We start from the raw sequence: 72089 nt of genomic DNA on the forward strand, positions 1-72089 counted from the left end.
AGAATGAATAATCTTAACCAAGTTGTAGTATATGTTACAAAGTTTCCGTACATATAAAGAACGTCGAAATCCGAGTTATAACGAAGAAGTTATGACCCGTCAAAGTTTCGCGACGGAACCGGCACGATACCGGGAAGCATAAATAGTGAATTTACGATGGAGCAAGATTTAGACTTAGCAATCTAAAAAGAAAGTCGTAGAATATGTTAAACTGAGAGCGTCCATAAAAAGAACACCCAAATCCGACTTCGTATGAGGAAGTTATGATTTTTCTAAGATTTAGCATAGTAGTGCACAACCCGAAAATTCGAATTTTAGATCGGTCGATTTTCAGCCAAAATAATCTAAACGAGAAATGAATATATCGTTAATAGGAGTTAAACGACAAAAAGTCAGTAAATAACGGAGCTCGTATACGAAAGTTATGGACGAAGCTTAGTCGCTACTCTTCGAGCGCGATAAATTCGATACAGTTTTATAAATCCGAGGTAGATTGAGAATTAGCCAACAGGGTCTAAATGAAAGTTGTAGTACTCGTAAATACCAACGCGTGGATATAAATAAAGTTGGAAATGGAGCTCGTATGCGAAAGATATGGACGAAGCTTAGTCGCTACTCTTCTAGCGCGATAAATACGATGCAGTTTTTGTAAATCTGAGATAGAAGGAGAATTAGCCGACAAGGTCTAAATGAAAGTTGTAGTCCTCATAAATACCAAAGCGTGGATATAAAGAACTTAGAAAACGAAGCTCGTACGCGGAAGATACGGACGAAACTTAGCGGCTACTTTACTATAAAATCCCTATTAATAAAGGGTGAACCCTTCATTATTTCTTCACACCATAAGCATTTCTTTCTCTTTCTAACTTCTCTCTAACCTTCCTAAACCCCTCCCAAGTCTAGGGAACCTCCCTAGCACGAGAACAAACCCCCGGAGCGCCCGACGGCTCCGAGAAGAAAAGCTTTCGGCTCGGAAACGATGCTCCAGTGAAGCCCGGTTTTTAATAAAAACTCGCTGTAAGTGAGTTACGCCTATACTATATTTAATATAGCTTTTATTTAATTATAGTCACATTGTTAGGACTTTAAAATAATTATTTGGGCTATTATTATGAGTTATATTGAGTGTTATTTAACACTTATATTATAGTAATAATAGCTAGACTATTAATTAGTCTCGGCGAATAATAGACTAAACTCGACTTGTAATAATACTAGGTTTCGTTGAAGGAAATTATTTTTTTTAAGAAGCGAAGTGTTGTCTGAGTTCGGAATCACCACCTTATCAAGTGAGTGCATGGTCCCTTTCATCTTACACATAGATATGAAGTATTCTATATAAATTATGTGTTATGTGTGCGTATTATCTGAGTACTTGCTGTCTATGCTAGTTGAACGATTTTATACACGTTTTAAAGGATTCAAACTGTATATGTATTTTATATCTACAAAAATGTTAGGGTAAAACATGGGAAGATGTAATAGATGGAATATAAGTTGGACGATGAGTTGAGAGGTGTTATATACCACAAGGTGAGGGTGAGAGGTGAACGATGTGAGAAGTCTTTTCCCAAACGATGGCCCCGTCATTCAGCAGAGTATGGATGACAACCACGGACTATTCTAGACAATCCAGTGGAACACTAGCAGGCTCGCAACCTGTAAGTGTTGTGAACGATGTGTTCACTCGGTGTACTCTAAACCATGGTGATCATGCAGACTTGATGCCTAAACCCTGGTGATCATGCATACTTGGTGCCAAAACCCTGGCGACTATGCAAACTTAGTGCCTGTTGTATAAATTCTGGCGACTATGCAGACTTAGTGCCTAAACCCCGGCGACGATTGACTTCGTGCCGATTCCTTAGGAAGGTATGAACGAGGAATGGTTGATTCTTAGGGTAAATCCTTAAGAGTAAAGAAGATAATGGAGATGGGTAATTGGGTTGATTGTTTGAACATAATAAATACATTATTGTGGGTTGAAAACCCTATGTACTCACCAGGTTTCCCAACCTGACCCACTCAGTTTATTTATATCACAGGTGTCGATATGAAGTGATATTACACTGAGAGATTAAAGAGATGTAGATCACTAGTGTAAATAAATGTAAGTTCCGTTTATGCTTATGTTCCTGTATTGACGATGACATCCCAAATGTTTTAAAATGAATAAAATACGTTTCTCCGAAAATGTTTTGATAACGTATTTATCGTATTTTTCTGGGAACAAATTCCGCAACATTTTTATGAAAATAATTACTCTGATTTTTATAAAGCATAAACAAAATCGGTCTTTTCTGGCCGTGAAAATGGGGATGTCACAAGGGGCAAATGTTTTATCATAGTCTAGTCCTTCCAGCTGAAAAAAACCTTGAGCCACAAGTCTAGTTTTGTTTCTTATAACAATCTCATATTCATCGATTTTGTTCCTAAGAACCCAAAAAGTGCTAATAATGTTCTTTCCTTGAGACTTGGGAATAAGAGTCCACACACAATGACATTCAAATTCATTCATCTCATCTTGCATAGCTTTGATCCAATCAGCTTCATTGAATGCATTAGTGGAATTCTTTGGTTCAATCATTGAGACGAAGTTTACAAACATGCAAAAGTTGTTGTTGAATCTACTACGAGTGAGAATGCTAGAGTTTACATCTCCAATGATTCGGGATTTGGGATGATCTCAAAGAACTCTTGGATTAGAACTTTCATATGTATTAACTTCAGCAGAGTCTTCCTGATTGGATGGTTCAGATTCTTCATGGATGACAGGCTGATCTTCAGAGATAGGTTGTGAGCTGATGAATTCATCAACATGTGGAACAACATGTCCAATTTCATTTTGCTGAAATTCAGGAATAGGGTCTGAAGGACTATAAGTAAGCTCTTTTAGAATTAATGAAGGGTGATTAACTCGATCATGAATGAATGAGACTTCATCGAAAGTTACATGAGTTGTTTCCTCAATACTTTGCCTTGAATGATTGAATACCCTGAAAGGCATGGATATGTTGGAAGAAACACTCCTTCATCAGCTTTAGCTTCAAACTTCGAGCATTGATCTCTTTGGTTCAAGATGTAACAAACATATCCAAACTCATGAAAATAGGAGATGTCTGATTTCCTTCCCTTGAGTAGTTCATAGGAAGTTTTCCCCTCCGAGTAATATTGAAATTTATATGTTCTTAAGCTTTTAACGAGTACTCCCCTGAGAACATGACTTACCATTTATGATTGTCCATAAGTGGAGGCAGTATGTACGAGTCGTAGCAGATAGTGGATGGGTGGTGAGCTGAGAATGTTGGTGTCCGCTTTACTCTCCCTGTCTCCCCCTTTGATTGATAACATCTAGGAGTTTCTTTAGCTTTAGCTAGGTTCTCCCCCTTTTGACATCACCAAAAATAAAGAAGATGAGGAGAAGACTAGAGTATTAGAGTTATAGCTTGCAGTCTAGGAAGATTGTGATGTCTCCTGATAGTGTGGGCTTAAACTACCACTCATTGACATAGTATGGCAAGATCTCATCAGCATGTGGTTTCATATGTTGACACATTAACTACTTTTAATCAGATTAATATTCTCTAAGATCGATAGATTCAAACAGATATCAATAAGACAATACCAAGTAATAGAAAATGATAAACACCACGATGAATCAAATGAGTGTCAAATGATTAATCTGCTCCACCTCAGAAGAATTCAATGAGAATTGCTACTGTAGAGGTGCGCTAGGGTTAGAATACAAGATGTGTAAAATAATAATCAAGAAGCGTAATCAATATAATTCATGATAAATTCTAAAACTACGGGCATTAAAGTGTACGTAACTTTTAAATTGACAGAAAGGCATAATAGGAATTGCAAAATTACCTATTTCCTACAATTTATCACCCTCTCTCCTCTTTCCTTTCATAATCTCGTATCTTTATCTCCACCGATCTCTCTCTAGGGTTTCAAAATAAGCGCCTCTCTCAATGAATTCAGGTCCTTTTTCTTTCCTCTCTTCCCGTCGATCGCTCCACTGCCGTCTTACCCCAACTTCAGGTTTGAATCCACGTATCAAATCAGTGACATTGGATTCCAGTTCCACGACAATCATCGACGATCCGACATCGGCTTTCGCTTCAGAAGAAGAAAGTCCAGCGAAGATCGGCGCTAGGGTTAGGTATGAATTTCTAGATCTTTGATCATTTATTTCGTTTGACTAATCATTAATGACGAAGAAATTCGATTTTAGTAGTTGGGGAGGGTGAACCATAGTTTTAGAAAGAACCAAGGACAAAACCGTCATGATATTACAATGGAGCATGACGTGGTGATTAGTGAATATGAGCATAATCGCTGTATATATACAGCGATAAGCCTCATGCCTTCATCGATAGGCCACTCGATTGTGCGATTCTTTGCTTCGATTGTGTGCATCACTGATGATCAAAATTTTGTTTTTCCAATTGAAATAGTTCGCCAAAGTTTGGATTGACGAGACTCGTTTGATCTGTATATATTTTGATTTTCCGCCAGGTATCCGAAACCCTACCTTTTGTATTACATATGTATGTTTGTTGATGTTGTAGTTGAGATTCGAATGGTTATGGTATTAAATCGATTAAGTTGGTAGATCTGAAACGAAATAACATGGAAGCTATTTGCTTCGAGAAACTGATGTTTGTCTGGTTCGAAGTGTTAGAATGAAAAATGAACGAGTTTGGGACTGGTAATGGTTCTGTTTGAAGAAAGATCGGTGCTTCGGTTTTTATCTGTTTCAATTCCGTGTGCCTGAGAATTCATTGAGTGCCTTCGTTAAGATTTTGTTTTACTATATATCTATAAATTTCGACGAGTTCATGACATAGACGTTATACCGAAGCTTTGCTCGATCTTCAATTACGTTCTCAGGGAGCCAAGTTGTGAAATTATATCTACTTGCTCAACTGGGATGTTCATATACTCGTCTATCTTTACTAATGATGTAGCATGATCTAGGTTCAGTAATTGTGGTATTTAATATCCTTAGATATTAGTTCAAAGGATTAAACCAAGTGGAAACAGTTACAGATTTACAGGGCAAAACAGTGTGCAGTGTTCTCCCTCTTGAGTATTTTATTCTTAGGGTTTTTGAATTCTTCGCAAGTGTAACTACTCTATTTTGCCCTGTATTGAATGCACTTTTTGACACTGTAATCCTTTTCCATGAATTGGGTTTAGAATAATTGGTTATGTATAGAAGTTCCATGTTTTTCATGTTAAAGGATATGACTGCCTAATCAGCTTTTGTATACTCGATATATCTTCCCATTGGAGCAATAAGATCCCACATGCCTTCATCGATATGACATCGGATTTCGGTTCACCCTCCGGAACTACTAAAATTGGGGAAAAAAACCCTTTCCATTAAGCTCAAAGGTAACCTTACACTCCCTTCAACCATTTCATCTAATTTTCGTTCTATTGATTTACATCATCAAAAGTGTATTCATTTATGAATATAATTACAATTATAGAAATTCATATGTATTTTGTATTTTGTTCAGTCTCTTCATTTACTAAATTTGCTTCATTTAATTGATTGTTAATTGTATTTAATTCTGATTTTGGGGTTTTCTATCAAGAACACGAAATGATGAAGTATGAAATTGTTTCAGGAGTGAAGAAAGAACAATATGGAACACCTCTACCGATTTGGTGGCTCATCGCAGTAGTGGAGTGGCAGGGGCTATTCTGGCAACCTCTTCACCACTTCGCTTTCTTGTTCCAGTTACTGTCGATGAGAGGGGGAGGAAGCAGAAAGAAAACGACAACAACGGGTGTTTGGGTTGCTTGGTGTGTCATAAAACAGTGGGAGAAAATGGAAGGGGTTGTTGCCCTTGGCTAGCCGGAAACCACTAGCAAACACCTCTAGTGGGGGTGTTCTTGTTGCACCTCGAAGACAGGACAAAAATAAAGGAGTGTGAGAGGAAATAGAAGAATGAAAAATTGTATTTATCTGTGAATAGCAGTGCATTCATGTGTAAATAATAGTGAATGAATAGTAGTGCATTCATGTGCGAATAGCAGTATATTCATTTGTGAATAACATTGAATGAATGTGTTTATTTATGATTAGAGGTATTCATTTATTCAATTCTGAATAACAAGGTACTTATTTGTTAATAGCAGTGTATTCATTTGTGAATAAAGTGTAAGCATGTGTTAATGAGTATATTTATTTATGATTAGAGATATTCTTTTTGTGGAGAAATGATAATTTTTACAATCTTTTTTATTTTCAACTAATTTAAAAAAGAAATTGGATTACTTGTAATTGATGTGTATTTATTTGTGATTGGAGTAGTATCAGGTTTTTTGAAAAAAATAATCATTTATGAATACAAATGTACTAATTTGGTGTTCGATTTCTATTCATTGTTTTGAACACACAAAAAAAAAGAAACAAAAAGAAAGAAAAAAAAACGTGAAATAGGAGAAAATAATTGATTTTTTAAAGAATTTTTTTCAATTTTAAAATAAATTTTGATAAAATTGTTTTTTATATTCCATTAATAAGAAAAATAAAAAATCGAATATTTATTTCTTTTTTGGTAACTGATCCTAAATTAAAGGGAATTGGATTGAATTTTATTTTATTTTAATTTAATTAAAATATACAATTACTAGTATACCCTTATATATTGATTGGTCCAAAATTGTTCTCGCGTTCTCAACCTTTTAAGTGTTCTCATTTGATCCTCTCCCTATATATATATATATATATATATATATATATATATATATATATATATATATATATATACATACATATATATATATATATAGCTCGACGGTCAACTGGTGTTAAAGGATTAATCGGTCTTAGTGGGGATTAATCTATAATTAATCTGTAACGCCTGTAGATCAGGGCTAGTCAATTTAGAGACGATAAACGTCAAAAATGACTTTTTGATAGAAGAGTGTTTAGAATGAATAATCACAACCAATTTGTAGTATATGTCACGAGGTTTACGTGCATATAAAGAACGTCAAAATCCGAGTTATAACGAAGAAGTTATGACCTGTCGAAATTTTTGCGACAAAACCGGCACGTCACAGTGAGACATAAATAGTGAATTTACGTTAAAGCGATATTTGGCCTTAGCAATCTAAATGAAACTCCTAGAATACGTTAAACTGAGAGAGTGCATAAAAAGAACGTCTAAATCTGACTTCGTACGAGGAAGTTATGATTTTTCTAAGTTTCAGCTTAGCGGTATGCAGCCCGAAATTCGATTTTGAGATCGAGTGATTTCTAGCCGAAACAGTCTAAACGAGAATTGAAGATCTCGTTATTAGTAGTGCAATGAAAAAAAGACAGACGAAAACGGACGTCGGATGAAGAAGTTATGAATTTATAACGGAGTTTTCCTGTCCCGGCCTACTAAAAATAAGTAATAAAAATAAAGTCAAAATCAGCCAACAGAGTTTAAATGAAAATTGTAGAGTATAGTCTCACCTATGCGTAGATATAAAGAATGTCGAAAACGGAGCTTGTATGCGAAAGTTACGCAATTTTGAAGTTTGGTATGTCGGTGTACGCTAAGCGGAATGGAGTACGCCCAGCGTACCCATATACATGAACTGAAATGGGCCACGTCGACCTGACCCAATACTCAAGTGCATGGGTTCGTAAGCGATAATGACTCCGGCTTGATCCGAAGCGTACGCCCAACGTAACCGAAGTACGCCCAGCGTACTTCGAAATTACGCCCAACGTAAATCGAGTTTCAGCACCCTATAAATAGAATGCGAGGGAAACCGATTCCTTTGCTCATTTTCTCTTCTCTCTCTCCCATTTGCATCGATTTTCGTGCAAGAGATACCCCGAAGCCCCGGTATCATTCCCGAGCCCCGAAGCATGTCCCGAAGCCCCGAAGATCCCGAGAAATATATATTTCGAGCTGAACCTCTGCCCGCGTGAAGCCCGGTTTTTGAGGAAACATCCCGATTTCACCGCAGAGGATTATTTTAATTTACGAGACGCTGTCCGATCATCTTCTGATCAAGTGAGTGTGTAGTCCCTTTCATAAACACGATAATAATACAAGTATTGTTTGAATGTGTTAAGTATATTGTTGGTTATATGTGTGAGTGTATAGTCACTTTCTTCTAACACATAAATATGAAGTATTTGCTATGAAATATGTGCTATGTGTTTATATATTGTTTGTCTATTTGAGATGGGCATAGAATTGATGTTTTATATAGGTGTTAAATGATTTAAACTGTGTAAGTATTTGTATCTACGAAGATGTTGGGTAGAAATGGGTAGATGGGATAGTTGGTGACTATGGAGTTAGCGCCTATTGTATAAACCTTGGTGACGATGTGACTTTGTGCCTATTTGATAAATCTTGGCTACTATGGAGTTAGCGCTTGTTGAGTAAACCTTGGCGACTATGGAGTTAGCGCTTGTTAAGTGAACCTTGGTGACTATGGAGTTAGCGTCTGATAGCTATGGATTTAGTACCGGATAGATAAACTTTGGCAGCAATGGACTTCATGCCAATTCGTTAGGTAAATCCTTAGGAATGAATGAATGAAGGATAGTTGGTTCTTAGGGTAAAACCTTAAGAAATAAAGAAGATAATGGGGATGGGTAATTGGGTTGACTATTTGATGATTAAATATAATAATTATATTATTGTGGGTTAAAAATCCTATATGTTCACCAGGCTCCCAAGCCTGACCCACTCAATTTTCTTTGCATTACAGGTAATGGCACAAGGGTATAAGTTGGTGGACTTGACGAGAGATTTTGGATTATAGATCAGTAGTTATAAATAATTGTTGTAAGGTCTATTTTATATTGTTTATGCTTTTGGTCTGTATCGGAACATGACATCCTGACATTTTGTTATTTAATGAAAATACATTTCTTTAAGAAATGCTTTGATAAATTTTATTTCATCATATTTTATTTTGGGAACAAACTCCGAAACTCTCTTAATCAAATGATTACTCTGATTTTATAAAACAAAGCATAAACAAATCGGTCTTTTTTGGCCATGAAATTTGGGAATGTCATAGTTGGTATCAGATCATTAGTTTAAGCGAACTAGGAATTTGTAGGAAATTTCTAGACTTAAACTTAGGATGCTAAGCGATGAATGTGAGTTGAGTGTGTCTTTTATATTTTAGGCAGTACATCTAAATTGACACGAGCACTAGTATGTTTTAGGAGAGATGCCTAAAATCCTTTTTTGTGCTAAATGATATATTATTGCCATATATGATATTGTTTGTTCGGATCTATGGTCTGTTGCCGACCGGATCTGGAAACCTTATGTGTTTAGGATTCTAAGCGTACGACTACGATATTAGAACAAGCATGTAAAGGTTTCGGAGTAATAAGGAGATTTATACGTCTATCGCAAATAAATATTTCTTATCTTAAATTCTCGCCCGGTACACCGAACTCTGCTTGGATGTACAAAACATCATGCTGAAGACTCGTAGAGAATTGAGTAAATAGAGGAAAGCAAAAGGCTTATGATATTGAATGACACCTATCGGAAGATATCGTAAGTGGTATCTTGCCTTTAGAATATGTCTAATAAAATAACTGAACATTTAGAGGAGTACGGTACGTCTGAAGTACACCTTCGATTGGCAGGATGATGTAACGATTGGTGTAATTCTTGAAGTTGTTCCATCGTCTGGAATTCCCATCACCAACCGAGTTGAAGTAGAATTGATGATTGAATATACGCATGGAAGAAGTCCTATTAGAGTCTAGGAAATTTTTTACGATTATTTGGACACATTCGTATGTGTTAAGTTGCTTTGTGATTTTAGGATTTGGGGACTACGAAACAATACTTGGGACGAGTATAAGTAGGTGTGAATAGTAGTAGAGATCTATACTACTGGAAGCACAAGACTCACGCTCGGATCAGGGAAAGTCACAAGGTTACCAAGAAGCTTGTAATTGAGTTTGTTTTTATTCAAGTATGTCGTTACCATTGTTTCGGTAATGACTAAGAAGATGATTGATATTCTGACCCTAGTGGTCATATCAAATTGAGTCTGACTACGATGAGTTGTTACGTGGTTCTGAGAACCAAGTCGATGTAACATCTGGCTTAATTCAGAATATTGGAATCATTTTATAAGCCCTATTTCGTTGATGATTTCGGGACGTCACCATCCTAAGGGGGTGATAATTGTAATGCCCGTAAATCAGGGCTATGCAATTTAGAGACGATAATCGTCAAAAATGACTTTTTGATAGAAGAGTGTTTAGAATGAATAATCACAACCAAGTTGTAGTATATGTCACAAGGTTTTTGTGCATATAAACAACGTCGAAATCCGAGTTATAACGAAGAAGTTATGACATGTCGAAGTTTTCGCGACAAAACCGGAACGACACAGCGCGACGTAAATAGTGAATTTACGTTAAAGCAATATTTGGCCATAGCGATCTAAAAGAAATTCATAGAATACGTTAAAACGTGAGCGTACATAAAAAGAACGTCTAAATCTGACTTCGTACGAGGAAGTTATGATTTTTCTGAGTTTCAGCTTAGTGGTATGCAGCCTGAGGTTCGATTTTGAGATCGAGTGATTTCTAGCCGAAACAATCTAAATGATAATTGAAGATCTCGTTATTAGTAGTGCAATGATAAAAAGACAAACGGAAACGGACGTCGGATGAAGAAGTTATGAATTTATAATAGAGTTTTCCTGTCCCGGCCTACTAAAAATAAGTAATAAAAATAAAGTCAAAATCAGCCAACAGAGTCTAAATGAAAGTTTTAGAATATAGTCTCACCTACGTGTGGATGTAAAGAACGTCGAAAACAGAGCTCGTATGCGAAAGTTATGCAATTTTGAAGTTTGGTATGGCGGTGTACGCTAAGCGTAATAGAGTACCCCCAGCGTACCCATATGCATGAACTGAAATGGGCCACGTTGACCTGACGCAATACTCGAGTGCATGGGATCGTAAGCGATGACGACTCAGGCCTGATCCGAAGCGTACGCCCAGCGTAACCGAAGTACGCCCAACGTACTCTGAAATTACGCCCAGCGTAAATCGAGTTTCAACACCCTATAAATAAAATGTGAGGGCAGTCGATTCCTTTGCTCATTTTCTCTTCTCTCTCTCCCATTTTGCATCGATTTTCATGCAAGAGATACCCCGAAGCCCCGATATCATTCCCGAGCCCTGAAGCAAGTCTCGAATCCCCGATGATCCCGAGAAATATAATATTCGTGTCAAAACTTTGCCCGCGCTAAGCCCGGTTTTAGAGGAAACATCCCAGTTTCACCACAGAGGATTATGTTAATTGACGAGGCGTTGTCCGATCATCTTCTGATCAAGTGAGTGTATAGTCCATTTCATAAACACGATAATAATACAAGTATTGTTTGAATGTATTAAGTATATTGTTGTTTATATGTGTGAGTGTATGGTCACTTTCTTCTAACACAGAAATATGAAGTATTTGCTATGAAATACGTGCTATGTGTTTATATATTGTTTGTCTATTTGAGATGGGCATAGAATTGATGTTTGATACAGGTGTTAAATGATTTAAAATGTGTAAGTATTTGTATCCACGAAGATGTTGGGTAGAACATGGGTAGAACATGGGTATAAACCTTGGCGACGATGTGACTTCGTGCCTATTTGATGAACCTTGGCGACTATGGAGTTAGTGTTGGATTAGTGTCTAAGTCCATAACTATTTTGGTATGTACTTGACCCGATGGTGCATGGTCCTTTTGGGTTGCCTTCACGAAAGCAACTTGATTGGAGAAATAAATAAAGAGATAGGTTATTATGATTTATTAATATGTTATAAGAATAATATATTAAAGGAGAAATCATATTTGTTTAATTAATATTGGTCAATAATTAATTAAGAATTAATTTTGTGATCAAATGTAATTAATTAAACTAGAGGGGTTGAATTGTAATTATGTGATAGTTGCAAAATAGGGCAATGGTTATCCTTGTTAAAGGATGGACGAATTCAAGGATACGGATATCCTTAAAATCGTCCAAAGGTTCAAGAGATAGGGATTTCCAAAGCTTATCTTATGGTTGCTTGATGGGCAAGTAACCAGATAAGGATAAGGACTGAAACCCTAATCCCAACCCTATATAAAGACCCCTAAGGCCTTAGGATTTCGTACACTTGATACCTAGAAGTCCTAAGGACGAAATATTATACCTCTCCTCTCTCCTCATATCTTCTCCATTTGCTCTTCGTGTTTGTAAGCCATTAGAGGAGTGACACTTGTGACTCTAAGCCTTCCAAAGTCAATTCAAGGAGGAATTGGGATTGTTATTGCTACATAACAATCAAGGTAATATCATAAACCTAATAATATGTTATTATTGATTTCCATATGCTAGAATTAGGGTTTATAGTCTTGGATTCAAAGCATGTATAATAGAGAAACCTAGATCCAAGCATTAGGGTTTGTATGAGCACATAGGATGTCTTATGACCAAAACCCATCAGTGGTATCAGAGCCTTGATTGGTTTCTATTGTATTGATGCTTGATATATCTGAAAAATTCGTTTTTTGGTGTTTTCGAGGCTGGACTCGCCGAGTCCATAGCTGAACTCGCCGAGTCCAAGGTGACTCGACGAGTCCAGGCTTGACTCGACGAGTCAACTCGTCAGATAGAGCTTATCTCGGGATTTCTTGTTGTTTTTGCATTGGGATAGTTACCTTATCATGTTAGATCAATATTAATCCGATTATATGATATATTTGACTATATTTTTGATCTAATTGAAGATATTTATCAATTAATAAGATAATTGTTTCCTTATAAGATAATTGATTAATTATTTTGAGTAAATTGATAAATTGTTTTGCAAGAAATCATTAAACAAATCAAATATGGATAATTATGTAATTAAATGTTAGTTTAGATTATTTGTTATTTGATCCTTGTTGTTATGAAAATTTTCATATTTTTCCCTTTAGGTTTTATAGTTTAAAATTGAACCCAATAGTTTTGTAGTTTTGAAATTTAAATAGTTGAAACCCTAATGTGTTGAAATGTTTCAAAACTTGCCCTCAAGTTTTGGAATTTAAAAGTTGATTAAAAGTTTAATTAGGAATGTTAAATTCTAAAACTCTAGTATTGTTTTGAAAAATTTCAAATCACACCCTTATGGTTTTGTTAATTAATTAAGGTGTATAATTAAAGAGGTTTAATAAATCCATAAAAGTTTAGGTTTACAATTAAAAGTATAATTGTTAAATTGAACCACCTAATATTTTAAAAGTGTAAAATACACCCTATACTATATATATAACATTAAAAGTCTAACATTATATATATTTATGAGTAAAAGTCAGTCTTACCGTTAGTAGGCCTCATTCACAAAGCTGGTCTATAAGGGGTGTTTAAGGAAATTGCCTATAAAATGGCGATTGAATGGGTATCCACTCTTACCCACCGCACTCTTGACTAGTGGAGGGTCGTTAGCCGAACGGGTAGGATAGGACGAAACCTTCCATTATAAGTATAATGAATTATTAAAGAAACCAAATGTTTTCATAAAATTCCCAATCTTAGTTACTTAGGCAAAAGTGAATTGATGCAATTCCATGAAATTACACTTTGTGCCCTTGCGAAGACGTTAGTGGAGCGTGTGTGGTTAACCGGCACACTAAATGGTTCTAAGCAAAGGTAGCAAAGGGTGACTCAATGTTTGTCATAGTTCGGTGGAGTGTGTGTGGTTTACCGGCACATCGAATAGGTGACTGTAACATGTGAGGGCACCATGTAGTTTGCATGGTTATTCACACCCGCTTTGTGATCCTCGGCATCCCAGTCACAAACAAGAGGGGCATATCGAGATATAAACATGCCATTGAAAGTTCAATGTATCTCAAAGGATCTAGGAGTTTTCATAGATTTAAAACTTAAATTTCTTTTTCGTTTTTCATGGTGGAAATTAGTGAATCGTCATTCACTTACCTTCAAATGTTCTGCAATTAGGGTTACGGCATCCCTCTCCCGAGTTATGGAACATTGTGTTGGGTCCTAGCCTTAGTATCTCATTTGGGTGATTTACTAAGGACTCAATCTATCAACTAACTTGAATTCGTTTTTCTCCCGTATTGTAGATGTCAAAGTTTGACAACTATGGTCTTCTCAAATCCCGTGGAACAAGCATTCCACATGAAGATGATATTCCACGATTCGATTGAGGAACAAGAGATCATACTTCACTTCCTCCACCTCCTCCAATTATTCTCCCTAACCCACAATTTCAAAGTCTTGAAAAGTTCAAGATCACTCAAGCCCTTTTGGCAAGTAAACATAAAGAAGGAAAGTCGGTGTGTGCACACGTCCTAGGGCTGTAATCACACATTGATAAGTTAAGAATGTTAGGATGCGTTGTCTGTGAGGAAATGGCTGTTGATTGGGTTCTTCAGTCACTTCCTAACTCATATAGTGAGTTCGTAAGAGAGTACTATATGATGAACCACGACGTGACCCTTATAGATCTCACCTATATGCTTATTACTGCCGAATCAGCAATGGTTTGGCGCAATAGAAAAAGCAAAGTTGATTGGTGAATCTGCCTTCAAGACCTCTATGGATATAGACAATGGCAACAAAAGACATGCTATGATCGAAAAGTTTGATCATAAGAGAAAGGCACTGTCTGAAGTAGTTCCATGTCACGTTCCAAAAGAGTCAATTTGCTTTTATTGCCAAGAGAAAGGGCATTGGAGACGAAGCTGCCCCATTTACCTAAGAGATCTAAGAGATGGGAGAGTCGAAACGTATGGCTCTAATTTAGGTAAAATCCATTGACTAACTCTTTTAAGCTTCATTCTAGATTCTGAATACATAGTGTGATAAGATTACAATTGATGTTTTGTAGGATCGAAGAAAATAAAGGAAGCTTAAGGGAAGAAGTGAGCAGAATCTAACCGTGAAGGAATGGATTTCGATCGTGTTTCTCGAAGATTAGATTCTTGAGCTACTACTTAGAGTTAGAATTAGATTGCTAAGAAAGATGTATTAGCATAAGTTTTTCAATGAGTTGCATTGTAAGGACAAATTTTTCCGCAATAAAATAAATTTTGATTTTAAATTTTATTTATTTATCCTTACAATGGCGTGTATGAAAAATTGATGTTAAAATGTTTCTATTATTAGCAATAATGGATTTGGTTCATATTATGTTATGGAAAGTCGAGAATTTACCAAATAGGGAGTGTTTCTCATCGCCCAAGTTTCAATTGGACAGAAACTTGGAATCATGCAACGTGGATGCACGATGAATGAGAAATTTCGTATTTGGAAATTAGACTAATTCATTGACAAAGTGTCAAGTGAAGGACTAGGAGATCGAGTACACAAAGTTGTGTGTTGATCAAAGTCCACCATAAGAGTAACGAGATATTCATCATGATTCACTAAAGGTTTAGCAAATATGATTATACTTATGAGACCAAGTGTAATTCTGAATTGATTGAAAAAAAGTTTAAATCAATAGCAGAACGGACAAGAAGAATCGAGTAGGCAGAAAGATAAAAGTTTCTCCATTCTAAGAAGAAGGGAGAGTAGCTTTTATGCTTTATGATAGGTCTTAATGATTAAGAAACATATCTCAATTGATCCTCTAAGTGAGTCTTAGTACAATTGTATGTCTAAGAAGAGGAATCAAGAATTGAAGAAATGGTTAAATCATAAAGTCAATCATACTTCGTTCCAAAACAAGTCTTAGAGTTAATACTGTGACAATGAGTGAAAAGTATTAAGAATGTTTAAAACATTCATTAAATGTGGTAAGTTGTGATGTCTTACATAAGACAAAGACCAACTAGGACCAATTTATGAATTGTTTTGATAAAAGCTACACTAACTCTTGAATATTTGTTTGTCGAGAAATGTTTTGACAAGAGAATCGTATATGTCAAGGAGTCAGTGGGAGTCTTAATGGTCTTGAAAGGTTTCAAGAACAAATCAAATAAACCTTGTCGATCATCACTAGCACACAAGTTGAGGTTTACAACCTATCGTGATGACATTATTTTGTTTCTATGCCAATCCAATCGAGTTAATTATGCATGTGAGTCCTATGAGTTCTCATTTGAATGCATAAAAGGCAAGGACCTTGTTCAGTGGAAAGTACATTGATAGGAAAATGTGAGCTGCTTAACTACTTGGAAGACGTGGTGGGCAGCTGTGCTACCATAAGGCAAGAAATCAAGATTAAGAAAGTTTGATCCATATGAGTTTGAATTCGTCGTAAACTTTCATTTTGACAAATTCACATGGATAGGAACAAATACACCGTTTAAATCTAAGTGTCATTAGATTTCCTCCTTCATGAAAATGATTGTGAGGAAATGCTTTCACTAAGAAAGATTTTAAGAAGATAGTGATTATAAAATTGCATTCTCGAATTCGATTATGGTTACGGTATCCCTTTCCATAATTTGAATTGTGAGGTTTGGCAATTAGTCTTAAGTATTTAGACACACATATGAACTATCGAAGGCAAAGGTGTATAAGTTCAAGAAGCCTTGATAAAAGATTATCAAAGCACTAAGTATTAGAAACATGAACTTAAGAAATTCAATAAGCATTGTTTTTCTGAAAGTTAAGATGTTTATGAATACATGTCGAAGCTAGTGGGAGTATAAGTGTTATGTTTTATAATAATCATCATGATAGTGGGAGCATAAATGTTATGATTGTATGATTATTAAGGAAAGTATTGCAAGGTTAGCAATATTAATTATAGAAAACAAGAGTCATACTTTGCAAAGTTGTAAGAGTTGAAAGGTTGTTTTGCTATAATTAAGGGAGAGAATATTATGCTTCATTTCAAATCTAAAGGATTAGGTTGAGAAATGTTAATAAATTTAGTCAAGGGTATATAGTGTGTTCTTAAAATTTCGATTATGATTACGGCATTCCTCTTCACAATTCGAATTTTGAGAACATAGCAAATAAAACATTATGTGTCGTGTCCCATACACTTCGGGTATAGGATCGATTGCAAATGCTTTAATGTTTGACCATTCTAAAATTTTCCAAATGTCAAGTGCATTTAGAGGGAAAAGGGACTAGAATTGGTTTTGACTAAAATAATTAAACAACTATCAAAGGACAATCCAAAGTTCGACGAGGATTGGTCACTTGTGAGTAGTTGGAAGTATAGTATTGGAAAATCATGGAAATGTTTCCATATTGGATGGACTATATCGACATCATTACGAATAGATAAGATTCTATTAAGAATGGGTTGTCATATGGAAAATATGGAAGCGTGTCCATATTGGGAATTGAATATTGAAAATCTATGTCCAGATTAGAAACTTTTATGCAAAAGGATGTTCAAAGGAATGTACTTTGAGTGAGAGACATCATAGGAATTGTATTGTAACAATATCCGATAGAAATTTTGTAATATCATTGGCAATAGTCTTTGTGACTTTGGTGCAGTGACATTACGAAAGGATAGTTGCATAAAATGTTAGAATCAAGCATATTCTATAAGTGGCAAGAATTTGAAATTCTTAAACTTATGAAAAATGGATTTGGAGTTGTGAAATGAGAATGATTGGAAATGTGTTCAATATGATCTATTTCACGAAGTAAGAACCATAGGTAAACATTGTGTGCATTCTAGGAGCATGGGACAAGTGTAATAATTCAAGTACGAAGTTGATTACCCGAAACGACAAATAATGAGTAATCAATATGGTGATAAATAAAAGGTGTTTTATTTATACTCAAAGGTTTGAGGCCATATGGGATTAGTATTATTCTTGTGTTTCACATTTGCATGTTTTGACTTCCAGAATAATTGTGTTTATTAAGAATAATCGAAATATTCAAACGAGCCACAGCCGTTCATATGTTGGAAGTAGATATGAATGAAGATTGTCATGAATTGGTGTGTGGATTGTCTAAAGAGCATTAGACATAAGCAAATGTTTGCTGCAACGTTCATGAGTGCTTATGAATATGAATTTGAGCATTGGATTAAACCCACGCTCACTTGGATCACTCCATGAATTGTATCACGAGTGATTAGTGAGACGATAACATCTTATATTCTTGAAACCGAGATGTGTGAGTTGTATCTTGCAAATCGGTTGCACATTGATAATATGCAAACGCACTAGTAACTTGGTGTTATAAAACATATTGTTGTGTGTGATTTGGTTAGTAAGTGCAAGCAAGCATTGTATCAAAGTTTATTTGTTCCTTTTATCCAAAGTAGGATAAGAGCGATATCTTTGGGCCCCTCGATGATTTAGTGATGACAAACGTAAATGCTCGGCCGGGCTAGGGCTAATTTGATTTGTTCAATTAGTCATTCGTCATAAATCGGAATCGAGATATAGTACAAAGAGAATGATTTGAAATCATATCTCATATGATATCTAGAATGGAGGAATATATGATCCCTTATCTAAGGACACGCTTATCTGATAGGATCAGAGTTGACAGCGGCTTTGGAAAGCTACGATTGCAGATCGGGATCTGAAGTCATACGCAGAATAGTTGTTAGACTTATCCAAGTGGGAGACTGTTGGATTAGTGTCTAAGTCCATAACTATTTTGGTATGTACTTGACCCGATGGTTCATGGTCCTTTGGGTTGCCTTCACCAAAGCAACTTGATTGGAGAAATAAATAAAGAGAGAGGTTATTATGATTTATTAATATGTTATAAGAATAATATATTAAAGGAGAAATCATATTTGTTTAATTAATATTGGTCAATAATTAATTAAGAATTAATTTTGTGATCAAATGTAATTAATTAAACTAGAGGGGCTGAATTGTAATTATGTGATAGTTGCAAAATAGGGCAATGGTTGTCCTTGTTAAAGGATGGAAGAATTCAAGGATAAGGATATCCTTAAAATCGTCCAAACATTCAAGAGATAGGGATTTCCAAGGCTTATCTTATGGTTGTTTGATGGGCAAGTAACCAGATAAGGATAAGGACTGAAACCCTAATCCCAACCCTATATAAAGACCCCTAAGGCCTTAGGATTTCGTACACTTGATCCCTAGAAGTCCTAAGGACGAAATCTTATACCTCTTCTCTCTCCTCATATCTTCTCCATTTGCTCTTGGTGTTTGTGAGCCATTAGAGGAGTGACACTTGTGACTCTAAGCCTTCCAAAGTCAATTCAAGGAGGAATTGGGATTGTTATTGCTACATAACAATCAAGGTAATATCATAAACCTAATTATATGTTATTATTGATTTCCATATGCTAGAATTAGGGTTTATAGTCTTGGATTCAAAGCATGTATAATAGAGAAACCTAGATCCAAACATTAGGGTTTGTATGAGCACATAGGATGTCTTATGACCAAAACCCATCAGTTAGCGCACGTTGAGTAAACCTTGGCGACTATGGAGTTAGCGCTTGTTGAGTACAGCTTGGCGACTATGGAGTTAGCGCTTGTTAAGTGAACCTTGGTGACAATGGAGTTAGCGCCTGATATCTATGGATTTAGTATCGGATAGATAAACTTTGGCAGCAATGGACTTCGTGTCAATTCGTTAGGTAAATCCTTAGGAATGAATGAATGAATGATAGTTGGTTCTTAGGGTAATACCTTAAGGAATAAAGAAGATAATGGGGATGGGTAATTGGGTTGATTATTTGATGATTAAATATAATAATTATATTATTGTAGGTTGAAAACCCTATATGCTCACCAGGCTCCCAAGCCTGACCCAGTCAGTTTTCTTTGCATTATAGGTAATGGCACAAGGGTATAAGTTGGTAGACTTGACGAGAGTTTTTGGATTATAGATCAGTAGTTATAAATAATTCTTGTAAGATCTATTTTATAATGTTTATGCTTTTGGTCTGTATCGGAACATGACATCCCAAGATTTTGTTATTTAATGAAAATATATTTCTTTAAGAAATGCTTTGATAAATTTTATTTTATCATATTTTATTTTGAGAACAAATTCTGCAACTCTTTTAATCAAATGATTACTCTTATTTTATAAAACAAAGCATAAACAAATCGGGCTTTTCTGGCCGTGAAATTTGGAGATGTCACATAATCGGGGACCATATATTATTAATAGAATATTAAAATTAATTAAATATTAATATATTTTACGAAAAACAAGTACTTCAAAATTAGAAAATAAGAAAATTTGTAATTTGGAAATTTGGAAATACGAAAATGTGAACATTTTGGTATAACATTTTAAATTTTGATAATTTGAAAATTTTGGAGTAAAAAAAGAAAGTTGGTTTTTTGATTTTTTTTTTTTAAATTTTTGACTTTTTTTATTACTTTTTTTGACTTTTTTCTACTTTTTTTTGACTTTTTCAACTTTTTTGACATTTGTTGACTTCTGTTGACCGATTAATCCCGCCAACGCCGACTAATCCTAAATTTCCGATTAATTTCCTAATCCTGACGGTTGGAGAATGTCAAACGATAAATCCACGATTAATCTCGATTTCCGCAACCATGGTATATATATATATATATATATATATATATATATATATATATATAATTTTTTTGATTTTTTTTCAATGTAGGCTTTTAATATATATTCAATTTGTTGATAAATACCATTTTTATCTTTTATTATGCTTCACAATAACTTGATAATTTGTTTTTTTAGGCAAACAACTTGATGATATATTGTCGGAGTATGTGATGAATTAAGAAACCACTGTACAAAATGGTTTAAGACATGTATTATAAGGTAAAAGAAAAAAGACTTCTAAAACGAAAGTCACAAATATAAGGAAAACTACAGTAGTCCCTATGTATTGCCCGTATAATCGATTTAGCCCTCATAGTTTTTTTTCTTTTTTCTTTTTTTGTTTTTTGCAATTTAGTTCTAAATACTGGTAAACGTAATCAAAACGAGATATTTAATGGGTTAGCCGGTATCCCACCAGTACTATGCGCATGTGGCACCTTACGTGTACATGAGAGTTTGACCCTTCCATTTCGACTGCAATCGTCGTATGGTAAACCAATTGAGAGAAATAGTTAGGGTTTTTACATAGTGAAACACAAAGGAATTTTGGTTTTACTGAGAGAAACGAAGGTAAAACCCAATGGCTGTCGATTCAGAGGAAGTTCACCATGAATCATCTAAAGAATACGACTCTGAAGAATACGAAGATGATGAGGATGTGCTCGATACTGAGCACATAGATGTGGAAATGGAAGAAGATGATTTCAAGATACATGGTAAAGTGAGATGCAAGGATGCTTTCTTTAACTTCAGTTCTGATTATGAAGATAATGAGGCTGATGAAAGAATGACATTGCTGATGAAGATGAAGAAGGGTTTGGGTTAGAAGAGGAAATCGATGACATAGCAGGGGATAATGATCTTCATTTGGGAGATGTGATTGGTGCAGGCTTCCTCATTCTTCATCCATCAGTTAAGTGGAATAAGATGAAGCCCCTTCTTGGTGAAAGATATGAATCACCACATCAGTTGCAACAATGTCTCACTAATTATGCTATTAAGTCAGGCTATAACATTAAATTTGCGAAGTGTGACACTGTGAGATTAGTTGCCAAATGTGGTTCTAAGATGAAGTCTCAACCCTTTCCATTTAGAGTTTATGCTTCCTGGATGACTCAAGAAAGGTCTTTTCAGATTAAAACCTTAATCGATGAGCACAAATGTGTAAGAAACTTCAATATTTCAAATTTATTGAGTCCTAGATGGCTAGAAAGACACTTTTTAACGGAGTTGATAATGAAACCTAACTTGAAGTGTAAGGAGATGCAATCAATAATTAGGACCAAAGTTCACTGTGGGGTGTCTTGGTCTAAGACTTACAGAACAAGGTGTAGAGCAATGAGCATTATAGATGGTAAACTCACAGACCATTATGCTAGGGTGTGGGATTATTGTCATGAATTACTTGATGGGTTTTGAGCATTCTAACACTTCTTAAGTGTACATGCAACCCTAATAAACCTTGGATCTATGTTTGTCTAAATACATGCAAAATTTGGTTTCCAAGGTTCATAATCCTATCTAGCATACATGGGGAACTTTATCCTAGAAGGATGGCTATAATTACATACCTTGTAGTTGATTTTGATTCCTTGAAACCTTGTGAGCCTAGCACCCCAAGTGTGATTCCTCAAATGCTTCACACAACACCAAATGCTTTTGGAATGACTTTTGAGAGAATACACACACTTTAAAAATCGGCCTAGCCCTCACTTGTTCTTGTGTAGCCGATTTTGGTGGAGAAGGAGTTCCTTATATAGTGTTGACACATCTAGGGTTACACCATGTAATGTGTCATGGCTCTTCATTTCCATGACCCATGGGTTTGTAACTCCCATGAAGCATCCATGGAGCATACTATGGGTTTAACCCAACTTGATAATCCATGGAGCCTTCTGGCCCACTATACAAGTTATGGATGATTTACATTATCAATCCATATATTTAATTAGTTATCTTTTGATCACTTAATTAATTCCAAATTAATTCTTGAGCAATACTAATTAAATAATACTATTAATATATTAGAACTTATAATATATTAATAAACCACAAGTGTTATTTCTCTCATTTAGTCTATCCAAATGCATGATGCCATGCAACCTAAATGGACCATGCCGGGTCGGGTCAAGTACATACTAGAAATAGTTATGGACTTAGACACCTTATCCAACATTACTAAGGTCAAATCCTAGTAGCACTGTCCAAGTGGGTTTCACTGTCAATCTAGATCAAACAACATACTTTCATAGGATGTATGTGTGTTTTAAAGCAATCAAGGAAGGTTGGAAAATAGGGTGTCGTAGGGTAATTGGTCTAGATTCATGTTTCTTGAAAGGGACCTGTAAAGAAGAATTACTCACAACAATAGGGAGGGATGCAAACAACCAAGTTTATCCAATTACTTGGGCAGTTGTTGACATTGAAAACAAAGCTAATTGGAAATGGTTTCTGGAACTGCTCACAGAGGATCTTAATCTTCAAGATGGAGGAGGGTTTACTATACTTTCTGATCAACATAAGGTTTATAATTTCATAGCATATTTATGATTTTTCCTTATCATCATCTTATATGTTTATGTATTTATTACATTGCAGGGATTGCTTGAAGCAACCAAGGAAGTACTACCAAATGTGGAGCATAGAATGTGTGCAAGACATATATATATATATATATATATATATATATATATATATATATATATATATATATATATATATATATGCTAACTTTAGGAAGACCTATACTGGAGTGGAGTTCAAGAATATGTTCTGGGCAGCCTCTTTTTCAACTGTAGAGAGTGAATTTCTAAGGAAAATAGATGATATCAAAGAGGTCAATCCTAATGCTTATGAACATTTGTTTGCAAGACATCCTCACACGTGGTGCAGGGTATATTTTAGGATTGACGTAGCATGTGAGGCAGTTGAAAATGGCATTGTAGAGTGCTTCAACGCCATCATATTGGATGCTAGAAATAAACCCCTTTTAGCATTGTTTGATGAAATTAGGTTGTACATGATGGATCCGTTCTACCATATGTTACAAAAGACAGAAAAATGGGAATCAGTGGTTTGTCTAGATGCTATCAAGAAAATGAACAAGTTTGGAGTGGATTTGAGGTTTTTCTTAGCATTTTTATTGTTCCTTATCATCATTCTTCTAATTTCATTGTTCTAATTTCATTTAGTAATGTCATTATAGGAATTGGAAAGTGAATCCAAGTTGGCCATCTATTTTTGAAGCCAGAAATGGATTTGAAGGGTACATGGTTGACTTACAAAGGAAAGTGTGAAGTTGTAGGCTTTGGGATATCTCAGGAATTCCATGTGTACATGCACAGTGTGAAATATTATTCACTGGACAAGATTCTGTTCAATTCATAAATGAGTGGTTCAATGTGGACAGGTTCACGAATTCCATGTCTTAGCATTTTTATTGTTCCTTATCATCATTCTTCTAATTTCATTGTTCTGATTTCATTTAGTAATGTCATTATAGGAATTGGAATGTGAATCCAAGTGCACCATCTATTTTTAAAGCCAGGAGTGGATTTGAAGGGTACGTGGTTGACTTACAAAGGAAAGTGTGCAGTTGTAGGCTTTGGGATATCTCAGGAATTCCATGTGTACATGCACAATGTGAAATATTATTCACTAGACAAGATCCTGTTCAATTCATAAGTGAGTGGTTCAATGTGGACATGTTCAAGGCTATATATGCAAGCAATATACTACCTATAAATGGTAGAAATTTATGGCCTAGAACTACATACACAAAGCCTCTACCCCCTTTAGCTAGAAGAATGCCAGGGTGACCAAATCTAAAAAGAAAGAGGCATGTCACTGAATCTCAAGACAAATACTCCCAAAATAAGATGAAGGTTATTGGAATAGGAAGGACAATCCAATGCAAAAATTGTCTTCAAAGGGGTCATAACAAGGTATCCTGTAAGAATCCCAAGGTCACACCATAACCCAAACCCAAGAAAAAAATGGGTAGACCAAGATTGGATCCGAATATCAGTCATTGGAGTAGAGGTGGTGTTAGAGGTAGTAGAGGTGGTGCAAGGGGTAGTAGAGGTGGTACATAGGGTAAGACAGGTGGTGCAGTGGGTAATACAGGTGGTGCAAAGGGTAACAGAGGTGTTGCAGTGGGTAAGAGAGGTGGTAAAGGTAGTAAAAGAGGTGTTAGGGGCAGTAAGGCATCTGTTGGAGTTGATGATGGTGGAGTGGCTCAAGTTGAAGGTGGTGGAGTGGCTCAAGTTAAAAATGAGGATCACATTATTCCTGAAAAATATTTAGTCCATCTATGGAAGGCAATGCATGATTTGAAACTATCCAGGTATTCAATTGAAGAAATTAAAAATACCCTTAGTCTGACAGATTCACACATGAAACAGCTCAATGATTACAATGACACTATTGAACAAGTTCTTCCTATGTCTATGGTAAACCCTCAATATTACCTTAATGTTAACATTCATATATGTTACTAATTGCTTGATGTTTTACAGGAAGAGGAGTATCCACCTCAGACTGATACACAAGATGTGAAATTATCCCTGAGACCCAACCAGAACAAAAAGAAAGTGAAGAAGAAGAAGAAGAAGAAGAAGAAGAAGGCATTGATGACACCCATGAATTACCAGTACACCTTAGGATTGTGAAAAGAAGAAGGCCCTCTGAAAGGATTGTTAAAACCAAGCTGAAGAAGATGGGATGTGTTGGGAGTTCTGCAAATTCAGCATTGGAGTTAGATTAGGGTGTTAGGGTGTTAAGGGTAGTAAGGGTATTAAGGATATTTTGGTACATCTTTTGTGAATGCTACTTTTGTACATCTTTTGTGAATTCTACTTTTGTACATCTTTTGTGAATGCCCTTAAATTACTGATAGCCATATTTTGTACATCTTTTGTAAAACATTGAAACATTGTGAATGCCCTTAACATGGTTGGTAATGATATATTGGACTTTATTGTTTAATCATTATAGTTGACAAGTATGCATACTTCATGGTTATATTTGTCAAGTGTACACCATTTATGCAAACCATAATAACATATTGTCATTTCATTAACCAAAATATTACATGATCCATAAGAACATTTATCCATTACTTCATGATAACAAACCAAAAGATTACATCATCCCTACCATACCATAATACCCTACAACTTACACTAAACTAACCATACATCATCCCTACATCGAAACAAACGAAACAAACCATCATCCACTTGCAGAATCCAAATTTATTAGCAAGAACATGTGTATTCTCATGCATTGCAATTTGATTATCAAGTTCAAGGGCATTCATAGGGGCAATGGGGCCATCAACATGTACTTCAACTTCATTAACATGGTTATTGAAAGGAATAGCTACACCCCCATTAGCAACAGCTCCTAACTCATATATTCTTTCTTTATACCACTTATTCAATACTGGTGGGCCAATCCAATGAAAATACCCCACAGTCCTTATCTTCATCCTACATAACATAGAAAGATGCATGTTTTTAACATATAAGAATGGGAATTTTAGAGGATTAGAAGAATCTGAGTGAGATTTGAAGATTCTATACCATGTAATTTGGGCAACCAAAAAACCTCCAACCTAGATTCTTTCAAGTCCATGATGTCCACATTCCAACCCTATCTCCACAATAGCACATTCTGATGTTGGTGCTTGACGAACTCGACATCAATTTCCTGTTTCCAATTAGCCCTAATCGCCCGCTCCTTTGACTGTCAAATGAAGAAGAAGAGCCTGATTCATTGATTTAGCCCTCTTAAATGGCACGTAGGATGTTATTTAACATGATGACTTCCACGTAAGCTGCCACATCAGTCAGATAATGGCTAACCCATTAAATATCCCATTTTGATTACGTTTACCAATATTTAGGACTAAATTGCAAAATAATAATAATAATAATAATAATAATAATAATAATAATAATAATAATAATAATAATAATAATAATAATAATAATAATAATAATAATAATAATAATAAAAACTGTAGGGGCTAAATCAATTATACGAACAATACATAAGGACTTTATTGTAGTTTTCCCACAAATATATAAACTCATGTTAAAAGTTAAGTAATTTCATTTCATCAAACAGGTAATCGACATTGTGGTACATGACCTAAAACCAAGATCATGTTTGATATGAAGAAATTGAAGGATAAAGTAATAATTCATAGTGTAAGAAGTTGTTTACCTTGTCGTCGGATCGAATGAATCGATCATTCCATCGAACTTATTTTAAAGTTTTTTTTTTAATTCATAATGGATTGATGTGAAAAATATAATGTAATCTATTTTTATTTATATAATTTATAATATCAATTTATAAAAATTAAAAGATACTATTAGTTAAAATAAAATAAAAATAAAAATAAAAAATAAAATAAAATAAACTAGAAAATATTGAAAATATTTGTTGTTATTATAAATTCATTTTGTATGGTTTTTTGAACAATAGACCATCTCAAAGATAAATCTTTCTGATTCGGATTCAAATAAATATAATTTCGAAATGTTAAATAACAACTATTACTATTACAATATCATTGTGATTTGTTAGTCCACAAAATTAAATCAATATCAATTGTAATAATTATTAAATAGCATACAACACAAAAGTTATATGTTGTATATGCCTGTAACTGTATGAGTGATTACAGAATCACGTTTTTCATCTTGAATCATTTGTTGTTCTTCACATAATAGGATGGATCTAGCATCCCAGAACGATGGAGGTGGGTCACGGTGTTGGAGGTTAATTGCGATATGCCGGAACTTGGAAGACAGGCCATTAACAATGTATGTGACAAGGTTAGTTTCAGAAACTTTAGAATCCATGTGTTCTAATTGATCGGCAATCGTTTTGATTTTGTTACAGTAGTCTGTGATGGAAGAGTTACCAAGAGAGATGTTTCTGAGTTCTCGATCCAACTGAATGATTTTGGATGCTTTGTTATCACGAAAAACCCTTTCAAGGTTTTCCCAAACTTCATAGGTTGTTGCCTGCTTCTTGAAAATCATGTTGAGAAGTGGTACAGAGAGTGTACCATATAACCATGATCTTACGATAGAGTCAACACGAAGCCAAGAAGTTTTCGTAGCAGAAGATGCTTCAGCAGTTTTCTCTTTATCTTTGTCGCTTGATGCAGTGATAGGAGGTTGAAGATGGTCATCTACAACATACCCAATACAGTGAAGTTCAAATAATTCTCACCAAATGTCATAGTTCATCTGATCCAAGTCCAGAACAAAGGGAACTGCATGCTTGATATTGATTGTTGATGAAGGCTTGTCATTCATGGGTAGAGACATGATGAGGAGAAGAAGAAAAGAAGACCGATAGAGAAAGAATGAAGATGAGAGATCAACCAATCAACAAGGAAGGAGATGTCGACTTAGGGTTGAAAGGTAATCAGGGAATGCTCTGATACCATGTTATTGATAGAATTTCTCGTAACCCTCTCTCATTCCATGAAACAATATATATATATATATATATATATATATATATATATATATATATATATATATATATATATATATATATACACACAAAGTGCACATAGGTATAGAAAATGGGCCACAATATGGGCTGGCCATAATAATGAAACATAAATAAACTATTAAGGCTACGTTAACAGTAACACTTTAATCTATTTCGCTCGTATACGTCGACAAAATAGACTCATAGAGTGTAATGTCCTCTTTTATTATTTTATTTATTTTATTAATTTAGTAATTTCGTTTGAAATACCCTTTACTCTACCGACATACTTTCATACGTTTAACACTCTTTAACCTTTATTTGAAAAAAAAAAAAAAAAAAAAAAAACCTTATAAATCTTTCTTCCATCATATTTATCCTTGGTAGTAGTAAGAGGGGGGGGGGGGGGGGGGGGGGGGGGGTTTAACGAAATTTGATAAACATTAATAACAAAAACTTAAAAAAAAAAAAAAAAAAAAAAAAAATTAGAATAAAAGTTACATATTTTAAAGTACATATAAGATTTTAAAATTATAACTATTTGGTATTTATCAATATTTAAATATGTTGGTTTGTTCGAGTGTCAGGACCCTCGTTGGACAATTACCATACCAAGTACTAAATCTCTGTAATGGTTGTGCTGGCCCTTGGGCCTGGTTACTGTCTAGTACTCTTTAATATAATTCCATTCAATATTTAATAAATTACAAGGCGATACTACGTAAGTTTAAGGAGTACTCCTGTAATCTACTAACCTTATGGTTTAAGTTCAATTTTACGTGCCAATATTAAACTATTAAATACGAAATATCATAGCTATGTTTCAATGTATATGAGAACTTCATTAGTTTACTACGTTTGGGATTTAGGTATGGTGGTTATTCTACCTAAAATTTGAGTTGAATAAAGTATTTGCAACCTTTTGCTCCATGAAAAATATCGTCCAGGTTTTCACCTTAGTTTGACTGAATTCATAATCACATCAGTTTCTCCCTATAAATACGATTCATATCTTCAATTAATTTCAGTAAACTTATCGCAATGGGATACCCACATTACATTTCTCTTGTTTATGTTGTTTTCGTATCATTCCTACATTTCTCTCATTCACATAATGCACCACAAGACTATGTGAAGGCCCACAATGATGTTCGAAAGGTGGTTGGTATGGGGCCAATGAAGTGGGATGCAAATGTGGCTAAATTTGCAGAAAGTTATGCCAATAAAAGGAAGGATTGCGCGCTAATACACTCACACAATCCAAAATATGGTGAGAATATTGCATGGGGCACGGGAGAGTTCACGGGTTTGGATGCAGTTAAGTTGTGGGCGGATGAGAAGCGTGATTACGATTATAATTCAAACACATGTAAGCCGTTCAAGATGTGTGGGCATTATACTCAAATGGTTTGGAAAAACTCGATTCGCATTGGGTGTGCTAGGGCTAAGTGCATGAATGGTGCATGGTTTGTGACTTGCAATTATGATCCTCCTGGTAACTACATTGGCGAAAAACCTTATTAATTAATGATCGACCAATATAGATGTATGTTAGGAATGTGTTTGTGTATAGTGTTTAATTTGAGAAAGAAAACCAGAAAAATATGAATGTACCAAAACTGTGTTATTAACCAGCATTAATCCACTACAAAAATAAGGAGCTATGACGACGACACATATCCCGACAATCGAAGTCGTCACTATAAGTCGAGCTATGCCGACGACTTGTCGTCGTCATATCGTTTGTCAACTTTGACCAAAAGAGTTATGTCGACAACATGTCATCACCAGCGATCTGGCGGGACCGACGAAATTATTCGTGGTATTCTGAAAATTTATGCTAACGACATGTCGTCGGTATAGGTGACGACAAATCTAATTTCTATTTATTTTTATTCCATGGTGAAGAATATCAGAACGACATATTTTTTGTATTATTTTGAACAATGTTAAGTGCTTATTATAATATTAAACTTGAATTCGATATTTTGGATTTGAACAATAGTAACTAGTTATTATATCTCAATTGATATATGTTGCGAAATGCTTGGATTTGTTAAAAATGCAGGAATGGTAATGTACAGAATCTGTATTAAAAAAACAAAAAAACAAACAAACAAACCAAAAACACCTAGTGGCTTTCCTAACGACAAGTTGTCGCTATAGATATTTAATCGACAACTGTGAAGAACTTGTGGCGATGGCAAATTGTCATAATAGCTGGTACCTATACCAACATGTCGTCGCTAAGCTATCCCAACGACATGTCGCCGCCACAGGTAATAAATAAAACTTTATTTTTTTTTCCAAAATATCCTCGACGAAACTTTTACCAAAGAAAAATCATCGGAATAGGCGAAACCTATGCCAACGACACCTTTGCCGACGTCTATTTTGACCTATGTCGATAGCCTATGCCAACGACTCAGTATCAACGACATAACGTCGGTATACCCTATAACGACGACATGTCGTCGGTTAAGGGTCAGGAATTATCGCCGTCATAGGGGGTTAATGCTATAGTCATCGTAACATTGATAAAATTTGAATAAATTATGAGGGTTTGTCATACTTAGATTATTATTTTTTCGGATAACAATTATTCATTGATTGTTTTTTTGTGACTTAGATCATCTCCAACCCACATCCATTCCTCCCACCACTCCATAACCATCCCAAAAATATAAAATAAAATAAAGTAACAAATGAGGTAAATAAGGTTTGTGTTGGATTAAGGTGTTAAGGCTCATAATTAAATTGGTAGATACGTGTAATGAGACGCAAAATCATTTTTTGGTTGCCCTCGTAACTAAAACTTTGTTAGAATAACATTTGTTAAGAGAGAATGATTTATTTGATTTGGTATGTGATTAATAAATTGCAATAAATGATATTTTAGTATATTATCTGATTAATATATTAATTTAAAATAGTAATAATTAATTAAAAATTAATTAGAATTAATTTCAAGATTAATTAGAATTAACTGAGAGTGAAAGGACTAAGTTGTATTTGTTTAATAGTTGAACAAATGAGAGCTTCCATAACCTTCCTATTGGGGATGGTTTTTGAGGCCCTAATTAGGGTTTCTGGAAGCCTCTGTGATGATAAGAAAACTAGATAACCACCTGGATTTGAAATAATAATATCATATGTTCAAATTAGTATTTATAGGTTTCCTGAGCTTGTATAAAAAGGGCCTTAGGGTCTCATATTTTTGGCCACTTGTTATCTCAGAAGAATACCTTATTTCTGTCTCTCCTTCATTTCTCCTAAAGTGTCTTCTATTTCTAGAGTTTGGGTACAAACCATTAGAGGCATCATAGTTTTGGTGCTATCTTCTCAAGCACTACAAAGGAATGATTGAATTGATTTGTTTGCTATAACAAATCTAAGGTATGTAGCCCTAATTCCTTGTTTTTGAAATTTGCTAGAGTTCATGTTAGTTTTGTTGTTCATGCATGTTGCCTTCAAAATGTTAAGACATAGATCATTATAGTTTGCATGTGTTGTTTTTAATTGTTAAGTGATTTTCCGCATTGTACGTGTAATTATAACCTATAAATTACATCAGTGGTATCAGAGCTATCTGGTTGTCTAACATTGAAAGTGCATGAAATGAATTGAACAAAAAAGTTTCAAAATCTATTTCTCACGACGTAACAGAGCCTCTGTCAAGATGTGACTTTAACTTAAAACAAAAATTTCAAGATTTTCTACCTAATCTTATTTGTATGGTTATTTTTTATGATTATTTGATTTGAATTATGCTAAAATCCGATCTTTTCATGCCTTATATAATTAAAATAAAAAAAAAACTAAATATTAGGAGATAAACTTGAATAAGATAACATTCATTATAAGCTTAATGTAAATTATCCTTATAAATCTAATAATAAATTTAATTATAAGATTACTCAACAGGTAATTATAAATCCTTGATATATATATATATATATATATATATATATATATATATATATATATATATATATATATATATATATATATATAAACGTTTAATACTATATGTATAAGAAAAGTTAGTCGAATCAGTAGTAGGTGATGTGTGCAAGTAGCTACACCTAGTTTTAATATTTATAACCTAACTACCTTAGCTAACTAATTGCACCTAGGCAATGTACCTAGTCAAAATTATAAAATAGTCGGGTAAGTCGGATGTCGATCTCAGGGAACGGTATTGATCAGTTAACCTATCTACTATTAAATTAACCTAAATTATCAACAAAGTTGGGGTTTTTATCTGATTTTACAAGACTAGATGAACTTAATTCTACTAACACGAAATTCAACCAATTACTAAAAACACTCCTGTTTAGTTTGAATCCACTTCTTCTATCTGGTTAGCTAACAATTATGGATTGTCAAAGTTGGTTTTCTAATTTATATTATATTAATAATTTAAGTCTAAATTTACCAATAATTGACTTATTCATGTAAAACAATGCGTGTTCACACACAATCAAACACAGAATTAGTTATAGTGATGCATAGGCTATGGTAGATTTATTATGTAAACAAAATTATAGTCACAATTATGTTCTCCAACACAGCTAAATTTAATTACCTTAATTTCTATCTAAGATTGGGTTGATCCTAGCTCTAGCAATTCAATGTTCACTAAATCACTAGGTTTCAAGTTCATGTAATTCAATAATCACTAAGCTACATAGAACATGAATTCAAGCAACTAAAGAATCAAATGCAAGCATGCTAGGTAATAATAATCAAACACAAGCAATTTACCAACTAATCAAATGCATTAATAATTAAACTAAACCATATGTCAGAAGCTTCATTTAGCTAAACAAGAGTAGCTAGATTTAGCTACTCATAGCAACAATCAAATAAGCACAAATCAATGTAATTAACATGTTCATAAGTACCAAACAAATAAACTTATTAGTAACCTTCACTCCTTTGGTGTTGAAGCCCTTTTTCCAGAACTTCTCTCCTGCTAAAAATCATCTTCTGAAAACCTTCCAACCATCCAAAAGTCTCCCAAATCGTAATGGACTAAGATATTTATAATTTCTGATTTTGCCGAGTTCACGTCGTGAGCCTATAAGCCTTACGTCGTGAGTATGAGATAAACGTGTTCGACAATGACTCTTTCATCTGGATGCATATCTTCTAGATTACTCCACTCAAATCGTGAGTCTTCAATTGCTCACGTCATGAGTACGTTTTTTGCTGAGTTGTTATTCTTCTTTCCTTCAAGCCTCCAAAGTTCCATGTTTTGTCAACTTTTGTCCCTCTCTTCGAAAATGCTTCTATTTGGCTGCAAAATATAATTTAAGCTTATAAGTACCCATATTCTATGAAAATAACCAAATTATTAGTAAAAATGTAAATAAATATTGCCTAAAAATATGTATAAATACGGCAATATCAAAATACCCCACACCCATGTTTTGCTTGTTCTTTAGTGCTCGTTTGTCGATCACTAAATGAGTTAAAAACTTACTTATTGTCCCCGAATTTTACAATTTACATCATTTTTTGAGCTTAAAAAGATAAATTTATGTTAATGAATATAATAGACCTAATGTTTCCCGATTGGCCTCAACTCGTCGAGTACCTTCAGCTACTCGTCGAGTTCCTAGCATAACTCGCCAACTCGCCGAGTCACTTGAATGACTCATCGAGTTCCTAGTGTTAGTGACCGCAATTCCTTGGCCAACTCATTGAGTTTTCCCCTTACAACTCGTCACGTTTATACGTGTCCAAAGGTTGGGAAAACCCTAGCCGACTCACGGATTCACTCATCTGACTCATCGAGCCCGTGGCTATCTTCATCGAACTCACCGAGTCGACCTTGTGACTCGCCGATTCCCTTTAGTCCTTCATCCATACAGAGGCTTTTTAAGCCATGCTAAGGCTCCAAATTATAGATCCAACTTCCTAAGGCATGTTTATCACGTAAAGTTACAAACTTTACGTGTAAGCAATGCTCTAAAGTCTTAAAATGACAACACCAAGCTTGTAAAGAAGTCTCACACTTGACAAAGCTGATAACTTTATGGATCTAGTGGCCAAACGGAGTCCAGATCTGAAGTTGCAACTTTAGATGTTGGCTCAAACACACGAAACCTTTTCTAAAACCCACCCAAAAGAGATTAAATATGAAATGAGCCAAGGAAACAGCCTAATACCTTCAAGAGAGTGCCAACTAAAGTAGATCTTTGCTTCCCACGAGTTCCTTTCTTCAATTTACTTGTTTTTCCCCAAGTGTTCCCTCACCAAGATCCCTCTTCTAAGCTTTACACACACCAAAGAACACACACACGTGCGTGATTTAGGGTTTAAGAGTGTCAAGGAGCTGTAAAGGGGAGGCTAGGGGAGGCCAATGATCCTTTAAATAGGATGCAATACCCCAGAATTTAGGGTTTTATCTGCCAGCTCCTACTCATCGAGTCCCTTCTTGGACTCGGCGAGTAGGTCGCTAAAACACGTGGACTAACCCGCTGCTACTCGACGAGTAGGGCAACCAACTCATCGAGTAGACCTTGGAAATCAAGAAAATTCTTATATAAAATCAATATATGAGAATCGGGGTGTTACAAGCCTTGAATATTTAACTCAGTTAAAACATTAAGGGTTTACATCTACTAACTAAAACTATCTCTCTTATTATAGATGTCTGGAAACAGTGATGCTCTTGCTGCTCAAACCTCTAGTCAAAATTCCAACTTCACTCTCTTGTCGATTCTATCAAAGGAGAAGTCTCGGTCTAAGCTACATGGACAGGATGTGAATTCTAAAAATGACTCTTCTCTACGAGAACAAAAAGTATGTTATCAGTAAGCCTCTTCTTGAAATCGATGAGACGACTGATACTCCTAATGAAATAGCTTTCTATAATAAATATCATGACAAAGTGACTAAGGTCACTTGGATAATGGTTGCAACCATGGCACCTGAGCTACATAGGTTCTACAAATCCTGTTCAAAAGTTTCACAAGAAAGTGAGACAAGAACGCTATGAAGTGGTCAAGTCTCTTATGGCATCCAAGTTACAGGAACACAAATTTTTTTTGCCTCCTAAACTCCTTACCTCTTAGTTATGACCCGTTCATATTAACTTATCATTTAAACAATACAGATATGACGTTGACCCAACTCCCCAACTTGTTGCAGACTGTTGAGTCGGGAATGAAGAAAAATCATGTCTCTTCTACGACAATGTACTCATGTCCTGGCTATTGGTAAAAATAGAGGAAAGAAGAGGAAGTCCACCTTCCAATCGAACAAGAAGGGAAAGGCCCATGTTGGAGCGTCTGACAGTAGGTCAAAGGCAAAGCCCGAATTCGAAGTCCTTGCTTTTAGTGATCTAAAGGAGGCCACTAGATTTCATTTTGGCGAAAAGGGCGTTGGAATAGAAGCTGCCTAAAGTACCATCAAGAGTTGAAATAAGTGAAGATTAAGCCATCTAGCTCCTTATCAGGTACATACACTATTCAAATCAATAACACACAACTTTCTCATTCATGGGTCCTTGATACAGGATGTGGTTTTCATATTTGTTCTGATATGTAGGGTCTAACAGAAAGTAAGGAAGTTGAGAATGGAAGATTGAATCTGGTCATGAGGAATAATCGTTCTTCACATGATACCAAGATTGGGACTTATGAACTTGTTCTTGATAGTGGTGTTAGGGTTGATTTGATTAATTGATGTTATTCATAAAAAACGACAAGAAACATTATTTCATTTCATGAATTGTTCACACAAGGTTTTCGGTATTCGTTTTATAATGACAATGGTTCAATTTTGGTTTATAAAAATGGTGTTTTTATATTCAATGTATTTCCTTGTAATGCTGTGTATGAAAGTATGATGTGTGTTGATAACTTAGGCAATATTGTATTCTATATTGATGATGGATTAAGGTGTCTACGTCAATAACTAAATTGGTATATTATTTAATTAGAAGCAAAGTCTTTTTTTGGTTGCCCTAAAACAAGTAATTGATTAGAATGACAGTTGGAGATAGAGGATGATTTGTTAGTTTATTATACGAATAATAAATTAATTGAAAATTGAAATATATTATTTATTAATATATTATATGATTAATATATTAAGTGGAAATAGTAATGATTAATTGATTAATTAGAATTAATTTGGATTTCATTCCAGGATTAATTATAATTAATCATTCAAGGACTCTTTGGTTTCCATGGGAGTTTCCTTAAGGAAGTACAAATAGGACACCATGGGTGCCTATTTTCACGAACCTTTTCTTGCTTTCACAGAGCTAAAATTTTGCTCAAGCCTCCTCTTTACTCAAGTCTTCTTGCTACTAGGAGTTTCGGTCCAAGCCATTAGAGGCATCCATTCCTTTGTTGCTAGCTTTCCAAGATCTTGAAGAAGGATTCTACTTTGATTATTTGCAATAATTATCAAAAGGTATGCAACCCTAATTTTTTATGAATTTCGATTTCATAGCCTCTCTCCTAGGGTTGCTAGATATTCAGAGTTAGTTGCTATCAATAAAGAAAACATAAATCATTTCTAGGTTGCATGTGAACTTAAGGGTTTAAGTGTTTTTCCGTCACAAGTAATTTTTTGTTTATAACCTAGAAAAACCCATCAGTGGTATTAGTACCTAGGTTTTATATTTGATTGTGCACTAATATGAATTGGTCAAAAGAAGGATAAGGGATTATGATTAAATTTGAATTATTAAAATTAACTTTTTAATTGATAAATAATTGTTTATTCCATGAAATTAAATTATTTAATTAATTGTTTAATTGGTGAATAACATGACTTAAATTTATTTAATTAATTGTTTAATTAAGATAAATGATTAAATCAATATTTAGTTTAAAATTAATTATTATTAGTTTAATTTGAAAGATTAATTTTAAACCCTAGTATTTTGAAAAGTTTGAAATACACCTTATACGATGTGTGTGTGTGTGTGTATATATATATATATATATATATATATATATATATATATATATATTGGGTTAGGTTATTTTGTTTTCACTATCTATTGTGTGCATGTATGACTGATTCTGGACTAATCATTTTAGTTATTTTAAGAAAGTAATTAATACATATTACATGTTGAAGATATAATAGGTATTAATTACATCTTCATCATTTAATAAGCATTAATTACTTTCTTAAAATAACTAAAATGATTGGTCCAGAATCAATCATACAGGCACACAATAGATAGTGAAAACATTTGAACCTAACTCTCTCTCTCTCTCTCTCTCTCTATATATATATATATATATATATATATATATATATATATATATAGAGAGAGAGAGAGAGAGAGTTAGGTTCGTATATGAACCTTAGTTATTGTGTGACTGTATAACCAATTCTGAACCAATCACCATCTAGGGGCAAATTAGGAAAATTGTATAATATTAATTTACTAACAAAATATTGCGTTCCTATATTTATGGAAATTTACGAGATCACGTAGCAGTTTAATATTCCTCTCTTTATTGCCTTTTACCTCTACTCTTTAGTAATTTTACCCAACTACTATTCATCGTCTTCTACATCTACCTCTGACTCTCTGTGAGATTACTTCTTCTTTTTTCTTTATTCTGACATGCAACTTACACTTATGAAAATCGCCCTCTCTTTACTCCTTCTACTCCGATCTTCAAATTTAACCCGACACTACGCATCATCTTGTACATCTGGCTCTCCTTATTCTTGTCTTTTTATTCAGACCTACAACTTAAGAAATAGAAAAGGAGGGGTCGTTCTTGCTTTCTTTTTCCCGATTTTCTTTATTCTTAAAGAATGTTATTTGTGTTTATTCCATTTTGGCATGTATCATGTGCAATATATGTGAGAAACAAACAATATTATTCTGTAACTATATACCAAAAATCCACAGTGTGTAAAAGTATGTTGATAAAAACCTTAACATAAACAAACTTATGATTTGATAAAAAAAAAAGATATAACAAATGTATAGATTCTATAAGAATAAGTAGATTAAACAAACAATTCCTTTATTTTACTAATAAGGGATGTTCACTTTGTTTGTATATGTGGATTCTGTAAAGAAAGTCAAAAACACCAAATCTTCCCAACTTGAACAGTTTATTCACTATAAACCAGTTCGATTATACATCAACTTACACCAGAAACCTCTCTACATTAACACTCACTCTCAAATGTACAAATAAGAACAAGATCTAAAAAATATCAGTAGAACAATGAAAACCCTAACTGAGAAACCCTAAACGAGAGAAAATATTTGAGAAGTAATATCTGCAATCTATCTACAATGAGAGAAGCACTAACATTAAATACATCGGGTCTTCAACAGAAAACGGAGTAACCATGACCCATAAAGATCCGCGTACAAACCTGAACAACTCTTTCCTGCATAAAACTTTGACAAACACCCCTTCGAATAATAACAACTAAACACAATATACCTTTAAACAATTAATGTTTATGTTTGAGTATAGAATATATATTTCAACACCCCCCCCCCCCACAAACTAAACATTAACTATTATTTTTATTATTAAAAACATTAATAAGACCAAGACGATTAGAAATATATTCATGCTGACCAACACCTAATGCTTTAGTCAAAATATCTGCATTTTGATTTGAAGAATCAATCTTATTTATTTTAAAAACACCTTTTTCAATTTTTTCTCTAATAAAATGGAGATCAACTTCAAAATGTTTAGTTTTTTCATGAAATACAGGATTTAAAGATAATTTATGTGACATCCCCAAAATCTTGGCCAGAAAAGACCGGTTTCATTTATGCTTTTTAAAATAATTTCAGAGTAAATCCTTTTGATTTAAAAGAGTTGCGGAATTTGTTCCCAAAACAAAATATGATAAAATAATATTTATCGAAGCATTTCAACAAGAGATGCATTTTCATTATATAATCAAAACTCGGGATGTCATGTTCCGATACAGACCATAAAGCATAAACGATAACATTACAAGTCATTCAACAAATATATACATATACAGACTTGTAAACAAAACAACTCGATGATTCATCCATCTTATACCCTTGCGCCACTTCCTGTAATACAAATAAAACTGAGTGGGTCAGGCTTGGAAGCCTGATGAGCATATAGGGTTTTCAACCCACAATAAATAATTATATTTAATTTCACCAACCAACAACAACCCGATTAACCATTCCCGTTATCCTCACTTTACGTCCCTAAAACAACATCTATCTCAAGGGACCTAATCTAGGATTTTCATCGGGACGAACATTACTGCTAAGGGGTTTCCTCAACAATAGATGTCCTAAAGGTAACCATGAGGGGGATAGAGTGCACCGGTGAACACATCGTTCATAACACCTACAGGTTATGAACCTGCTAGCATTCCACTGGACTGTCTAGAAAGAGTATGTGGTCGTTATCCATACTCCGCTGAATAACTAGATCAACAACAACAACATCGAGGCCTCTCATCTGTTTATTACACACCAACTATCAACCCATGTTCTACCCAACATATTAGTAGATAAAAATATATATTTTTATACATAGTTTAAAACCTGTATAACATTTTCATTCAATACATATTCCACATAACAGATGACGCACACCCACATAACACGTATTTCATAGAAAGCAAATCAGATCTATGAGATAGAAGAGAGTGAATATACATTCACACACATAACAACAAAATTATACACATAACATGTATTTCGTATAAAATACTTCATAATTATGCGTTAGAAGAAAGTAACTACACACTCACTTGATCAGAAGATGATCGGGCAGCACTACGGCTTGCAGAAGTAGTGTTTCTCTGTAGATCTGGAAGATCTCCACAAAAATCAAACTTCTCGCGGGCAGAGCTTCGACTCGGGAATAACGCTCTTCGGGAGTCTCGGGGCTTTGGATCTTGCTTCGGGGCTCGGGAATATTACCGAGGCTTCGGGGTATAAACGGCACGCTAAACGAGGAAAAACTAGAGAGAAAAGGATGGAAATTGTAAAAAAAAACTAAGGCTGCCATCGCAAGCCTTTTATAGGGTTGATCCTCGGAAGTACGCTGGGCGTAACTTCAGGGTATGCGGGCGTAATGCCTCGGTTGCCGTCATCGCTTGCGTCATCGGCCCTCTACGTCATCGCATACGAACTCCGAACACTTGAGTGGAACGCTGGGCGTACACCAGTACGCTGAGCGTACTTCGGATGAGTCCGCTGACTCCTCTTCGGATAATATCGGAAGTTTGAATTAAAATTAAATATTAAATATTTAATAAACTTTCAAAATTCATATCTCCCTCATATGAACACCGTTTTCGATGTTCTTTATATCCACGCGTAGGTGAGACTACGCTCCGCAACTTTTGTTTAGACTCCGTCGGCTAATTTTGACTTTATTTTTATTATTTATTTTTAGTACGCCGGGACAGAAAAACTTCGTTATAAATTCATAACTTCTTCGTCCAACGTCCGTTCTTGCCTAACTTTTCATCGTTTCGCTACTAACAACGAGATCTTCGATTCTCGTTGAGATTGTTTCGGCTAAAAACCGTTCGATCGCAAATCGAGTATTCGGGTTGCATACCGCTAAATCGAAACTTCAGAAAATCATAACTTCCTCATACGAAGTCAGATTTGGGCGTTCTATATATATTCGGAAACCTCGTTTCAACTACTACAACATTATCCAAAGATATCAAGTTTATTTTACACTTAAATTTTGACGCTCATTTTATTCTTAATTAATCAAACCACATAATTAAGCAATTAAGCACAAAACACATAATACTCAAATAATACACTTCTATTATTTCAAAACGGGTTACAAAGGTTAACCTAGACTATTATATCAACATTAATGACAAGCCCAGAAACACAGACGTTACAATTCTCTCTACCTTAGAATGATTCCGTCCCCGGAATCACACATCAACAAACAAATGCGGATAGCGACCCATCATGTCACTCTCCGTCTCCCAGGTGAGATTCGGCCCATTCGTGTGTTTCCATCGGACAAGCACTAACTCGACCATCTTGCATCGCAACTTCTTAGTCTTTTGGTCAACGATTGCCTCTGGTTCTTCAATCAACCTTTTGTTCTCATCGATTCTCAACTCCGAAAGTGGAATCATGTCGGGAACTTCTCCCGTGAACTTCCTCAAATAACACACATGAAAAGTGTTATGAATTCCATTCAGTTCTTCTGGTAGTTCGAGCTTGTAAGCTTGGTTCCTAATCCTCTGAAGAACTTTAAACGGTCCAATAAACCTTGGACTTAATTTTCCCCTTTTACCAAATCTTATAAGTCCCTTCCACAGCGAGACTTTAAGCAAAACCGAATCTCCAACTTCAAAAGTCATCGGTCTTCGCTTGTTGTCAGCATAGCTCTTTTGACGATCCTGAGTTGCTAACATTCTTTCCCTAATTATTTTCAAATTTTCAGCAGTTTGATGGACTATCTCCGGTCCCATAAACTGCTTTTCCCCAACCTCAAGCCAACAAGATGGCGTACGACACTTCTGTCCATACAAAGCTTGATAAGGTGCCATCTTTATGCTCGAGTAGAAACTATTATTGTAGGAAAATTCTGCCAAAGGTAAATGTTCATCCCAATTACCTTGGAATTCCAGGGTACATGCTCTCAGCATATCTTCAAGTGTTTGTATCGTCCGTTCGCTCTGATCATCAGTCTGTGGATGGTAAGTTGTACTTAAACACAACTTGGTACCCAATTCCTCTTGTAGACTTTTCCAAAATGGCGAGGTGAAACGGCTGTCACGATCTGACACAATCGTTAACGGAACACCGTGAAGCCTCACAATTTCCTTCACGTAAGAATTTCCAAGCTTATCCATAGACCATTTCTCCTTGGCCGCTGTGAAATGTGCACTCTTAGTGAATCGATCAACGACCACCCAAATCATGTCGTGACCACTTTTTGTTCTGGGCAGTTTAGTGACAAAATCCATAGCAATGTCTTCCCACTTACCCATAAGCACAGGCAATGGTTCTAAACTCCCGTACGGTTTCTGATGTTGTGTCTTGACTCTCACATAAGTCACACACTCGGCCACATACTTTGCAACGTCAAGCTTCATCGTCGGCCACCAGTAGTAGGGTTTCAGGTCCCTATACATTTTAGTGCTACCGGGATGAATCGAGTACATGGTCTTGTGAGCTTCTTCCATCAGAAGATCTCTAATTCCTCCTATCTTAGGTATCCAAATCCGATCTTGGAACACCTTCAATCCATGACTGTTTATACCGAACACCAACGTTTTGCCCAAACGTTCCTCCTTTCGGTCATTCTTCTCAGAAGCTTCCTCTTGAGCTTTCTTTATACTTTCCATAATTGTCGAGACAACTTCAATTCTCAACGCTCTTGGCCTTTTCCTTTCAAGATTGACTTTCTGACTGAGAGCATCAGCAACTACATTAGCTTTACCAGGGTGGTAAAGTATCTCACAGTCGTAGTCCTTAAGTAACTCTAGCCAGCGTCGTTTCCTCATATTCAATTCTTTCTGATTAAAGAGACATTGGAGACTCTTATGATCAGTAAAAAGTTTGCACTTCGTGCCATAGAGGTAATGCCTCCATATTTTCAGAGCGAAAACTACCGCTGCCAACTCCAAATCATGAGTCGGGTAGTTTTTTTCATGCTCTTTCAATTGTCGAGACGCATATGCGATCACCTTTTCTCGTTGGGTAAAAACAAAACCCAATCCAACCCCAAACGCATCGCTATAAACAACAAAGTCTTCAACTCCATTGGGTAGAGAAAGTATCGGTGCCTCACATAGTTTCTTCTTTAGCTTCTCGAATGCTTCTTTATGCTTATCACTCCAAGCATAAGTAGCTCCTTTGTGGGTCAAAGCTGTTAATGGACTAGCGATCGAAGAAAAGATTTGGATAAACCTTCGGTAATATCTGACTAATCCTAAAAAGCTTCGGATTTCCGTGGGACTTTTTGGTTGTTCCCACTTCATTACAGCTTCAATCTTGGCTGGATCAACTATTATCCCTTCTTGGTTGACCACGTGACCCAAGAATTGGACTTCTCGAATCCAAAAATCACATTTGGAGAACTTCGCATACAACTTCTCCTTCTTCAAAACTTCTAACACTTCTCGCAAGTGTCCACCATGCTCTTCTTGGCTCTTTGAATAAATCAGAATGTCATCTATGAACACTATCACAGATTTATCTAGGAACGGGTTACAAACCCTATTCATCAAATCCATGAATGTTGCTGGAGCATTGGTTAGTCCAAACGACATAACCATGAACTCGTAGTGTCCATATCGTGTTCTGAATGCAGTCTTCTCTATATCCTGCTCTCTTACTTTCAGCTGATGATATCCTGACCTTAGATCGATCTTCGAGAAATAGCTCGAACCTTGCAATTGATCAAACAGGTCATCAATCCTTTGCAACGGATATCTATTCTTTATTGTTGCCTTGTTCAGCTCTCTGTAATCAATGCACATTCTCATACTTCCATCTTTCTTCTTTACGAATAACACCGGAGCTCCCCAGGGCGATGAACTAGGTCTAATGAAACCTTTGTCCAATAACTCCCGAAGTTGCATCATCAGCTCCTTCATCTCCGTCGGTGCTAATTGATAAGGTGCTTTTGTTATTGGCGTCGTCCCTGGCAACAAGTCTATTCTAAACTCCACTTGTCTATCCGGCGGTAATCCAGGAAGATCTTCGGGAAATACTTCCGGATAATCACACACGACAGGAATGCTCTGCATCACCTTTTTCTCCTTTTTAGCATCGATCACGAATGCTAGATACGACATACATCCTTTAGCCAAACACTTTCTGGCTTTCATCAATGACATGAATCTAGAATTTACTCTGCGTTTATCTCCATACACCATAAACGACTCTTTCCCAGGTGGGTTTACTTTGACTATCTTTTTCTTGCACAATATCTCGGCGTCATTGGCGCTAAGCCAATCCATTCCCAACACGATATCGAAACCATTAAGTTCTATAGGCAATAATTCCTCGTGGAACTTATTCCCATTCAAGTCAATTAAGATGTTTTCCATACGATGACTAATAGGTACAAACTTGCCACAAGTAACTTCGACTAATAAAGCATTATCTAGTCTATCAACAGGCAAAGCTAGCTTTCTACCAAATTCATGCGATATAAAGGAGTAGTTGGCTCCAGAATCAAATAAAATTTGGGCAGGCAATTTGATTACGAGAAAGGTACCTGAAGCGACATCAGCTTCATCTTTAGCAGCTTCCACTGTCATCTGGAATGCTCTCGCCTTCTGCTTTGGCGGAATGTTGGGTCTAGTTGCCTCCTTCTTCTTCGGGCAGTCCCTCGACATGTGTCCCTCCTCACCACAACCATAACAAACTTTCTTAGTGAGGGTACATTCATTGGCATTGTGCCCTGGTTTTCCACACTTGTAGCACGTGGCCACTACCTCACATTTTTCGTGATGCTTCTTCTTACATTTGTCGCACCACTTGGCTTCGCCTCCACCTCCCCTCGAACCAGACTTCGAGAACTTGTTTTTCTTGTTGGACCCTGAAGTTCCATCGAACTTCCTCTTTTCACCAACATCTATCCTTTCCAGACCCTTTTCCTTCTGCTGGGCCTCCACATTCTTAGCTGCACGAACATCTGTTTTCAGAGTAGTTGCCATCTTGACTGTCGGACCAAAGTCGGCAGGCAGTCCATTAGCAAACCTCTTAATCTTAGAGAGTTCCGTTGGCACTAGGTACGGAAATAACTTCATTTTCTCAGTGAATGCCGTAGCATAGTTATCTATGCTCATCCTCCCCTTCTTCAAGTTTTGGAACTCATTGTTCAGATCTATCTCTGAACAATACCGTACCCTTAACTGTTCCAAGAACTCCTCCCATGACATTTTCAGGGCTTCTCCTCATGGCATAGTATCTGCCAACAACTTCCACCAACTCAAGACTCCAGTCTTTAGTTGTCTAACTACAAAGATAGTCTTCTGTTTGTTGCTACAGTCGCAACTTTCAAATACCATCTCCATTTTGGAGATCCAATCCATAATTTCAACAGGCTTTGGGCTTCCAGAAAGACTTGGCGGCTTGGCGCCCAAGAAATTCTTGTACATTCTCCCATCCTTGTTGCTTCTCCTTTCCGGATCGTTCCTTCGTTCTCCTTGAGTTCCAACTTGACTCACCATGCGACTATTGTTCCCTTCCTTCAATTGCTCGGGAATCAATTCGGGTTCCTCAATAGGTATGGTAGGTTCGTCCCTATTATCATGTAACATCTGTCGCATTTCATCCCTTTGTTCGGCTAACATAGCCCGAATCATGGCTTGCACCCCAGCCATCGTTATTGGTTCTCGTGCTGCTGCTACAACAGGTATTTGCTCAATCACTGGTGGTTAATTCCTGTTTTCATCCGCGTTTCCAACACCACTCCTTGTTCTCACCATTTTTGATCTACACACCGAATAAGGTGAAATTAGATCCTCATTCACGATAGATATTCAAATCATCCTTATTACTCCGAAACGTTTTACATATTAGTTCTAATGTCGTAGACGTACGCTTAGAATCCTACACAATAAGGTTTCTAGATCCGGTCGGCAACAGACCGTAGATCCGAACAATTAATATCATTTATGGCAACATATAACATTTAGCACATAAAGGCATTTTAGGCAGCTTCATAAAATAAACTAGTGCTCGTTTCTATAATATATCATACACACATCTCACAATCTCCACTTAGCATTGTAAGTTTAAGTCTAGAAATCCTACAAATTCCTAGTTCGCTTAAACTAATGCTCTGATACCAACTGTGACATCCCCAAAATCTCGGCCAGAAAAGACCGGTTTTATTTATGCTTTTTAAAATAATTTCAGAGTAAATCCTTTTGATTTAAAAGAGTTGCGGAATTTGTTCCCAAAACAAAATATGATAAAATAATATTTATCGAAGCATTTCATCAAGAGATGCATTTTCATTATATAATCAAAACTCGGGATGTCATGTTCCGATACAGACCATAAAGCATAAACGATAACATTACAAGTCATTCAACAAATATATACATATACAGACTTGTAAACAAAACAACTCGATGATTTATCCATCTTATGCCCTTGCGCCACTTCCTGTAATACAAATAAAACTGAGTGGGTCAGGCTTGGGAGCCTGGTGAGCATATAGGGTTTTCAACCCACAATAAATTATTATATTTAATTTCACCAACCCAACAAGAACCCGATTAACTATTCCCGTTATCCTCGCTTTACGTCCCTAAAACAACATCTATCTCAAGGGACCTAACCTAGGATTTTCATCGGGACGGACATTACTGCTAAGGGGTTTCCTCAACAATAGATGTCCTAAAGGCAACCATCAGGGGGATAGAGTACACCGGTGAACACGTCGTTCACAACACCTACAGGTTATGAACCTGCTAGCGTTCCACTGGATTGTCTAGAAAGAGTCTGTGGTCGTTATCCATACTCCGCTGAATAACTAGATCAACAACAACAGCATCGAGGCCTCTCATCTGTTTATTACACACCAACTATCTATCCATGTTCTACCCAACATATTAGTAGATAAAAATATATATTTTTATACATAGTTTAAAACCTGTATAACATTTTCATTCAATACATATTCCACATAACAGATGAGGCACACGCACATAACACGTATTTCATAGAAAGTAAATCAGATCTATGAGATAGAAGAGACTGAATATACATTCACACACATAACAACAAAATTATACACATAACACGTATTTCGTATAAAATACTTCATAATTATGCGTTAGAAGAAAGTAATTACACACTCACTTGATCAGAAGATGATCGGGCAGCACTACGGCTTGCAGAAGTAGTGCTTCTCCGTAGATCTGGAAGATCTCCACAAAAATCGAACTTCTCGCGGGCAGAGCTTCGGCTCGGGAATAACGCTCTTCGGGATTCTCGGGGCGTCGGATCTTGCTTCGGGGCTCAGGAATATTACCGGGGCTTCGGGGTATAAACGGCAGGCTAAACGAGGAAAAACTAGAGAGAAAATGATGGAAATTGTAAAAGAACTAAAGCTGCCTTCGCAAGCCTTTTATAGGGCTGGTCCTTGGAAGTACGTTGGGCGTAACTTAGGGGTACGCGGGGCGTAATGCCTCGGTTTCCGTCATCGCTTGCGTCATCGGCCCTCTACGTCATCGCATACAAACTCCGAACACTCGAGTGGTACGCTGGGCGTACTTCGGATGAGTCCGCTGACTCCTCTTTGGATAATATCGAAAGTTTGAATTAAAATTAAATATTAAATATTTAATAAACTTTGAAAATTCATATCTCCCTCATACGAACTCCGTTTTCGACATTCTTTATATCCACACGTAGGTGAGACTACGCTCTACAACTTTCGTTTAGACTCCGTCGGCTAATTTTGATTTTGTTTTTATTATTTATTTTTAGTAGGCCGGGGCAAAAAAACTTCGTTATAAATTCATAACTTCTTCGGCCGACGTCCGTTCTTGCCTAACTTTTCATCATTTCGCTACTAACAACGAGATCTTCGATTCTCGTTTAGATTGTTTCGGCTAAAAACCGTTCGATCTCAAATCGAGTATTCGGGCTACATACTGCTAAATCGAAACTTCAGAAAATCATAACTTCCTCATACGAAGTCAGATTTGGGCGTTCTATATATATATATATATATATATATATATATATATATATATATATATATATATATATATATTCGGAAACCTCGTTTCAACTACTACAACATTATCCAAAGATATCAAGTTTATTTTACACTTAAATTTGGACGCTCATTTTATTCTTAATTAATCAAATCACATAATTAAGCAATTAAACACAAAACACATAATACTCAAATAATACACTTCTATTATTTCAAAACGGGTTACAAAGGTTACCCTAGACTATTATATCAACATGAATGACAAGCCCAGAAACACAGGCGTTACAATTTAATAGCAGACTCATTGTCACAAAAAACATTCACAGGAGTTAAACTTGTAATTCCACAATCACATAGTAATTTTAGAATCCAAATTACTTCACAAGCTACAGAACCAAGAGCTCTATACTCAGACTCAGTTAAAGAACGAGAAACAGTACTCTGTTTCTTGCTCTTCCAGGATACAAGACAACCTCCAAAATATACCAGAAAACCAGTGGCAGGTCTACGACTAGACAAGCATTTAGCCCAATCAGCATCAACAAAAGCAACAAGATCAAGACTACTATTTTTTTGAATATGGATACCCTTTCCTGGACTTTCTTTCAGATACCTTAATAGTCTGAATGCAATATTTAAGTGTGACTTATATGGTTTATGCATATACTGACTCAAGATCTGAACAGCATACGAAATGTCTGGACGTGTCATAGTTAAATAGATTAATTTTCCAATCAATTTCTGAAATTCATTTATATTAACTACATAATCAGAACTATCCAAGTCAGACTCTCTTTTAATAACTAAGTTTGCTTCCAGAGGGGTTTTTACAGGTTTACATGCAAGCATTCCAAACTCATTCAACAATTCCAAATAATATTTTCTTTGATTTAAGCAAATTCCTTTATCAGTTTTTATAACTTCAATTCCTAAAAAATATTTGAACTCTCCTAAATCTTTTATGAAAAACTGTGACTTCAAAAAAACTTTGACCTTTTCTAACTCAGCATTACAATTTCCAATAATAACAATATCATCCACATATACCAACAAAACTACAACTGTATGTTCATGTTTTCTAATAAATAAAGAATAGTCATTTATGCTTTGTTTAAAACCAAAAAGTGAAAGTTTTTGGCACAATTTCTCATTCCACTTCATGGGGGCTTGTTTAAGTCCATAAAGAGACTTTATAAGTTTACAAACTCTAGTATCACCTTTAGAGTGATAGCCTTCAAGAAGTTCCATATAAACATTTTTAGATAAATCACCATATAAAAAGGCATTATTAATGTCAAGTTGATATAAAAACCAAGAATTGTGAACAGCTAAAGATAAAACTATTCTAACTGAAACCATTTTAGCTACTGGAGAAAAAGTTTCCTCATAATCTATACCTTCTCATTGACTATAACCTTTTGGTACAAGTCTAGCTTTAAATCTTTCAATCTCTCCATTAGATTTATATTTTATTTTATAAATCCAGCGACAATTTCCCAAGTATGATTCCTATAAAGAGCCTCCATTTCCTCATTCATAGCTTTAATCAAATTTGGATCTAAAGCAGCCTCACTATAGTTTTTTGGTTCAACTGTTTTATTAAGGTTTGAAACAAAACAACAATTTTCAGTGCTAAGAGAAGAATAGTTTACAGATCGTTCAATGCCATACTTATGTTTTCCTTCAAAAACATAATCACTAAATCTAGCTGGCATATGTACAACTCTACCATACCTAGTAGCCCTAGAAGAATGACCATCAGAAGGATCTAAATTACTCTGACCACTTTCCTCCGCCACAGTAGAGGAACTAGGAAACGTCTCACCAGATGAAGGCACATGTGCCTCACCAAACTGGTTGCTGACACCAAGAGGACTAGTCTCATCCAAGAAATGGTCTGCACTAGCACCATCCAAATGATGGACATCTCTCAAGTTACTAGTACTAGATTTATCAAGTAAGGAACTTGAATAAAAAGACTCATCATAGGAAAAAGGATCACTAGAGCATGATGGCACACTAATGTTATCATTCACATAAGAAGACTTCGTTTTGAAAGGAAACACTGATTCATAAAATTTTACATCCCTGGAAACAAAAATAAGATTTGAATCAAGACTAAGAACTCTATACCCTTTTTATCAGGTGAATAACCAAGAAAAATACACTTATCAGCTCTTTCAGAAAATTTATCAAAATTATTCAACTTTGTTGCAAAACACAAGCATCCAAACACTCTAAGCCTATCAAAAACTGGAGAAGATTTATAAACAAGTTCATAAGGAGAAGCTCCATTTAACACTGATGTAGGTGTTCTATTGATTAAAAAAACAGAAGTCAAGATAGCTTCACCCCAATATTCCAGAGGTAATCTAGCTTGAAAAATCAAAGATCTAGCAACATTTAAAATATGTTTGTGTTTTCTCTCAACAACTCCATTTTGTTGTGGAGTGTGAACACATAAAGTTTGATGAGAGATTCCTTTAGACTCAAACAAATGTTTCATTTTGTGATTTAAAAATTCAGTCCCATTATCTGACCTAACAGTCTTAACTTTAACTTCAAATTGATTAAAAAGATTGTTAAAAAACACAGAAATATAAGAAAAAACTTCATCCTTTTACTTCAGCAAATATGACCATGTAGCTCTAGTATAATCATCCACAATGGTCAAGAAATATCTATATCCTTCTGACGTGGTCACTCTATAAGGGCCCCATACATCTAGATGAATTAATTCACCAAGACTAGATGTGATATGTTGACTAATAGGAAATGACTCTCTAGTTTGTTTAGCCTTATGAAAAACATCACAAGGAGGAATAGAATCATTTGGAAAATTAAGTTTATGCTTAAGAGATCCTAAGACTTGATCAGAAGGATGACCAAGCCTATTATGCCACGTGAGTTTAGAAACACAACAAACTGATGAAGAATTATGAACACCAAAGGAATTAATACCTGAAGGCACACTATTCATGTAATAGAGACCTCCAGATTCTTTACCATTCCCCGCCATCTCCTTTGATTGTAAACCCTGAATTATACAACTATGTTCATTAAAGACAACCTCACAATTACTATCCTTACATACCTTATGAACAGACAAAAGGTTTACATTAAAGTCTGGGACAGCAAAAACATCAAACAGAGTTAAGGAATTAGATATATTCATATTCCCAATTTTCTCAATTTTAGCAGATGTGCCATTAGGATGACTAACAAGAAGATTCAACTTAGAAACATCCATAGTATTATGAAGAAGAGATTCAGAAGCAATCATATGTTGATTGGCTCCTGAATCAACAATCCACTTTTGACAATCAAATGAAGAATTAAATGCTTGAAACAAGCAAGTACCTGCCATGTTAGCACTCACAGGTGCTTCCTCATTAACTTGTTTATCATTTATTAGTTGCAAAAACTTCATGTACTGTTCCTTAGTGAGCTGATGAAACTCAGAGTCTCCAACAACATCAGATAAGACAGGAGCATTAGAACTCCCTGAAGAAGTGGTAACAGAATTAGCAGAAAAAGTTTTTTGACTGTTTGACTCATTTCGCTGTTTAAAATCTTTTGGGTATCCTATTAGTTTATAACACTTTTCAATTGAATGACCTCTAATACCACAATTCATACATTGTACTACCTGATTTTTATTTCTATTAGAATTGTTTGAATTAAACCTACTATTAAAAGCAGTAGGTTGAGATTTAGAAGACTGAATAGAAGTCAAAGAACCATTTCTTTGAAGAGACTCTTCTCTAGACAATATAGAAAATGCAGTTTTGATAGGGATGGCAAAAAAACCCGAACCCGACGGGGAAACCCGAAACCCGATTATTTTGGGTCGGGTAACGGGTCGTTATCGGGTTTTTTATCGGGTTCGGGGCAGGGAGTGGGTTATCATCGCCCCGACCCGACCCGCCCCGATTATATATATATATATATATATATATATATATATATATATATATATATATATATATATATATATATATATATATATAAGTTGTACGCATTCAAAAATAAAATATTTACTGTGGACAATCTTTTTAATTATTAACAATCCAGTGTGAATGATTATTTTTTATGTTTTGACGTAATACACTAAATTAAATCAAATAATTTTTAATATAGCGTCGAGTTAATTTTATTAAAGTGATTTATCATATTTTTAATTTAAAAGGGAGGCTAGAATACGTATTTTTTATAAGACATCGGGGTACAATAAAACGGAATAAAGATATCATTATGAATTGTTGTAAACCCGATAAGATACCTGAAACCCGACGGGAAAACCCGAACCCAATGGGGCGCCCCGATAAGATACCCGAAAGATATCGGGGCGGGTTTGGGAAACCATGCCCTGCCCCGAACCCGCCCCATTGCCATTCCTAAGTTTTGACATTAGGTAACGGTTCCATAAGAAGAATATGACTCTTGACTTGACTATATGAATCATCTAGACCCCTAAGGAACTGCATAAGTTTCATAAGATTGGAATGGTCCTTAAGTTTAACAGATGCTTCACATTTACACTCAGTAAGACTAGTAAGACCATCAAATTCCTTCCAAAGATAGTCAAGTTTATTAAAATAGTCTGATAGCGAAATACCATTTTGTTTCAAGGAATTAATCTGTTGATGAATGTTAAAAACAACAGATCCATCCGACTTATTATAGGTTTCAAAAAGATTGTTCCAAATATCCTCAACAACATCTTAATAAGCTTGACTCTGATAGATGGAATCTGATATGGATGACAAAAGCCAAGAACAGATTACAGCATTGGCTCTATCCCATTTAGAACTTTTAGACTCATCTTTGTTTTCTGAAAAGAACCATCTACAAACCCAAGTTTATTTTTGGCCCTAAGTGCTCTAGACATAGAGCTTTTTCCAAAGTCTAAAATTCTCATTTCCAGTTAGTTTTATAGTAACAATAGTGGTAATGGAATTATCTGAAGGATGAACAAAAAGAGGATCATCAAAATTAACTTGATCATCCTTTCCACTACTACTAGGAGACTCAATAGGACCAGCCATAAGAACAAGACAAACAAATAACCAATCAGATAATCAAGAATTACAGACAGAAATCAGACTCGTGTATTGACTTAGAGTCCAGATGGTCACCACGTTTGTCGGGGCCCAAGACAATCAATACAGAGCCACAGAAAACAATCGAAACAAGAAAAACAAACAACTGGTGTATATAAAACAACCAGGATCTCCCAATAACAATATAAAAGAGGGAAAAAGGAACAAGAAAACCCTCACAGTGCTTTGAAGACGAAACGAAGACAAAAATCGACTCTGTTTGTCCGTTCTCAACGTAGGGTTTATCGGTGATGAAATCCGACCCCTAGAGAGTTATTTCAGACTTAAACAGATTAATCGATTTGAGAAGAATCGTTGATAGTTTGATAGATGTTCAACTATTTAGGGGAACAGTACAAGAATCAGCCACAAGCACTTGCAATAACACGCAAAAACTTCACAGTACCAGGATTGAAAGAACGAAAACAATAAAAGAGCTAAGTCAATCGATCAACCTGAAATAACAAAAGAAAAAGGAAGAAAAGGTTAGAAACAACCTTTTATGAAATTGTTCTGAGTTGTGAACCTCCAATGAACATCAATGAAGAAGACGAGCCTCCAATGAACATCTACGAAGAGGATGAAGGAGCCTTAAGCTCTGATACCATGTAAAGAAAGTAAAAAACACCAAATCTTCCCAACTTGAACAGTTTATTCACTATAAACCAGTTCGATTATACATCAACTTACACCAGAAACCTCTCTACATTAACACTCACTCTCAGATGTACAAATAAGAACAAGATCTAAAAAAATATCAGTAGAACAATGAAAACCCTAACTGAGAAACCCTAAACGAGAGAAAATATCTGAGAAGTAATATCTGCAATCTATCTACAATGAGAGAAGCACTAACATTAAATACATCGGGTCTTCAACAGAAAACGGAGTAACCATGACCCATAAAGATCCGCGTACAAACCCAAACAACTCTTTCCTGCATAAAACTTTCACAAACACCCCTTCGAATAATAACAACTAAACACAATATACCTTTCAACAATTAATGTTTATGTTTGAGTATAGAATATATATTTCAACAGATTCAAATAGCAATTACATTCTTTAAGAATATAAGATGTGCCCTTCTCATTTTTCGTACTTTTAACAAACAATAAATGTTATATTTGCATAATTCATAAGCAATATGAAGAAAATTTCTTTTATCAAAGTAAACAAAAAACATTCTAACATAATATGTATTATATAAATGATTTTCCTTTTTCATAACTTGTTAACAAAACAGAAAAACATTCATCAATTGTGAAAAATATGTATATAAATATTGGAATTCTTTAAGAATACATGATGTGCCTTCTCATTATTTCTTAGTTTTATCATAAAATAAGTTTGAAATTCCCATAATTATTAAAAAAAACATAACGAAAGCTACTTACAACAAATTATCAATGTGTATTCTTGAAGAATATATTTTGTGCAATCACTTTATTTTTTTATTCAAAACTTGTTCTTAACAAAAAAAAAAAGCATATGAATAAATAAACTCAAACAAAAAAAACAATAAAGGACATACTACTTTCGTTGTTAAACAAACTAATTCAATTATGTATGTGAACGGGTTGCTATCAAAACATCACATAATTTTCAAAAAGGAAAAAAAAATCAAATTCTTCAAGAATGGTGTTCTATTCTTCAAGAATACATGATTCTAAATAAATATATGAATAACGACAACCTTAATCGGTTCAATAAGAATTAACGTGAAAAACAATTTAATCTCTTTAAACTTAGTATATAAATACACGATTCAATCAGAAATGATGAAAGCAATAATTAATTACATTATTTATATGGTTCCATACATCAAGAATATGAAAAATGAATGTTGTGGTCGATTCTTCGATATATACTGTTTTCATTATTCTTGACTTGCTAATCGTTTCTTCACACGATCATATCATCACCACACCTTCCTAAATATTTGGAATGATAGATAATGAATATAAAAAAATAGAAGTGTACCCATATTAATTGACCATTCCTAAATTAAATTTCTACAGAATGATATAACTACCATTGTGCAAGATTTTATCACTCAATTTTTTAAAGAGTATGTAAAAAATTAATTAATTTTCCCTTAATTCATAGCCATCAGATTTTTTTTAATCTAACGGCCCACATTAAGTTATACAATCACACTATACTTGAGTTTCACATTTAATCCTAACCCTATATATATATATATATATATATATATATATATATATATATGTGTGTGTGTGTGTGTGTGATTAAAAGTTTAATATATTATATGTATAAGATACGTCATTCAAATCGTTAGTACGTCTCATTCACAAAGCCATACTCAAAGAGGGGGGGGGGGGTATAAGGAAGAGGCCTCTAATATGACTGTTGAATGTGTGTCCACTCTCACCCACCGCTCCCTTGTATGATGTAGGGTCGTTAGCCGAATAGATTTGATACGACATAACCTCTTAAAGGTGTTATAATATAAAGTAACTAAACCTTTTATAAATCTCACTCTAGTTACTTTCGGAAAAATCTGAAATTGTATACTAATTGATGAAAACGCACATTATTTCCTTATGTGTTCTCAGGATTGACGGGATTAGAGTGCTCTCGAGGTTATTATCTATAAGGACTAGTTTTAGCCGGAATGACCGGACAGGAGGCCATCTCTGACAGTCCTCCGAGGACCACAGTTAGCAGGAGATGTAGGCATCAGGAAGGCATGTGGTGAGCGGAATATAGAATAGTTTATCCTAGCAGACTTCGAGGACAAAGTCTAGTTTAAGTGGGGGAGAGTTGTAACGCCCTGTTCTAAATTATTCAACTATGGAATTTCAGAGGCCAAAGCTAGGGGCGTTTTAGTCTTTTATGAATCTTAGAGGTATTATTCGAGAAGGTTTCGGGCTGGGGTGTGTTGTTAGAAGCATAGGACTTCTCGCCACCTTTCCGTGGATATAAAGTTCATCGGAAACGGATCTAGAATGAAGGAGTTATGGCACTTTGAAAATATTGACATTTATGGCCCCTTAATGGAAAAGTTGACAAGGCAGGCCATGCATGCAATTTGGGGCACGCGTGGGTACGCCCAGCGTAGCGGAGCAAATGATCGCGGGTGCGAGAGGCGTACGCCCAGCGTACGAGAAGTACGCCCAGCATACGCTAAAAGCCATTAAACCCTAATTTTGGGTTGAGCCACTATATAAAGAACATAATGGCTTCAACCCTAGCCCCATATCAGCCTCCCTAACTTCAGAAGAAACCCTAGAATGCCCCAACCCTTCATTTTGTGAGATCTTGACCTTGGGAAGCTTAGTTTGGTGGTTTAAGGCTTGGAAAAGAAAAGAAGAATAACGGCAAGGAGGAACCTTGGAGGCCAGAGCTTATAGATCTGAGACAACATCATGTTCTGGAACACTTTGAAGGTATAAAGCTCACAACTTTACTTATGGGTGCTTAGATCTAGTATGGTTTAGTTTTTGGTCCAAATGTGAAAGCTTTATGGCTTAAATCCGATTTCCAGACCAAGGGTTGCCTCCCTTGGTGCTAAATGACTCCCTAGAACAGAAAGTTGATATCTTGAAGGTCCAAATGAGTTCATGCATGAGTTAAAACCTTTTTCCACGGAAATAGATTATTGTTTTTGGAGTTTGAGCTTATGTGAGTCATGCAATCCATCAAGTAAGCAACTTTATGGTTTAAGACATGGAATAAGACTTGGATCTACGTTTGTAGCCTCTGAATTGGGGTATTAAGCACTTAATAGAAAGTTGACTTATCAGGGATGTATGATGGGCGTACAAGCCATCAGCCAGTACGCTCAGCGTACCTAGAAGTACGCCTCACGTACGCTGCCAGGTTTGGACCTTGAGCATTTGGGCCTCGGTGTGGGCTATGCTTTGGACTATAGGTCTTTGGGCCTTAGTGGGACATCAGGAGTCAGTGACTATGGGCCAAGTATATATATTGGGATTAGGTTAAGTCCCAATAAAGGGATTGGGCCCAATGTAGCAAATTGGGCCATTAATAGGCCAATAGTGGGCTTGGGAAGCCTACCTAGTGTTGGGCCTTTTATTTTATGTTTTGGGCCCTAGTTATGGACCATTATGGGGTAGGGGTAAAATGGTCGTTTTACCCTGAGAGTGACTATGATATTGGGCTAAGTGATATTGTGATATTGGTAGCTCGGGGAGCCGAAGAAGCAGTAATCGGGGAAGTTCCAGTTAGAAGCAGAGGGTTATCGGCAAAGTTCAGCGGTGCATGTGAGTTCTCCCTTTTGTGTGAATGGGTCTACGGCCACAATGTTGGCCCATGTAGTGATGAGTAGGATGACTTGGGGGGTTATCCCTAGGCACTGTATGCTAGTATGATATTCAGGACAAAGGTCCAATGTTAGCAGGCGGGTGCCCAACGAACGGTTTACTTGATAGTTTATACTTGTTGTCTGTGTGATACATATATGTTCCTGGTAAGGAGGTGAGTGTGGGCGAGGTCCCGTATCTCACCAATAGCAGAGTGTGGACGGTGTTCCATATCTAATTAGCAGCAGAGCAGGGGTGAGGCCCAAGGTAGGAAGGAAGTGAGTGTGGGTTGGGCCCGTATCTCACTATCAGTAGGAGCGTGGACGGGGTTCCATGACTCATCAGTAGCAGGACAGGGGCGGGGCCCAAGATAGGCGAGGCCTTAGAACAGGAATAAGTAGCATATGTTTTGTTTATGTGTTATGATATGATTGTATGTTAGTATATGTTAGAGGGCAGGGCCCAGAGATAGGCAGGGCCTAAGATAAACATATTTGTATACCGAGCGGGGCTTAGAGACAGGCAGGGCCTGGGATCGGGCGGGGCCCGATGTAGCGGGCGTGGCCCAGTGCTTGAAGTATGTGATTATGTATGGTATGTGGTAGGTTGGAGAACTCATTAAGCTTCGTGCTTACGGTTTTCAATTTTGGTTTCAAGTGCTTCCGGTAGCGAAGGGAAGAGCTTGGGGTGATCGCATGACACACACCATTGTTTAGTCAGCCTAGGATGCTTTACTATTATATTAAGAATATGTTTTGATTTAACACTCTGATTTTATGTTATGAATTATGTTATGGATTAATAAATGTGGTTTAAGTAACGTTTTAAAAATTAAATTTTTAGTCATGATTTTTGGGTCGTTGCATCACTCCCTTATCAATCCAAACTATTCTTAATAAGACAAGGTTCTTAGCACCAAATCACCTCCTAGGTTTTCCTACGGTAACCACTACACCACTCTCTGCCATCAGCTGTAGAAGGAACTCCCCCTAACACCCTCTAACTAGCTCATGAATACAATTACATATCATCGACACCAGATAATTCTTTGAATGAAAGGTCTCACGCTACAAAGGATGGACTCAAACAATAGTTGCATAATAAAGTTAAAACCTAACCTTCAAAAAATATATAGTCTTAATAATATGTAACTTAACATATTCGATTACTAGTTAGCTGATGTTAATGGGAACTCCTAAAAATCACAAAGCAAGCAGCATTCGAGCATCGAGTAATCGGAATAAATCATAGCCTAAACAGGCGATCCTATAATTAACTGATCAGTACTAGAATGCAAGTCTAAAAGCTGATACAATAGGCACATAAAGGCATATCTCCTAGCATTCTATCTTGCAATCCTGAGCAGATCCTTAGCCCTAATCTAGCATGCACTTCAGAGATTCAAAATTCAAAGCATAAAATATGTATGGTTATTTTAGGAAAACTTACTTGAGCTCGGTTGTGTTCATGCACCACACCACTTTCTTTTATTAGAAAAACTCTTTTGTAACACATTTCTTTTATGAAAAATATCAAATCCTCAGTTTGAGTTGAGTGACACCTAAGAGTATGCCTGAATCCCTCAAACCAAGGCTTTGATACCAACCTATAATGTCCCAAAATTTAAAAACAAAAAATTTCGTTTTCATAATAGTAAAACCATTAACCAAAAGGTGTTCATAAAACCATAAAGGAAAATCCGAGTATGTCAATAAATCATCTCATTACACCATAGTAAAATAAAACATAATCGTGGTGTGTTCAATGCGATCATCCCGAGCTCCTCCGCTTTGATCCAGAATTACCTGTAACATAAATTGAAAATCGTAAGCACGAAGCTTAGTTAGTTCCCCAAAATACGGCATGCCATACATATCTGCTAGCTCAAGTCTGTGTCGTGTCTATTTCACCCCTAAGTTAATTTCAACTCATGTGGTGGCCCAAAGTCGTACCAAGTCTATTTCTCCCCTGGGTCTATTTCATTCCCAAGTCTATTTCAAATCATATGTCAGCACAAGGCTGTAGCGGGTCTATTCACCCCTGGGTCTATTTCACCCCAAATACATGTAGCAAACAGACACACATGTATATAACACATACAACATGAGTCACAAAGACTAGATGCACACAACATATCCTAGTCTCCTACAGTATCGTGAGCAAACTCACATCTTGATCGATAATCAACTAATATTGCTCTCATGGTCAGCTACACTAGTGCTACAACACACCTAGATAATTATACAAGGCAAACTCTTAGTCTACCCTTCAAAACCAAAAGTTGACCCAAAGTCAACTCTAATCAAAAGTCAATGCCTAAGGTCAAAGGTTAACATTCCCTTCAACTCACCCTCACGTCGTGACCTGCTCTCTAATCACATCGTGAGAATAGATCCGACCCAGCCCCACTCAGCGATTTGACTCAATCATAACCCATCCAACCAGATTTCTCAGATCGAGACAACCTTATTTCTCACATCCTGAGATCCATTTCTCACGTCATGAGACCTGTTCTGACCAACTTTGATCATTAAGCTCTTAATCCTTTAAGATATTCTTTGGGACCTTCCATAGGACCTTCATCAACCCTAAGGACTATAAAAATCATAGTTTTTTAGTCATATATGTCCAATGATTTAATTAGACACTAACTAGGTCAAAAGAAAGGTAATAAGATCAAGACTCATGATTGGAGTCTAAAACCAACACCAAAACTCATATCCAAAACCTCATATACAGAAGATGTCTCAATGATCCATAAAGTTTCCACCTTTATGGATCCCATGCATGCTACACAACTTAACCATGCAAATAAAGCTCCAAAACCTAGATCTATCATGCAAGAGGAGAAAAGGTGAGAGCTTTATGACTTACAGAGGTCCAAAAGCTCAACAAGACCAATAGGTAGATGCTAGATTGCCAAAATGAAGCACCACAAGAATCCTCTTCCACTTCAATGAACCAAGCACCAAATAAGCTCTTCAAGATCACCAACATTGGCCAAAGGTCTCAAGGAGGTCGAATCTAGTGTTTTCAGGAGGCTAAAGAGTGAGATAGGTTGAGGATGGGCAATCCTAGCTCTCTCATTCCATTAAATACTTGAAAGTTAGGGATTTAGGTCATCAGGCCTTGTTCACATCATGAAGCCTCATGCTCACGTCATGAGACTTCAACCATGCGGGTGAAATGGTCAATGGTCACTCTGTGACATCCCCAAAATCACGGCCAGAAAAGACCGATTTTTCATTTATGCTTTTAAATAATTTCAGAGTAAATCCTTTTGATTTGAAAGAGTTGCGGAATTTGTTCCCAAAACAAAACATGATAAAATAATATTTATCAAAGCATTTCATCAAGAGATGCATTTGTTCCCAAACGTTCCTCCTTTCGGTCATTCTTCTCAGAAGCTTCGCTCTGAGCTTTCTTTATACTTTCCAAAATAGTCGAGACAACTTCAATTCTCAACGCTCTTGGCCTTTTCCTTTCAAGATTGACTTTCCGACTGAGAGCATCAGCAACAACATTAGCTTTACCGGGGTGGTAAAGTATCTCGCAGTCGTAGTCCTTAAGTAATTCTAGCCAGCGTCGTTGCCTCATATTCAATTCTATCTGATTAAAAAGATATTGGAGACTCTTATGATCAGTGAAAAGTTTGCACTTCGTGCCATAGAGGTAATGCCTCCATATTTTCAGAGCGAAAACTACCGCTGCCAACTCCAAATCATGAGTCGGGTAGTTCTTTTCATGCTCTTTCAGCTGTCGAGACGCATATGCTATCACCTTTTCTCTTTGGGTCAAAACACAACCCAATCCAACCCCAGACACATCGCTATAAACAGCGAAGTCTTCAACTCCATCGGGTAGAGAAAGTATCGGTGCCTCGCATAGCTTCTTCTTTAGCTTCTCGAATGCTTCCTTATGCTTCTCACTCCAAGCATAAGTAGCTCCTTTGTGGGTCAAAGTAGTCAACGGAGTAGCAATCGAAGAAAAGCCTTGGATACACCTTCGGTAATATCTGGCTAATCCTAAAAAGCTTCGAATCTCCGTGGGACTTTTCGGTTGTTCCCACTTCGTTACAGCTTCAATCTTTGCTGGATCAACCATTATCCCTTCTTGGTTGACCACGTGACCCAAGAATTGGACTTCACGAATCCAAAAATCACATTTGGAGAACTTAGCATAAAGCTTCTCCTTCTTCAAAACTTCTAACACTTCCCGCAAGTGTCTGCCATGCTCCTCCTGGCTTTTCGAGTAAATCAGAATGTCGTCTATGAACACTATCACGGATTTATCAAGGAAAGGATTGCAAACCCTATTCATCAAATCCATGAACGCTGCCGGAGCATTGGTTAGTCCAAACGACATAACCAAGAACTCGTAGTGTCCATATCTAGTTCTGAATGCAGTCTTCTCGATATCTCGCTCTCTTACTTTTAGCTGATGATATCCTGACCTTAGATCGATCTTCGAAAAATAGCTCGAACCTTGCAATTGATCAAACAGGTCATCAATCCTCGGCAATGGATATCTATTCTTTATTGTTGCCTTGTTCAGCTCTCGGTAATCAATGCACATTCTCATACTTCCATCTTTCTTCTTCACGAATAACACCGGAGCTCCCCAGGGTGATGAACTAGGTCTAATGAAACCTTTGTCCAATAACTCCTGAAGTTGCATCATTAGCTCCTTCATCTCCGTCGGTGCTAATCGATAAGGTGCTTTTGCAATTGGCGTCGTTCCTGGCAACAAGTCAATACGGAATTCCACTTGTCGATCTGGTGGTAATCCAGGAAGATCTTCGGGAAATACTTCCGGATAATCACACACCACTGGAATATTCTGCATCACCTTCTTTTCCTTCTTAGCATCAATCACGAATGCTAAATATGATGTACACCCCTTGGTCAAACATTTTCTGGCTTTCATCAATGAAATGATTCCAGAATTCACTCTGCGTTTATCTCCATACACCATAAACGAATCTTTCCCAGGCGGGTTTACTTTGACTATTTTCTTCTTGCATAAGATTTCGGCGTCGTTGGCGCTAAGCCAATCCATTCCCAATACGATGTCGAAACCATTTAGTTCGATAGGCAATAATTCCTCGTGGAACTTATTCCCATTTAGATCAATTAAGATGTTTTTCATGCGATAGCTAACAGGTACAAACTTGCCACTAGCAACTTCGACTAATAAGGCATTATCTAGTCTAACAACAGGCAAAGCTAGCTTTCTACAAAATTCATGCGATATAAAGGAGTAGTTGGCTCCAGAATCAAATAAAATTTGGGCAGACAATTCGTTAACGAGAAAGGTACCTGAAGCGACATCAGCTTCATCTTTAGCAGCTTCCAGTGTCATTTGGAATGCTCTTGCCTTTGGCTTTGGCGGAATGTTGGGTCTAGCTGCCTCCTTCTTCTTCGGGCAGTCCCTCGACATATGACCCTCCTCACCACAACCATAGCAAACTTTCTTTGTGAGGGTACACTCATTGGCATAGTGCCCTGGCTTTCCACACTTGTAGCACGTGTTCGCCACCTCACATTTTCCATGATGCTTCTTCTTACATTTGTCGCACCATTTCGCTTCACCTCCACTTCCCCTCGAACCAGACTTCGAGAACTTGTTTTTCTTGTTGGACCCTGAAGTTCCATCGAACTTCCTCTTTTCTCCAACATCTATTCTTTCCAGACCCTTTTCCTTCTGTTGGGCCTCCACATTCTTAGCTGCACGAACAGCCGTTTTCAGAGTAGTTGCCATCTTGACTGTCGGACCAAAGTCGGCAGGCAGTCCGTTAGCAAACCTCTCAATTTTGGAGAGTTCCGTTGGCACTAGGTACGGAAACAACTTCATATTCTCAGTAAATGCAATAGCATAGTCATCTATGCTCATCTTCCCCTTCTTTAAGTTTTGAAACTCATTGTTCAGATCAATCAGATCTATCTCTGAACAATACTGTACCCTTAACTGTTCCAAGAACTCCTCCCATGACATTTTCAGGGCTTCTCCTCGTGGCATAGTATCTGCCAACAACTTCCACCAACTCAAGACTCCAGTCTTCAGTTGTCTAACCGCAAAGACGGTCTTCTGTTTGTTGCTACAGTCGCAACTTTCAAATACCATCTCCATTTTGGAGATCCAATCCATTATCTCAACAGGCTTTGGGCTCCCAGAAAAACTTGGCGGTTTGGCGCCCAAGAAGTTCTTGTACATTCGCCCATCCTTGTTGTTTCTCCTTTCTGGATCGTTCCTTCATTCCCCTTGAGTCCCAACTTGACTCATCATGTGACTATTGTTCCCTTCCTCCGATTTCTCGGGAATCAATTCAGGTTCCTCAATAGGTATGATAGGTTCATCCCTATTATTATGCAACATTTGTCGCATCTCCTCCTTTTGTTCGGTTAGCATAGCCCGAATCATGGCTTGCACCGCAGCCATTGTTATTGGTTATGGTGCTGCTGCTATAACAGGTATCTGCTCAATCACAGGCGGTTGATTCCTGTTTTCATCCGCGTTTCCAACGCCACTCCTTGTTCTCACCATTTTGATCTACACACCGAATAAGGTGAAATTAGATCCTTATTCACAATAGATATTCAAATCATCCTTATTACTCCGAAACGTTTATATGCTAGTTCTAATAACGTAGACGCACGCTTAGAATCCTACACACATAAGGTTTCCAGATCCGGTCGGCAACAGACCGTAGATCCGAACAAATAATATCATATATGGCAACATATAACATTTAGCACATAAAAGCATTTTAGGCAACTTTCCTAAAATAAACTAGTGCTCGTGTCTAAAATCCAACAGACACACATCTCAAAATTCCACTTAGCATTCTAAGTTTAAGTCTAGAAATCCTACAAATTCCTAGTTCGCTTAAACTAATGCTCTGATACCAACTGTGACATCCCCAAAATCACGGCCAGAAAAGACCGATTTTTCATTTATGCTTTTAAATAATTTCAGAGTAAATCCTTTTGATTTAAAAGAGTTGCGGAATTTGTTCCCAAAACAAAACATGATAAAATAATATTTATCAAAGCATTTCATCAAGAGATGCATTTCATTATATAATCAAAACTCGGGATGTCATGTTCCGATACAGACCATAAAGCATAAACGATAACATTACAAGTCATTCAACAAATATATACATATACAGACTTGTAAACAAAACAACAAGATGATCCATCCATCTTACGCCCTTGTGCCACTTCCTGTAATACAAATAAAACTGAGTGGGTCAGGCTTGGGAGCCTGGTGAGCATATAGGGTTTTTAACCCACAATAAATAAGTTATATTTAATTTCACCAACCAATCACTATCCCGATTACCCATTCCCGTTATCCTCACTTTACGTCCCTAAAACAACATCTATCTCAAGGGACCTAATCTAGGATTTTCATCGGGACGGACATCAATGCAAAGGGGTTTCCTCAACAATAGATATCCTAAAGGCAACCATGAGGGGGATAGAGTACACCGGTGAACACATCGTTCACAACACCTACAGGTTATGAACCTGCTAGCGTTCCACTGGACTGTCTAGAAAGAGTCCGTGGTCGTTATCCATACTCCGCTGAATAACTAGATCAACAACAACAACAACATCGAGGCCTCTCATCTGTTTATTACACACCAACTATCCACCCATGTTCTACCCAACATATTAGTAGATAAAAATATATATTTTCATACATAGTTAATAACCTGTATATCATTTTCATTCAATGTATATATTCCACATACAGATGAGGCATACCACATAGCACGTATTTCATAGAAAGCAATTCAGATCTATGAGATGGAATAAAGTGAATATCCATTCACGCATACAATCACAAAATATACACATAACAAGTATATCGCATAAAATACTTCATAGTTACTTGTTAGAAGAAAGTAACTGCACCCTCACACATATAAACCACAATTTACTTAATACACTCAAACCGCACTTGTATTATTATCGTGTTTATGAAAGGTAGTATACACTCACTTGATCAGAAGATGATCGGATAGCACTACGACTTGCAGAAGTAGTAACCCACAGCAGATCTGGACGATCTCCACAAAAATCGAACTTCTCGCGGGCAGAGCTTCGGCTCAGGAACCGCACTTCTCGGGATCTTCGGGATCTCGGGACTTGCCTCGGGGCTAGAGTATGATACCGGGGCTTCGGGGTATTTCTGGCACGCAAAACGATGCAAAACGGGAGAGAGAAGAGAAGAAATGAACAAAATACTCGGCTGCCTTTGGATTCCTTTTATAGAGGCTGGAGCCTCGGAGTACGCGGGGCGTACTAGCCTCCGAAATCGTCACTGCATGCGTCATCCGAAGTGTCGACACTCTTCGGAGTACGCGGGGCGTACTCGAGTACGCGGCGCGTACCTCGGATCAGATCGATGACTCGCCTTCGGATAAGGCTTCCGAATTTTGATTTAAAAATAAATACAAATTAATTAATAAACTTCGGAAATTCATATCTTCTTCATACGAACTCCGTTTTCGATGTTCTTTATATCCACGGAAAGGTGAGACTACGCTCTACGATTTTCGTTTAGACTCCGTCGGCTAATTTCGACTATATTTTTATTATTTATTTTTAATAGGCCGCGACAGAAAAACTTCGTTATAAATTCATAACTTCTTCGTTTGACGTCCGTTCTCGCCTAACTTTTTATCGCTTCGATACCAACAATGAGATCTTCGATTCTCATTTAGGTTGCTTCGGCTAAAAACCACTCGATCTCAAATCGAGTATTTCAGGCTGCACACCGCTAAGTTGAAACTTCGATAAATCATAACTTTCTCATACGAAGTCAGATTTGGACGTTCTATATATATTCGAAAACCTCGTTTCAACTACTACAACATTAACCAAATATATTAAGTTTATTTTACACTTAAATTTTGACGCTTATTTTTATTCTTAATTAATCAGACCATATAATTAAGCAATTAAGCACAAAACACATAATACTCAAATAATACATTCTTATTATTTCAAAATGGATTACAAAGGTTAACCTAGACTATTACATTGCTAAAAATGGCAACCCGGAAACACAGACGTTACACAATCACATCGCGACCAGTATGGCTCACGTCGTGACCCACCTCTAAAATGTGAGAAATCAATAAATTAAGTATCTTAAAGATTCAGATGCTACAATTTCACCTAGTAAAATTGGAACCAACCAATAATGTAACGTTGTCGAAAAAAACTTATATATGGGCAACAAAAATATCCCTCTAGCCCACCATAGACCATCACCAACAATTCGAAAGAGTGGGTAGGGAAACCGTGGCCATGATATCATAAAAATCGAATGATTGTTCAATTTCAGTTCATCCTCTCAGTTTGTGTCGCAAAGAAGAGTACCATCCATCTTAAACCATTTTAAGCTTGACAAAAATGTACTTACTCCACTACAAGGCATAAATTATTAGGAACTTCAAAAACAAAGAGGAATCACCACCTTGATGTCCTTCCAAAAGGAAGCCAACAAATCATCCCAGACTTGTTTATTAACAAAAGACAACAAATTAATTCTTTTATCTTGTAGCTTCTTTGTAGGCTTCAAAATTTGCAACCAGATCGCATTACACTTAGAAGCCGATACCAAGACACCAATGCAACCAAACCATAGATGAATTTGATAACTCTTACCCCAACAACATTTAGGTTAACACGAAAACGTCACTCATACATAAACAAAAAAAAAAGCTCAGTTTAGAGCAAATAAATATGTTACACAAGTTTACAATAAAGGATAATCCTAATCTTGAACCAATTAATTGTTTGTTACAGATTTTTTTACTCCTAAAACAATTATGGATTTCATAAATCAAATAATTTACAAGAATTTCACTAAGTGTAAGCCAACATAAGCCAAACAAGAATTCAAGAATTCATTTGTAACCAGACAATACCCACGAGTGTGCAGAATAATACTATATAGTTTCTTTTTTATGTAAACATGTTGAAAATAATAAGACATCAATAATAAAATAATAACTCTTACACTAAGTTGAATATATATTTTAAACAATATTATAAAATATACATCTATCATAATCATATTATTCAATAACATCTAGATACGGTTTGCTTGTAAATAAAACAAAAAATGGTTTTTGATTTAGTATTAAATTTATCATTATGATTAATTAATTAAGAGTTACTAATCTATTGTTTTTTTCTAATTTCGATCATAATGGTTAATTGAAACATGTTATATATATATATATATATATATATATATATATATATATATATATATATATATATATATATATATATATATATATATATATATATATAGGAATGAGTTCTATGGAAAACAAATAACTAGGGCAACATCTACCGGAACCAATAATCAAATTACACGTGTCCATTTCTTTCTTCACAAGTAATGTATTGTGGAAGTTATTATGGAAGTGATTTGTTGTCATGTTTTCATTGGTTCAAATATGTATTGTCCTAATCATTCATTTTCCATATAACTGTTCCTATATATATATATATATATATATATATATATATATATATATATATATATATATATATATATATATATATATATATATATATATTATTCGATAGCATCTACTCACAACTTGCATTTAAATAAAATAAAACATGATTTTCAATTTAGTATTACAATTTAACGTTATTATTGAATAATTTATAAATTAGCCATCTATTGATTTTTGAATTACGATCATATGGTTAATTAATATATAGATAATTGTTTCTACCTAGGCCAAATATAACTTTTCTTTTAAATAATTAAAACCACTTTTTTTTTGAAAAAAAAAATGAGTTATAAAAAAATAGTTTTTATATATATTTAACTAGTTTAACATATCATTATGCATCAAGAATATTAAACCTTTTTACCTATTTTGAAAAGTTGTAATTGAATATACTTTTTTAAATTTATTTGGATTTAACATAATATTTAAATTAAAATATAAGTGTATTATAATAGTTATTTTCAAAGTCTACAAATAATAAAATAATAAGATAATATTTTATATTTCGTAACATATTTCTTTTAATAGGTTGGCGTTGAAACTTAAAAGGTCATAAATGTTTCAATATATATGGTGATATATTATTTCTAAGTTATAAGAACGTAATTTTTATCTTACTTAATTAAAAACCATTTATTTGGAAAAAATTAATTATAATAAAAAATAGTTTTTTTATATTCTTTATTTAATTTGACTTCTCGTTATATATTTATAATATTAAAACAGTTTTAATTATTTAAAAAATAAAGTATTTGAATATATTTTTCAAGTTCATTTTAAGTTTTTATTTATAGTTTGGATTTAACATAATATTTAAATAACATATAAATGTACTATAATAATTATTTTAAAACTCTATAAATAATCTACCATAATAAATGAAAATGACTTTGGCGACATGTCATTCTCACATAAAATTAGCCACATGTCATTTTGTCATAATTTGAGATATATTTATTTTCATTTGTTATTACTTTAATTTTCATTTTCAATATACCACTAGGTGTGAGACCCATGTATTACATGAGTTTATTTAAAAAAAATTAAATATGAAATTTTAACAATTTGAAAAGTTCGAATTTATAAGAAAAATGAGAAAATTTTTGAATTATTAAAATTAAGGAAGTTTTAATGTATTGAATACATTACATATATAAACCTTTTCTAATAAATACCTTACATATATATTACCTTATATATTATATGTGAAATTTTAATTTAATAAAATGAAAAATAGAATAAAATGACAAGTGGAAAAGTAGAAAATTTTAAAAATCTAGAAAATGTCATGTGTCCAAATAAATGAGAAGATAACATGTGGCAAAAAAAACCTTCATTTATTATAGTAGATTAATTTAGTTTCCATAAATTAAACCTGCCATAATGACTATTAATTTCAAAATTTAAATTTCAAATTCAATTTCAAATAAATTTACAGTTTAAACATTTATGTTTAACATTTTTTTATAATTAACCCGTTTAGTACACACTAAACACATAATTTTAATTTATTTATTTTTTACAAGTTTTTTTTTTCTGATAATTTTCACTTATTTCAATTTCAAATTCAAATAAAATTTCTATTTAATCGTTCGTACTTAACATTTTGTTTTAATCAACCCGTATAATATACGGGTCTCACAACTAGTAAGATAATAGTTTGTATTTAATAACATATTTAAACTTGATTAATTATATTAAGTTGAAAATTGAAAAATCATGAATGTTTCAAATAAATATATACATAGAAAAATGTCGTAATTATAGTGATATGATATGATATGACACTACTAAACAAAAAATATTTGGGTAAATTACACCGTTGGTCCCTCGTGCACATGCCGGAAAGCATGTTTAGTCCATATTTCCAAAATTTAACTCGTGCAGTCCCTCGTTGTTATTTATCTTACACGGTTAGTCCCTATGCACGTCAACTGTTAAATCCTTCCGTTTAAGCTACCCAAGTGCCTTGCACGCAGGGGCATTTTCGTCTTTTTAGGGTTTGTGTCCATTCTTAATGCCGTTACACCTTAAATCTTATAAAACACTGCAACCCTCTTTTCCTCTGCTATCCTCTCGTTCGTCTCTTCCCCTCGTTCGATCGATTTCTTCCAAATAGATAACAATGATCGATATTAAATGCAATTGTGGAGCCACTGCAGTGATTCGCACATCTTATAGCAAAAGAAACCCTGAGAAACTCTATTATGCTTGTACAGTAAAGGTAAGGTTAATGATTTCAATTTCGTTCTTCGTCTTCTCTAATTTTTCCCTAATTCTTCATCTACTTTAATTGGTTCAGGGACCATTATGCAAGTTCATAGGATGGGTGAATGATTATGATCAGGATTGTGATTGTATGGCGTTTAGGATGAAACTTGAAGAACAAAATCGCAAATTGAAGCTTTACCTAGTTATTAGCTGGGTTTTTTTTTGTTTCAGTCCTTATATATAAAGTGTAGGTTTAGTAATGAAGTTGTTAGTATTTTGGTATGTGTATTTTGTAATGTTATTTGTATTAACAAAAAAACTTCAATTTTAGCTACAATATATTGTGTAATCATAATGTGGTGTTATCAGTTGGTGTTCAAATTTAATGAAAATGTGGTATTTGCAACATATGCAATATACCATTCAATACATGTAGCATCCAATATAACAATAAAAAAGGACAAAAATTAAAATATCCAAGATAACCATTGACCATTAACATAAAGAGACATCCAAAATAACAACATAGTGTTATGGCATACAAATAGTTATCCTAGACAGCAACAAAGTATCAAACTACAAAACATAACAACAAAGTAATATGGCAATAAATGCCTAACAAAAACATAGTTATCCTTCATGATCATGATACCAAACTACAAATTCTCAAAGCATGGGGCTTTTTCCTTTGTTTCCAACTCCATTTTGTACACCACCACTGCTACCTGCTGCACCTTCTCCTGTTGTATTCCCTGCTGCACCTTCTCCAGTTCCATTCCCAGTCTGTGATTGTCCCTTGCAGGTCCTTCCATTATGGCCCACATTTCCACATTTTGTGCATGTTACAGATTTCCATTTTGTGGACACTCCATCATCTTCTGTTGCAGATCTTCTTCTCTTTTTTTTGGTCTGCCAATAGGGACACGATACTTTGGTGGTATCAACTTGGTAGGACATGTGCTTTTTTCCCACAAAAACCTCCCATTAATAGGTTCAACTTTGAAGACATACATTTCTTTCCAAGTCTTGAGCCAATAAGTTGGGTGTACCCATGTCTCAAGTATTCCAACATTTTCATTGTTGAGCCCCATATCCCATATAGTTGCTATACTATGTTTGCAGGGTATGCCTGTCAGTTCCCACCTGTTACATGAACAAGTTTGTTGGTCCATATTAACCACATACTGATCAGTACCTTCACTTGTAACTTGGTACTTCCCATTGCCACAGAACACTGCCCTACACTGTACTGCCCTTTCTTTAATTTTTTCAAGGGTCTTAGTGGCTGTAGGAGTTAATGGGCCATTAGCTTTATCAATTTCTTTTTGAACCATGACAATTTTCCTCATGATATACTCCCTAATAAACTCCAAGCAACTGATAATTGGCTTATCACGACCCTTCACTGTGTTGCTATTCAAACTCTCACACATATTATTCAACAAAGCATCACAATGTGCCCTCCCTAATAAAACACAACTGTATTAGATTATATTTAAAAATTATACACTTGTAAACATAATATTATATACTTGAGAAGTGGGATCTGGACCAGTGCTTAGGTGGAATAGAATTAAGCCAGTCATATGCTTCACTGTTAAGTTTCTTTAGTTCTTCCATGGCACTGTTGAATTGTGGTATGGTGGTACATGTTGCACATTTCCAAAGACAATCCTTGAATTCCTTGCCCTTCCATTTACGTTTCATGTTCTCATGAAGATGCCTTAGGCAATATCTATGCTCTGCTGCTGGGAAAAGTTTCTCAAGTGCAGGCAATAACCCCTAAATCATCAAAAGAGTGAAGTTGCTTATTGAATTGTAAAACATGCATGTGAAAATGAATGGAGAACTTTATTTACCTTCTGTCTATCTGATATGAAAGTGAAGTTGGAGTTTGCATATAAACCAAGATCATCTCCTAAGTTAGTTAAAAACCAGGTCCATGAATTAAAGTTCTCTGCTTCAACAACTGCATATGCCAAAGGGTATGTGCAATTGTTCCCATCTAAACCCTGAATTATCATGTCAAACATAGTAATAAGCAAACAATTAACTATGGTCAAACATTAATCAAATACTAAAATATGATTATGCACATACCACTGCTGTCAGGATCATACCATGGTATGGACCCTTCATGAATGCACTATCAAGCCCTAGTAAATCTCTTTTCCCTGCTACAAATCCACT

General features: G+C 35.5%; 1 protein-coding gene and 1 pseudogene across 1 annotated transcript; one reads left to right on the plus strand and one right to left on the minus strand.

The window, feature by feature from the left end:
* Nucleotides 1-29030: 29030 nt before the first annotated feature.
* On the plus strand, nucleotides 29031-30030 carry LOC145051552 (pathogenesis-related protein PR-1 type pseudogene; annotated as a pseudogene).
* A 19184-nt stretch (nucleotides 30031-49214) lies between these two features.
* On the minus strand, nucleotides 49215-51382 carry LOC145050365 (uncharacterized). The gene is made up of 5 exons (XM_078998626.1): nucleotides 51106-51382; nucleotides 50840-51042; nucleotides 50707-50782; nucleotides 49879-50304; nucleotides 49215-49810 (listed from the first exon to the last, which is right to left on the minus strand). The coding sequence occupies exons 1-5, from the start codon at nucleotides 51380-51382 to the stop codon at nucleotides 49215-49217; spliced, it is 1578 nt and encodes a 525-aa protein (XP_078854752.1).
* Between the last annotated feature and the right edge of the window lie 20707 nt (nucleotides 51383-72089).

The sequence above is a fragment of the Lactuca serriola genome, chromosome 5, assembly GCF_051521515.1.
Source record: "Lactuca serriola cultivar US96UC23 chromosome 5, Lser_US96UC23_V15, whole genome shotgun sequence".
NCBI lineage: Eukaryota > Viridiplantae > Streptophyta > Magnoliopsida > Asterales > Asteraceae > Lactuca > Lactuca serriola.

Coding starts and splice junctions, on each gene's coding strand:
- LOC145050365 (XM_078998626.1), bottom strand. CDS start 51,382: ATGAATTGTGGTATTAGAGGTCATTCAATTGAAAAGTGTTATAAACTA. Junction 50,783..50,839: donor ACCTTTTGTCTGTTCATAAG/GTATGTAAGGAT, acceptor TGTATAATTCAG/GGTTTACAATCAAAGGAGAT. Junction 49,811..49,878: donor TTATTCACCTGATAAAAAGG/GTATAGAGTTCT, acceptor TTTATGAATCAG/TGTTTCCTTTCAAAACGAAG.